This window comes from Solea senegalensis, linkage group LG3 (assembly GCF_019176455.1).
Source record: "Solea senegalensis isolate Sse05_10M linkage group LG3, IFAPA_SoseM_1, whole genome shotgun sequence".
In the NCBI taxonomy this organism is placed as follows: domain Eukaryota; kingdom Metazoa; phylum Chordata; class Actinopteri; order Pleuronectiformes; family Soleidae; genus Solea; species Solea senegalensis.
In genome coordinates, this window is record NC_058023.1 from 29,130,333 (window position 1) to 29,202,421 (window position 72,089).

At 40.2% G+C, this 72,089-nt stretch overlaps 3 protein-coding genes across 18 annotated transcripts in view; 1 reads left to right on the top strand and 2 right to left on the bottom strand.

Annotated features, from left to right (window-relative positions):
• Nucleotides 1–17,310, bottom strand: part of LOC122766663 (ELKS/Rab6-interacting/CAST family member 1-like) — a 100,273-nt gene extending 82,963 nt beyond the window's left edge. For 7 of the 12 annotated variants that reach the window (XM_044021715.1, XM_044021713.1, XM_044021714.1 and 4 more), the window contains exons 1-4: nt 17,037–17,309; nt 7,304–8,071; nt 6,503–6,580; nt 6,100–6,255 (exon numbers count right to left, since the gene is read on the bottom strand). In XM_044021715.1, the coding sequence (XP_043877650.1) occupies nt 6,100–6,255; nt 6,503–6,580; nt 7,304–7,789 (720 nt within the window). In that variant the 5' untranslated portion in view covers nt 7,790–8,071; nt 17,037–17,309. Of the gene's footprint in view, nt 1–6,099; nt 6,256–6,502; nt 6,581–7,303; nt 8,072–17,036 lie in introns of all 12 variants that reach the window. The other 5 variants (XR_006360100.1, XR_006360099.1, XR_006360098.1 and 2 more) reach the window with 1 other exon arrangement.
• Nucleotides 17,311–19,131: 1,821 nt separating this feature from the next.
• LOC122766002 (ninjurin-2-like) lies at nt 19,132–47,821 on the bottom strand. Of its 5 annotated transcripts, none has more exons than XM_044020562.1 (5): nt 47,473–47,814; nt 22,001–22,137; nt 21,813–21,892; nt 21,497–21,652; nt 19,857–20,544 (listed from the first exon to the last, which is right to left on the bottom strand). In XM_044020562.1, the coding sequence occupies exons 1-4, from the start codon at nt 47,566–47,568 to the stop codon at nt 21,498–21,500; spliced, it is 468 nt and encodes a 155-aa protein (XP_043876497.1). In that variant the 5' UTR covers nt 47,569–47,814; the 3' UTR covers nt 19,857–20,544; nt 21,497. The 5 variants fall into 5 exon arrangements, with proteins under 5 accessions (XP_043876496.1, XP_043876497.1, XP_043876495.1 ...); XM_044020559.1 differs by lacking the exon at nt 21,497–21,652 and adding an exon at nt 21,139–21,321 and having other exon boundaries at nt 20,480–20,544; nt 47,473–47,821; XM_044020563.1 differs by lacking the exon at nt 19,857–20,544 and adding an exon at nt 21,256–21,321 and having other exon boundaries at nt 47,473–47,815.
• An 18,222-nt stretch (nt 47,822–66,043) lies between these two features.
• The window catches only part of wnk1b (WNK lysine deficient protein kinase 1b), a 67,621-nt gene continuing 61,575 nt past the window's right edge, over nt 66,044–72,089 (top strand). Inside the window, exon 1 of the mRNA XM_044022320.1 lies at nt 66,044–67,179. Coding sequence (XP_043878255.1) covers nt 66,223–67,179 — 957 coding nt within the window. The 5' untranslated portion in view covers nt 66,044–66,222. The remainder of the gene's footprint in view (nt 67,180–72,089) is intronic.

Here is a 72,089-nt window from a genome sequence, read left to right on the forward strand (position 1 = left end):
AACATAAGACAGATGCCTACAAAGGTAATAAACTGGGGCTTTTGCTTTAGATTGCTTCACATTCACAGATCCTTCAAAAAAAAAAGACACCTTGGCCAATCCATCATCTCAAGTGAGCTGCAAAGAGAACCAAGACTTTAATGCTGATACCAATCCACACCCTCTCAGCACATGTTGAATGAGATCCTTGAGGGTGTGTGTGTGTGTGTGTGTGTGTGTTCCAGGTATTACTAATGCTGTGGGAATCTACAGCTGTTTACACAGTCACATTACGGGGAGTTGTCTTCCTGATGGGGAAAAAAACAAGTCCCCATTGGGTAAATTAGCACATTTTAAGGTGGACACAACTCTTGCCTTTGCAGCAAGAAGGCCCGGGTCTGCATGTTCTCCCCGTGTGTGCGTGGGATTTCTCCGGGTTCTCCCGTTTCCTCCCACAGTCCAAAAACAGACTAAATGGACAGCATCAGCCTCGTCTCCAACTCTCATTCGGGAGATTTACATCGAACCATTTAAACAAGAAACATCTCCCGTCACCTTCTGTGATTCCGGTCTAATTCAAAACTCAATTCTGCTGCACACTTCACGTTACAGGATAAACAACTCTGCTTCATATGTGCTACCTGCCTGGACCTGTTGTGGTTAAGATGGAAAGATAGTATGTTGATAATACATATACATTACGAAGCAGCTGGCAAAGACAATGAGTAACTGGAAGCTCATGTTATTGTGTCGGTAATTCACCCTTGGGCTCCTGCCATTTCCCTTCTCCATACTTAATCACCTTCATCTATCAGTTCGTTTTACGCACACTCTTCCCCTTTGCTCATTCCTCTCTGTCAATCAGTCTTTCCAATTCTTCTACATTTCATCAGCTCAGCTCGCCTGAGTCATCCATTCATCTCCTCTCTGTTCCTCTCTCCTGCTGGCACACATCCCCAGCTTTGATCTATCCCCTATGCTACCGATCTACTCCTTCCTTACACATCTTTACATCTCAATCCATCTCCACACACACACACACACTAACGCACTCTCCACACTCTCCTTTTCCTCCAGGTTCCATCCCGGTATATGGATTGCCAGGCCAAGCATTTTTTGCAGCCAGCTGGCACAAAAACTCTCACTGGCAACATTTTTTTTTTCTTCTATATAGTAAATGGAAAACTCTCGGAGGAAACAACTGGCCGTGTCTGTTACTATTGGATTCAAACTCATCCCAGTCCTTGAGTACAAGCTCAACACCCTCTTGGAGTAATGACATTAGAAATGCAAGATGCTGAACTTAAATCCAGGTGTAATAACATTAAGTGCTTGGCAGTGATTAAACATCTTTACTCGGTCAGCAAAGATGCTGGTCTAAAGTGCTTTTCCAGTCAATTTAAAGAAGTGAATGAAATCAGTTTTACTCATTTCAGGTGGTTGTAAATGCACAGTATGTAATATCTGCTGCAGAGAAGACCCACTTTAGGACTGACGATTAACATGTACAACATACAGAACCACAGCACAATCCATCTCACTGTTCGCTGTTTGTTTTTTCTGTAAAAGGACGTAAAAGGTCAACAGGAAACTGGGTAAATAGCACTAGCTTATAGAGAGCTTTTACAGCGCCAGAGGCAGACGTACACTGTCAATAAAAGACGGTCTCTCTTTCAGTGTCTATTTCTCTCTCTTGACCTGATGATGAAGTAGCACCCAGGTGAAACTGGCACTGCGTTCACCTGCCTGCGTAGATTGAACTCCTCACTCCCACTCTGTCCCACTGGACAATCAACCACCTCTCAGCCAAAAATAAACCAGATTTGTTTGGACAAATTTGACTTTTCAACAAATGTATTGACAAATGGAATAACATGCACACATTTATTCCAAACCAGCATCTCAAGTAGTCGGTTTAATAATTGAAAAGATTGAAAACAGTGCAAACAAGATAAGAACAGCAGCCACTGGGCTACTGCACTTGCTTTAACACACACACACACACACACACACATTCTTGTACAGCATTCTTCATGAAGACACTCATAAACATAACGTATAAGCCCCTTACCCTTACCTTAACCATCACATCAAAATGCCTAAAAATGTCCTCACAAAGTCAAAATGTGCTCACAAAGATACATTTGAATCAAAATGTGTCCTCACAGCCTACTGCAGCCACACACACACACACACACACACAGAACTTCTGACATTAAACCACTGCCAAGTGCTTTAACGACAAGCAAATAGTTGCATGCAAATAAAAAACAGAAATAGCAAATAGAAATGGTCGCTGCAGTACAAAGCAGTCCTCAAAGCACAAGAGCATACAGGTCCTTCGCCATGTGCACTTACATGCAGTGAACACAGGGCTGTAACTAACGATTCACTTCATAATCGATTTATTGAGTACTTGTTTGGTCCGTAAAATGTCAGAAAATGTTGTTCTCTAATGTCTTGTTTTGTCCACAAACCAAAAATGATTCAGTTTTTACGATTTCTTTGTTAAATGGAGCAAAGAAACCAGAAATATTCACATTTAAGAAGCTGAAAAACCACAGAAGTGATTGAAAAAAAAACGATGAATCGATTATCAAAATAGTTAATGGTTCATTCAGTCATCGATTGTGTATATATATATATATGTATATAAATATATATATATACATATATATATATACACATACAGGCAAACCCACACACACCACACACATATTTGTGGATACAAAAAGCCTATTTGTCCTGACACACACACACGTAAGCCTGCCAACACACGCAGGGACAAAGATTTCCTCCTGCTGCTCTCCCACTCCCTCTCTCTCTTTCTCATAATAAAATGCACAAATCCAAGTCACCACATAGACAACCAGTACACATAAATGCAGAAAAACACACACACACACGCGCACATTCACGCACATGCTGCGTCTGATGTCACATGGCAGGTCCTGCAGTACAGTAGACCACAGAAACCCAAACAGCCCCGGAAACAGGCAAACACAGTTGTTATTGTTCACGGCTATGATTCATTGTTGGGACATGCCACATAAACCAGTGAGGAAAAAAAAAATCATGCCGTCTGTTTAAGTAACATCCCGATATATTGCAGGAGGCACATTTTGATATGATATTGCATGGATTTGTCTTTGAGTGAGTTGAGGCAGAGGTTACAAGCATGGATGCTAACTGCTGCTTTCCCCATGAGCTGGAGCTTGTTATTATGCATTTAAGTGGAAGCTGACCACTGTCGGAGGGCAGAGGAAAAAGAAAAGAAAGGGACAAAGGTTGTGTACGTCTGTCAAACTGTGCGAGAAGCAAAGAAAGAAAATAGAAAGTGGAGCTTTCCATTGACATTCCACACATTCCGTCATCTTTTCCCTTTTTATTTCCAATGCTTCACTTTCTTTCTATGGAAAAAAACCCATAATCTACCTGCTGTGATCAAAAAGGTGGAACAAACTGGGTGAACATGATCACTTTCAGTGCACAGAGAATGACAGAAAGGCGAGTGACGGCGACACTGCCCACAGTGTTACAGGCTGAATAGAAGGCGCATCTGCACTGTAGTCACATCAGTAGATCTGTGAGACCAGGGTGTGTCTCTCTTCTATTGAACTGTGTTCAGTGGCAACGCTGCTCCACGGGCCCAGATGGAGGGTGAGGAGAGCGAGAGAGCGAGAGGCAGGCAACAAAGAGATGGAGAGTGTCATGACAATGAGAAGAAAAGTGGTTGAGAGAAAATGACTGGTTGTGGGTGGCGGAACAAGAGAAATCAACTGGCAGTAAAAGAAGCAGAGAATCGTAATTTAAAGCTCATTGAGGACGAAACATCGCCTGACAACTTTATACCTCACATTCAAACTGTAAAATGTTAAGCATTTAAAATAAAAAGATATTGTAAATGATATTCATTAGTTGATGAATTAACAGACAGATACAAATGTTATTTAATGGCTATTTATTTGGGTTCATATTGTTGGTATCATTGTTTTATGATATTGTGACTTGATATTATTGTAATTATTATATTTTATTGTTTTTATTTCTGTTTGATTGCTTGTTTGGTTTTATTTGACTGAAATGAGCAATATAAGTAAAGATAATTATTGTTATTGTATTAGTTTCACCATATTAATCTTCTGAGGCACCACCAAAATATGCAAGACTATAGGGTCAAGTGTTTATGTATTTATTATTTATTTCATAAGCAGGTAGGGAATAACTTTTGAACTATGAATCAGGCCTCTGCCCATCTAAAGTAAAAAAAACAAAGCACTCTATGAATTATCCAATCATCAGTAATAATCTCAAAAAATGTAACAATTTTTATTAATCAATCATTAGTATTTTATGTGAATTGCTATCTTAATAATCTCTCATGACAAAACTACACCACCTACATGCATATGAAGACCAGGAGGCCACTTAGAGGCTCACCCTTATTGATAACTCATGACATTATCATTTATTGGCAGAAAAATGTGTCTGACGAGCACAAGTTTGAGAAGTGGAACGTCTGCGTCTCTGTGCTACATTGTAATGATATGAGAGGAAAGACGTCATGCACGTGGGAGGAAGAGATAAATACAGAGGCTAGCGGAAGAGAGGTGAAGATAGTGAGCAGGGCATGAAGGAGGAGGTGAATAAGAGAGGAAGTGTGGAGGAAAGAAGGAAGACGTGTGGATATGGAATACGCATTCCTGAGCAGGGTGGGTGGGTGTCTGTGTGTGTGTGTGTGTGTGTGTGTTAGGGTGTCCAAATGAGAGTCAATGCAGTGTCCTAAAAAGAACAAACTACACAAACCTGTGTGTGTTAATGTGTGTGCGTACATAGCTGAAAAATTACTGGCCGGTTAATTTGATTTCTAACACTAAGACAGAGAGAAGAAGAAGAAGAAGAAGAGGGAAGGTAGGAGGAAGAGAGGAGAGAAAAAGAGAGAGAGCGCAAGAGCTGACTCACCATGTGATGACAGAAATAGAAGAAAAGAAGCAGAATGAGTGAGGAAGGAGAGAGAAAAAAGATGGAGCCAGGGGACAGTGAAAAACAGATGAGCAGAAAGAAAGAGGACAAGTAAAGAGAAGGAGAGTGACAGGATAATGAGAGCAGGAAATGAAAAGGATGGCTTGGGTTAAAAAGACGTGATTTGTCAGAACGAAAGACAGAGATTGAAAGTCAAAGCGATGAATAAAGAGAGAGAGAGAGAGAGAGAGAGAGAGTGTAGCACAATTCGAGTTAGAAAATATTCTTACATGTCACAACATGTGTATTTGCTCATTATTGATACACACCCAAGCAGGGGGGTGTGAGCAGGTGTAAAGATTTTTAAAGCAGGTAAAATACATTATAGATTTATTAAATACTGTTTTGCTCTGTTGCTCATGTGCACACACACATTTTGACATTTTGATTTAGGGATGTATACAAGCACACACACCCCAAAAACAAAACAAATCTAATTTTCTTCCGGTGATTTATCACATGCCGATGTCATTTTACATTCTAAAAAGTTCTTCCACAATGAAATGAAAGGAAATATTAATTGTGTGATAATTGTGTGAGTATTAATTAAATATACTCACACACAGCTAAGAGCAAGAGTGTTAATTAATGACCAAAGTGTATAACGTGATTATGCCCTTAAAATAAAAACCAGTGAGTATGAGCTCTCTATGCGCTGGTTCACGACAGCATGAGAAATATGACACTGCAAGACAGCCAGCGACGGCATGTGTGCATGTTTGCATCTCTTTCATAATATCTCAGCCTCCTGCCAGACCGGCTGTGTCTCCATCTCATCCAGATGGCTTCTGAACCAAAAAGACAGCTGGGAGTCCCCAACAAGGCAGCCTGCTTTATCTGCTTACCCGTCTTCAAGGTCGCAAATCCACCAGAACAGTCCATGAAATGATCAGGATGTGCCCCTCCTGTGAGCTGCTCCACAGTTCTCCACAAGAACAATGATAGGTGAGGATAAACCTCCTCTATAGCACGGATTTGAACAGGAAATGATTTCCTTTCTGTTTCCTAAAAACAAACTTGGCTTTGCAACCAGCAGAGTCAGTCCAAAGATTTAAGTCAGTGTCCTGTAGAGAAACACAAACAGATGGATCGTCCTACCTGTGTTTCCTCCTGCACCACTTTGTATTGTTCCTTCCAGACGGCCATCTTTGTGGCTTCATCCTTCCTGAGCGCCCTCTCTTTCTTCAGTTCTGGACTCCAGAACGTCTTAATGGAGTTCATGGAGGAGCTCAGCTTGGATTCTTTCGCCTCCAGCTATGAAAAAAACAGTCATAAAACGTTGCGACTTTGATTTAATAAGTGTTTATTAAGGTAAATCCAATAGGATACTTCTGTTGTACTGTTTATAGAACTGCTTATGTTTTATTTCTCTCAACTCGCTCAGATTCATTTACTTTTGCATATAGCTGCACTCTGCATGCATAAAACACTAAATATTTAAAGTATCATGCTTTTTTCTTTCCTGTGAGGAGAGTGCATCCTATGTTAAAAATGGCCTTACTTCTCTGCGTAGCAGTTCGTTTTCTCTCAGCACTTCTCTTAGCTGCGTCTGTAGGTCTGACATGGCGCCGTCTCTCACCTGTTTCAAACATACACAACAAATCAACAACATAACTGAGAGTGAACGCCACTGTTGTACACTCTGTATCTACTTTTCTGTGATCGTTACCAAAATAATGTTTAGCGGTACACTTTAAATTAAGAAAAATACTTTAGAAACCTTATCATCACAAAATACATACAAGTTACAAACTGTGTGTAAGTGTGTCAATGTGATAGAGATGTGCTTGTTATGGAATTAAGGGTTAACTAAGATGTAGGAAAACTGAGAGACAAACTTATAGGTCGTGGGAGGGCAGGCCTTACCTATTTTAAGTAACACAATGTAGGATTTCCTACAGTTGGAAAATAGTACTGTTTGTTTACAGCTGTCGTAGAATACACGTCATGATAACATGTGCATTTGTTGATGAGACAGTGATACTGGTGAACTTGTAGTAGAAGTATAATGTAGTAGTTCTTTTGAACTAAAAACGGAAGTTGGTGCCAGTGTAGGAAATGACAGAAGTGCCATTGACTGTTGTAAGTTGACGTACCATGAAAATAATCTTGGTGACATTATTTGAAGGTTGAAATCCGACCTTACATTGTGTCAGTTTAAGATACGATAAGATATAACATGTTAATTAGTAAGTTTTAGAAGAACCGGTATGGAGCGTTATGTAACGTATGTAGTAGTTTGTTTTTTACCACATCACCATTTATCACATCAACAGTAGAAGAAGACACAGCAGCGTCGCACCTGTCTCATGGAGTGTGGCACAGTAGCTGCCTGTGGAGGCTGGTTCTGAACTTCTCCAAAGGCTATAGCATCATTGGGCATGACCACTCCTCCAGTGTTTATATTTGGATTGCTCCCCATAACAGCTGTCCTCAAGCCGTAGGGAACCCTGGCCCCGGCCCTCCCCAAGGTCATAGTGGTTTTAGGCACCGTGGGATTCAGCCCACTGCCCAGACTCCCAATCCCGACCGGGTCATCAGCTGTGTCCGAGAAGTACATGGGACCCCCGGTGGCGTAGGCAGCGTTAATAGACTGAATATTCTCCATGGACAGAGTTTTACCAGAGCCTGTTAGTCCGCCGGTGGAGCTGTTGCCACTGTTCCTCCTGTGTCCAAGGTGCGGGGAGCGAGGAAGGCGCGGGGAGCGACCCGGACTCCCAGAAACTGAACCGTTACCATTGGATCCAACAACATCCAGCTTTGAGATGGAACGCGAACTACCGTACATGGTGAGACAATGTGGTGGTGAATAATAGGGAGAAAATCAGGGTCAAATTATTAATTGGGGTGAATCAAATATCCTGAGAAAAACTGAGTTGATGAAATACTAGAGTTGTCTAATGTCAGGCTTCTTGACTTAAAACATTCTGATGCAGCGTTGACATGGCTGTGATCAAGGCTTTTCCAGACCCCTCAGTGAAATCCATGGGCTTTGTTTGGAAAACGGTAATAAACAGGCTATCCCTGCAAATAACCAGTTATTCCACAAGGCCTGGGGTGATGGAATCACCTAGAACAAGACAAAAGAAAGAGATTTAGTCAACGGTTCAAATAAGAAGTGCCCATTTTATTATTTAAGTTATTGTTTTGATCCAAGTACCTTTCAGTAAAACTGATTTTATCTGTGTGTAGTGTGTTTGTATCGGTGCAGAAGGAGGTGGAGCCCGCACACTTCATCAATGCCACAAAAAAATGTATTGAGGACACAGATCCAAATCATTTTTGCATTCTCATCACACAGAAGCTTACAAAAATGTGAGTGATACTGAGCAGCTACAAGTGAAAAAAAAATCAGTTCAAAGAAACAGCTTACTGTTCCATTTCTGAAGTATCATATCATATGACGACAAAAAAATGTGCTGCTGACATCTTCAGTCCACAGACTGGAGTCAGAAATGGTTGGATTCCTCCACAGACTCTGCCACGGGCACAAGCAGCGCCCGGTGATTATGTCAGTTCTTATGATCACACAGGCTCGCTTTGTCTCTTCACCAGCTATTACAACTCCTTCAGATCACACTCGCTCTCTCTCAAAGCCACTGTCCTGCAGCTGTAATCAACAAGGTGATGGTAGATGATCTGCTCTATCTGCTGATTTCATGTTCACACAGGATAGTATTCTGTTTACCAGCTGGACGGATCACATGTATTAATACTAACCATATACAGTTGGTGCATGAAAAAAAGATCAGGTCAAAGGAACGTTGTAATTAACATGTCATTCCTGTCACACCACACACTCTATGTCATTTGGTGACATTTCACACAAAATAATTGGAATTTATAAGCGCTACGTGTTAATCATGGATGCCAGAGAAACTGTTTTGGATTTCAGATTGCTTATATGCTTATATTAAAATTTTTGGTTTGTGGACAAAACGAGACATTTGAGAACATAGTCATTTCTAGGCTTGAAAAACACTGATCGACATTTTACTTTAGTAATCGATTTTGAAAAGAATCATTAAAAGCTACGGTTTACAGAAGACATACTGTGTCTGAACATGCAGCCTTTTAAAGATCACTAACTTCAGTAATTATCATTTCAGTTGAAAACTGATCACCAGTGTAGCTCTTTGGTTTCCTCCTTTTCATCTACCCGCACTTGTACTTCAGGTCCCTACCCAGACGTGTATCTTTTAACCTGATGTTCTGCGAGGCTCAGATCTTTGGGGGCGGGGAGTTCTCACTGACAGCCAGTAACAGACACTTGAATTTAAATGGGGACCATCTGCTCTCTCGGCCCCTCTGGGCAAAAACACACACCTGGATAGAAAGAGGCCAGGGAGCCGCCTCCAAACTTACAGCTACTCACAGCGCCGCTGCTTAAATACGTGTACAATGAGCAAAAGCTGTGCAGGCGTATATGCACAGCTGTATCAAACATTGGACACAGTCAACAGCGCGCTTACAGATGAGCACACATCAGCTGTGAGTGGCTCTGAGTGATCATGTCACAAACAACACACACATCTAATGCTTCATTTGATGTGAGACTGTAGAGACAGAGGCTGTGTGTGTCGAGACGGTGCGTTCCTCCTGTTCCTCCTCCTCCACTCTCGACTTGCTGACCTGTACATAATGTATACGCTCATGTCCTAAATCTTTCTATAAAGCAAAAAAAACAGTGTGTCTGGCTCGTTTTTTTGTAGCCTGTGTTTAAACGTTTATCTAACAGACACCAGCACTCTGGCTGGTCATGACCTGCCTCTGCTGAGTGGTTGCAGGATTAAAAGCCTTGCTCAAAGGCATCTCAGATGAAGGCCTTGGAAAATATCATTCACCTCCTCTGCTGATATTTTGTTTTTCCCAGAAGGGAATTCACAATCACTCCTCTGTGGCCAGAAGGTTTCATATTACAACAATTCAGTGCTGACTGTATCTTTCCTGAGTCATACAGTTTCATATGATTTACTGTATCTTCTTAAGCCACATGAGGAAACAAGTGTTTAGGCAAACACACACAAAGTAAAACCATCATCTGCGTCTGAACTGTTTATCTAGATAAGGATTGCAGGAGCTGGAACCTATCCCAGAATTTGAGGTACAGCCTAGATGGGTCATTCAAATATCGCAAACATGCACATCTTTTTTGTTTTTCTTGGCTTGAGGACCTGATGGAAACCACAACACACACACTGTTGCCTTTTCTACAGTTCAAGTCTAAGGGTCATATGAATAAACCACCAGTGTGTACCACAGGGTGACGATTCATCTGTGGTGGTTTCAGACTCAGAGAGGACTTGTGGTAGGGAGGGGCGCCACAGAAACACATAACCTCCAGCTCGTGATTTTGTATGAACCAGACAACAACAACAAAAAATGTTTTTCATCGCTGCACAAAAATACAGAATTAAGAAAAAATTGAAAGCACTCGTACTTTGTGACGCAACTGGAATCATGAGATGCAGCAAACACTTACATATGACTGTCTAAGACCCATTTGTCAAGCAGCATAACACCCCTACCCCCCTTGCCGTTTCACACAACTGTGAAAATCCAATGTGCCGTCTGTTTCTGACCTTAAAGACATGAAGTTTCTCTTAGTACGACATCATTTACAGATGGAGTCTGGTCATTGGTCAGCTGACAGCTGTGTGCAAACATTAATGAGTGGAACTTGGGTAAAGATCTTTGTGTTTGCATATGTAAGTTTATGCTTACATAGGACTGTAACTATTAATCTATTCATCAATTAATAATTCAATAATAATCAATTATCTGGTTTGAGTGGTTTTCTTTTGTTTTTTTTAAACAAACTCTATAAATCTTCAGCGTCTTAAATGTGAATATTTTCTGGTTTCTTCACTCTATTTGACAGCGAAATCATTGAAACAAGAAATTGTGATAACATTCTTTTGAGGTTTGGAAACACTGATCAACATTTTCTGACATTTTATGGACCAAACAACTACAGCAGATTACTTGTTGAAAACAATCACTCAATGCAGCCGGTTGTAACAACTTGAAATCATCTAATCTCCTATTGTAACCTAAAGAAGCCACTGACAGAAGATTTTTTTGTCCTGCATCTGGATAATCACCAAAATCTAATCACTTGTTCCATGCAACATAACCTACTTTCCCACAAGTCCCAATATTTCCGCCACTTACTGGACTATGCTGCTCAAAGACAGACAAATTGACAAATATAGATCCATTTGACTGCAGCAAAGTTCAAAACCTTCAGCCCTCACTCAAAAGCAACTGCATTTGTGACTTCGCTCAGCCGCCTTTTATCACGTACTGCACCGCAACCACAACATACCCAATTAAAGCCACTCTACCTACTGGATCTGATCTCAAAACAGCCCAGGAGAGAGCTCCAGAACTAAAATAACCTCACCCCATTTATGTCTAAAAACACCATGCAGGAAACACCAGGACATAAAGCTCCTTTTTTGTGTGTGTGTGTGCCTGTGTGGCCTTCCTGCACCGTTTTCTAACAGTACAATCTCATCTCCCCTCCACACACTGCTTCCTCACACACACACTGTGTTGTCTTAGGCCTCACAAAATTCTAGAATATCACACCAGGCTACTAGGAATTTCTCCATGGCAGAATGCCAAGTACTTGTACTTGGGCAGATCCAGTGTGTGTTGGCACGGCAGAGGACAGACAGAACTCCAGTTTTATGATTCATATGCTTGGAAGATAAAAACTCAATTTTAAACCTTTAATAACAGCAGAAAGAAGATCATTTAAGTAAATACAGCAAACTTCACAGTAGAGATCCACTGATTTGTTTAAGAATGACAGAATACAAATTGTGAAAAAAGCATGAAAAAGCTGAAAGCCCATTAATCGACTTAAAAAACATTAAGTGTATTTCGACACTTCTCAAATCGGCCAATAGTTAATCTAATTCATTGAACATCAACTACCACAAGGTGGCAGTGTTTTTTGGGATGAAATTTACGAGGATCACTGAATGCACCTCTAAGCTCAACATCCTGTGGATTCCACATTACATTAAATTGACCCAGCAACAGTCTTCTAATTGTTGTTTTTGTTAAACAATCACAGATATGCACAGCAAAATTGGCCTTTTAAATGAGTAAATAGCGCAATGACAGTAGCGTGCCACATGATGAATGGAGGCAGTGCAGCCGCTATCAGAACCAGGGTCTGCTAAATGTGAAAGGTTGAAAAATGTCCAACAGAGCTGATTAGTCAACTAAAACTCTGGTCATGGTCTCCATTGAATCCTGAAGGAAGTATTAGGCTGTTTAGTAGCTAATGCCTTATTATTTTCACCAGCTAAGCTGTCAGATCTTTGACACTGGGCTCATGGCCTACAGAGGAGATTGTATGCAGTTTCAGTTTTCAGCAAAAACAGAAACTACACTCTGAATGACCCAAAAACAGTGAAGTTACTGCTGGGAAAACAAAATGAGCAGAACTGAGCAGACACCAGTGCTCGAGCTAAGCAGGCATGACAGGCAACTTTTGTGTTACCTAATACAAGAGACAGAGGTTTTATCTAAACGCATGAACTCGTCTCTCCCTCTGTTACCTCTCCCACTCTCACTTTCCTCCGTGATGATTTCACTCCTTCTCACAGCCTCTCTTTTTCTCCATCAGCATTCCTGAAGGTGTTCAGCATGTTCTATTTGTGTGACAACCACCACACATCCATCCGTCTGTCACGCCGCACAAAGCAACACACCACTCAACCTATACTTAGCCAGCTTGTGTTTCAGGCAGCGTGGGAGCTGAATTTGAAAAGTTTGTCTCTCGCCTGAGGATAAAAACACATTACACTCCACGCAAACATTATTATTACTTGTGTGATTATGATGATGTGACTGGAAAGAACTCACTGGTGCTGTCTGGGGGATTCACATGCCGCTGAAAATCAGCTTGACAGCTTCGCTGAAGGGGAGAGCCAGTCTTACTCTGCATCTACTCTGCCTGATGATTTAAAGAGATGAAGCGCTGTTCAACACATTCAACATTTTTAACCTTTACCGCCGCGTTATCAGGACACCGATAACATTCCCTCAGTGAAAAGCTGACTACTGTTGAAAGAGTGCAAAGGTGAGGTGAATTATCTTCAAAAAACCCTATTAGTATCAGTGTTGCGTCTCTGTAAATACAAGACAAAAGCAAGACTGTGTAGCAGCTACTGGTGGTCATTTGAAGTCTAATACAATTTTTCCCAAAACGTTTTATTTTGGGTGGCACCCATTTTTTTAAATGACAATCAAAACACAATTGAATTTGTGCATACAGTAACATTGTTGACTTGTTTTACTGCCATCTACATAAAAAACTGCCATCAAGAAATATATGAGTGCTAAATAAATCACAACAGCATTTTATTTAATGTTTAAATTTTATCTGGTGACCCAAAATAAATCTCCCGTGACTCATGTGTGGGAACTACCTGTACACAAGGTTCATTAATGAAAGGGTAGGGAGATTAGAGGGAAGTAGAGCTTTTAAATAAACTTAATCTGTTCTTATTCATAAGAAACATGATGAATATTTTTTATTTCTAATGGTAAAAGGGGAAAGTGAATAATATTTCTATCCATTTTCACAACGGTTTGATAAATAGTGGCCCTGTTGGTCACAGTGCAGTGGAGTTTAACAGGATTCATTTAGCCTTGCTGTGCAATAAATAACTCATGTAATGCTGCCATTTGCTTATCAGTGCTGTGTTTTGAGTAGTCTGGCTCTGATCCGTGATAACAGCGCATTTTATTGATTATATATCACTAATCATCATCATCACAGATCATTTTGTGCAGACTGAAATAAGCTCTACGGGATGAGGAAAGGTTTTTAAATGAATTTAAAGAAGCCAAAACCACAGAGGGTGTTTTATCAATTAACACCAGCAGCACATTTACACTGAGGAGAAAATTTCAGCATTTGTCTGTGACAGTGAATATTGTGTCAGGCAGAAGATGTCTGGGCAAGATACGCCAGAGAGAGACCAAGCCACGAGTCCTGTCCTGCAATAACATATATATATAATACAGTTCAGACACTGGAGAGCACAACACTGATAAGCGACAGATAGCATCAGCTCCACTCTGTTGTGTACCACAGGAAATTAATCTGCGGCACAGACTGGGCGAAACAAAGCGCGCGCACACAATTAGGAGCTAACGCACACGCACACACACACAGTGACTCGTACACGCCCATGTACAATGCATAAACACCCAGGAGAAATGGTGCTGATTCCATGCACATTACGCACAGTACACGTTCTTATCTGATCTTTGCTACTGCTGCTGCTGCCTACGTAACAAATAAGGAAAATGTACTGTAAAGATTCAACAATTAACTCAAAAGCAGGGAAGTGTAATTCAGGAAAGTGAGGTAGTTAGTGGAAGAGAAGTGATCTATCTATCTATCTATCTATCTATCTATCTATCTATAACAATGATGCCTGAGTATTGTGCAATAGTCTGTGTTTTAACCACTGGGCGTGTGCGCAACATTAATTAGTGCAATATTTTCATGTTGTTTTGTTTATGAGCAACTCTGTTTTTTGTTTTTTTTAAGTGGGTATGCAAGTCAATAGTACAAGTACCTTTAAAATTAGTCTAGTCGAACTGTTCGGCCTGCAGCCACAGCAGACTATTCCTACAAGGCAACATCAATATTCTACATTTTGTGCACAAAAGGGATTTGTTTTTGCCTGAAAATGGCTCTGATTGTTAATTTAAGCGTCTGATAACATTAGTGAATCGCTGGTGTCACTCATTTCTCACCCAGTCTCATTGTGAATTCCCTACCTATCAGACACCAGGAAGAAAAAAAACATAAATTAAATGAATCACTAAAGATTGAATGGTCCATACAGTATGTATTATAGAGAGGTCTGACGGCATTCCAGAGAGGCTCATCAATATTTATCAGGTCAGACTGAGTTTCTAAAAACTACCGTGAAAACATTCTGAAAACCCAAAATAAATATTAGAATAGAGTTTACCCTTTGAGGCGTGCAGCACCGGGACATTTAAAAATGTCCAGTGTTTACAATAACCTCAGAGGAAGGAAGCGGCTCAGTTCCCTGACTCGTGTTCCCAGAGGAGGCACGCTGCAAAGAAACTGAGCTGTTGGTGGAACATGAGGGAAATCACGGTCTGTCTTACCCCCCACTTCTTCAACACCCTACTCCTCCCTCACAACATGACTGTCGCAAAACAAACGCAGTAGATTTCCACCTCATCAATACAATCATTAATTCAATGCTTTGTTTAAATAAATGTGGTTTGTCTGTTTTCGGGCTTTAACTCGTGGGGAGCGACCTCTGCTCAGCTGGCTGTTGACACTAGTCAATGAAGACGTGCTCAAGTATGGAGACATGCATAGATTGTGTCTTTTTTTTTTTATTTTGAGTAAGTTCAGAGCTCAAACATGAGGTGCAAGAGGGATCTTGTTTGAAATACTGCAACACAAGCAGAAGTCCCTGTGGGAATGTAATGGCAGGGGATGAAACATAAACTTATTCACTACAACAGGCACATTTTACATCCCAGTGGGAATATTAGCAATATCACAGGAGATAGTGTGACTGATTATGTTTGCATGGACAGCAATATTTCTGGATTAACCAAATTAAGACAATAGTCTGAATGAGAAACTGCCATTTTTTTGATTACTTTACCTCTTAAATAAGGTTGTACTTGGAAAAAAGGTAAATTTAGATTGAGACATGTGGAGCATTACTGAAATTAACTGCATTATGTCGACATGTGCATGTCCTGAATGGATTGTAAGATCTGATAGGAGTATAATCAAATCATGCTCTGTGACATGTAAACAGGAATAGGAATGGATTATTATATTAGCAACACATGTAAACATCAAAATAAGGCCAAAAGGGAGATTATTGCTGTGCATGTAAATGTCAGCTACAGTAATAGTTCTCAAATGGGGCCCATGTTTTCTTTAGCTTGTAGAGGGTCCTTGGCAGAGAGAATATTGATAAACTCGGGGCTAGAGAACAACAAGGTCTTCAAAATGTCACTGGAACTTTAAAACGTTACGTGATGACGGCAGTGGAGAAACTCATGTTGACTTTATCTGCTGCCTGTAACACACTGAACACACTGATAATCACATCTACAGGTACACTAACGAGAGGCTGTGTTTGTTATTCCTGAGGAAGCCTCTGGGTGCATAGCTACTGCTGGTGAAGTAAGCCGGACGTAAAAAAGTAAGAAAATGTGCAAATACGGATGAATAGAACAGGCTAGTAAGATTCTGGATTAGACCGCATTAAAGCCATGCAGTGTGTGAACCATTTATCTGTATTTGTACAGGTAACTTAAGGCATAGCTGTTGCTTATGCTAACCAACAGCAATGGCTACCAAATATAGCCATTAAAGGTAAGAAAAAGAGAAAATACTTAATGTTTATGTCGTATATAAAATATTGTGTCACAAATGTTGTCGTCGTGATACCATGATGGAATATTAAGATATAATTTTGAGCTAATATCGCCCACCCTGACTGAACAGTTGATTTCCTCCACAAAGTTGGACTTTTATTTGCTTGACTGCCCCCTACAGACCAGGCGTGAAGCTCATGTGGCCCCCAGGTCTCATGTGATGTGTTAATGATGTATTGGCTTTAATATGGCTATGCGTGACAATATCGTACATAATGACACAAAGTCCACTGCCCTCTTCTGGCGGATTACTGACAGTGCCACTACCACAGCTGACCTGAGGCTGCTGCAGCAGCTCAAAACCACCGCCATCAAATGTTAATTGTGTGATTGCACAATCATGTAACCGTTAAAACGGGGGCTACACAAACACACACACACACACACACACACACGTGAGGTGGACCGAGAAGTGACTACAGCACATAAACACACACATACACTCTCACACACGAAGGCCTATGTAATAAATCATGTATGTGTACACTCACTCACACACACTCACACAGACTCACACACTCACAGACTCACAGACAGGCTGAACTTCAAGTACTCACTGCGGCTGTTAACGTCCCTGTCCTCGGTTGTGAAATAAGCGTCAGTGTTGAAAAGGCAGTTAGTGAAGCAGTAACGTCGCTCCTCTACATGTCTTCCTTCTGCAGCGGTCACTGACGGTCGGTATCGGCACAGACGGTCAGCTGAGGTGAGACCAGCGTCGCTGTCTTCCTCTTGTCTTCTGTCTGTCTCTCTCTCCGCTCTTTTTTTCCGTCTTCGCCAGCCTCTACCACTGGTGGCTTCCCCCGCTGCTCGGGCGCTCCCGTGACGTCACGACGGTGGAGAGCGCGCCCCCGACACGTAATGGACGTAAGTATCCCACTCTCTCCTTCTCTCCCTCCCTCTCTCCTCCTCCTCTTTCTCCTTCTCATCTCCTCATGTCTTCCTCTTCCATTAACACCCACCTCACCCATTCATCATGTTTGTCATATTCTGTATCTGTAAAAAAAACGCTATTTTACCTTCTTTCTTCTTCTTTTTTTTTTACAACCATTCAGCAATGTGTTAGCTTTAGCAATGCTAACATCACCTGTAGTCCATGTTGTGTTTCCCTTTCCATATTATACTTTATAGCCCAGTGAAATGTAAAGGTTCAGTACATAAAAATACAATTATGAGACGTCAGAACTATAGTGGTCTTTGCATACTAGAAAATATCTCGGTCTAAAGCTTCAAAAAACGAATAGTTTGCACTTCCTGCCTGTTACACTCACAGTTAGGACTCAAAGATTATTCAATTTAATATTTATTTTCCCATTTATGAGTGCTGTATGTCCTTTGCCAATTAAAAATACAATGTTTAAAAGAGTTTACATCTTTACATGTAACATATTTCTCATCCCACGTGCAAAATACTGTATTTTAACATACAATATAGCATGTTCAATCCCGTTTATACTGTAAATAACCAGCTCATACTGTAATGTATATTCTATTTTTTACCTGTTTATAGACTTACTGTTCTTACTTTCTATGCTGCTGTACATTTCCCCATTGCGGGACTAATAAAGGACTGTTAAGTTCTCATCCTTGCATTAATGTAGCATAATTTAGCAGTTGATGTGGCTGTCTTCTTATATGACACAGTAAATATTTATCTGAAGCGTGAATCACAATCACATCACAAATCAATACATGTCAGAACAGTCGCTGTTACATATTTTACCTAAATTATTCAGCCCTATATTAATCCTTTGACGCCCCATACCCTACTCTCTTTGAGCTAAATGAACGTTACATTTGAAAAGGCCACCTTGCATTCAGTTGTTACAGGTTATACATAGAAATTAGGAGCCTTAAACATTATGTCAAAAACAGGTGTAACTAATAATAACCACTTAAATGCACTGCAGCAGTTTCTGAAACTGAGCCATTGCTGGTGCTGTTACGCCACCTGTTTCCTACAAAAAGTCAAAATTTATTTTCTTAATAATTTTGTGCTGCCCAGACACATACTCGCATTTAGAGGTAAGCATAGGATTCAGCAAACTTCTTTTTCCTGTGAATATTGCCAGGAGACAGAAAATCCCATGATTCATTTGATGACCCCTATGATCACACTAAGGTTAAATTATCGATACTTCTACTTTTCTGCAGGAAGTGTATAAAGAGTGTGTGGCATATTTTTATACAGTATCTGCTGACTCTGACCTCACAAACACACACGCACACAAATACACATCATCTGAAAGACGTGTCTCCTGCCAGACACTGACCAAAGACACAGAGACACAGACACACACAGTGTCCCAGTTCCCTGGGCGCCAGTCAGTCACACAGCTGAGGTATAAATAGTTTGCTGGCTAAAGTTCCCCCTGAGAGAAACAGAGCAGGAGTGGTGAACCAGCGCTCTCTTCTGAAATGTCTCCACTAACACCGTCAATGAGAACATTTACTGGTGAGTGTAGCAGCCAGGGGCTTCTTTTGATTATTTTTATTCCTCTGACTAAAGAATCCTGAGAACTTTTCCTCCTATATATTATTGGATCATTAATTCCCACCAGTCTCTTGAGACATGAGATATGATGGGAGGTTCAAATGTTTTGCGTAGTTTACAGGAAAAAAAAAAAAAAACAGAAACTAATTTATTTGAAACTGTTTTATTAGGAAGAAGAAAGTTGCATAATTTATAGCAAACACTTACAGGTTTGAATCTCACAATGAAGTTATATTAAACAAAATCGTGAATTGTGGTTTCTGACATTTAAGTTTTCAAAAAGTCATCCAAACATGAGAGAACATATTTGTAAGTATTCCAAGTGTCAAATATTTCACTTTCTTTTTTTCAAAACGCAAACAAATAACTGATGAATATTATTTTATGTGTTTATTAAGCATTAGATGAGGGGGAAAAGGTAAAGGATCAGTGATGTCAACAGCAAATTTGGCTCATCCCACATCCTTAAAAAACCCCAGAACTTAATAGAATATTTATGTTTTTGTCTAATATTAAACTACAGTATATGTGAGATGCATTTTTAAAGTAGCTATGAAAATGTAGTTCCATGATGATGATGTCAAGTCCTTGAGGTTTCCTCTATTACAGACCAGAATATTGGTTAAATTATGGTGCCACCCTCTGGTCAAGAGCAGGTAATGCAACATGTATGTATGTGACTGGCCTTCACCTTTCTTCTAAACTGGGAAAGAACCTCATCATTAACTATCAGTGTTGTGATGCCACGTGTCAAATGGGTAAGTAATGAACAGTGTGTGTGTGTGTGTGGATCAGTGAAAGCGCATCATTAGCCATGGGAAGTATCCTGTGCGCTGCATGCCAAACGTGCTGATGAAGAAGTTGAGGCCAGTGGTGATGAAGACTATAATGGTCTTTACGTTGTTCAGATAGTCCAGACGCATCTGCAGACCAGAGTTATTCAGGTCCCGGCGTCCTGTGACACACACACAGACACACAGACACACAGACAGTGGTGTCTCCGTGACTTCAGAGGGCAGTAGCTCAATATTAACCAGTGTGACTGTGTTCAGGTCCCCACAACATGGGTAACACCACACAAACACACACATCTCAAACACACATTTACTATATGTCCATCTCACACTTTCTGTGACTGGCAAAGATAGATATGCAACTACAGTAGAACACACACAACTGGGCAAATGTACAATCACTGTAAATAGATGTTCAGTTGGTTAAAATGAATTTTAGTAGGATTACAGCATGAAAGCATGATTCAAATGCTCAACACCGTTCATTGAATGAATGAATAATATATATACAATTTAATGTTGGGTTTTTTTCACCTTTCTTTACAAATTGCAAGTGCACAAACTATTTTAAGCACAAGAATTGTGTGAATGTGTGTGTGTGTATGTGTGTGTGTCAGAAGTGGAGTCGAGCCAGCAGCCAGCGGAAGAAGCCGGTCCTCTTCGATCCGAAGAAGCTGACGAAGAAGTTAACCACCGTGACGACAAAGATGACGCCTGTAGCAAGGTTGTTCAGGTAGTCGAGTCGTTTCTGATTGGACACCACGTTCAGGTCCCTGCGGGCTACCACACACACACACACACAAACACAAAGATTTTAAACACACACACACACCCCATTCAAACAATGGTACAGTCCTCACAAGCAGCAAATTCGCTCACACTCCACAGTCACACACCCTCCAGCCTCTGTCCAGTTTGTGTGACATGGTGACTCATGATGAGTCTCTGGTTCATTTCTGTTTAACAATTAAATGCTGAATTTTGGAAACACATACTTTAGACCAAGTGAGCGCAAACACAGAAATATGTGTTTGACAGTCAAGTCACCTGCAGAAAACAGTGGCAATCAATTGGACATCAAGTGGCCTATGGAGTGTTTTGTTTTTCTCTTTGAACACAATCACAATTCGACGAGAGGCTCGGCAGACTTTGTTATCGTTAGATAAAATAAAGCAGTCTTGTAGTTTTTATGCCAAGCTATTATACAGACTTTACACTCTGCTCTTGGCAAGAAAAGCATGTCAAATCATCTTAAAGCATTCCCTCAAGACGATTCAGTCATAACTTGTTTGCACTTTCTCTTACATTTAGCTCCAAAGCAAACGTTTGAACGCACCACGAGTAAACGAGTAAAATTACTAGTAAGATACTAACTTGTGACCGCGTCTCATAGAATGAAACGCTGAAACAGCCACTGCAGCAGGCAGCTGCGCTGCGTGCCAAACGCGGCTTTGATGATGTTGGTGATGAGGGTGAGGAAGATGACGCCTGTGACCAGGTTGTTCAGGAAGTTTAAACATCGCTGACAAGAGGGGAGGAGGGTCAGTTCCAGACGAGCTACACACACACACACAGAGGTCTAGTTGGTCATTTAGCTTCCATTCACACTGAATAAATGACATTTAAGATATCAGAGTAGACTAATACTGTGGCAGGTTAGTTCAGTAAGTAGAGCAGTAAGTCACACTCCTCTTTCTCTTTCTGTGTGTGTGTGTGTGTGTGTGTTCTGTACATCAGAAATGCATCCTGGGAAAGAGGCCCGTTCTCTCCATCCCCATGACAGAGATGAAGATGTTGGTCACAAAGATGAGGAAGATGAGGATGGTGAGGAAGTTGTTCTGACTGTCCAGGCGTCTGTGGTTGGCCTCGTCGTTGAGGTCTTTCCGTGCTGCAACAACACACACACGCACACACACACACACACACAAAAGTACAACGACAAGATACAAAGAATGTGTGAATTAGTGTGTTAATGTGACGGATTAAAACGTGGACGGTGGCTTTCTGAAGAGGGAGATCTGTGAACTGACTGGTTTGATAGCGCTTACCGATGATTATGATCAAGACTCCAGCCACTATCTGCAGACCCAGGGAGAAGGAGATGAGCGTCAGGACAGCAGCGTAGTACCTGAGGACAATGACAGAAAACACACACTTCATTCACTCATCATCATTAAAAAACTGATTTGAAGTCACATTTAAATGTTACAGAATCCCTCGTCTCCCCGAGTCACACCTGTATCCAGCTCCCTGTTCGATGACGGTCTTCATGTGAGTGATGTTTGCCAGGAACAGAGCGATGTCCAACATGCCCTCGGCTGCTGTCTTCTTGGTGGCGTACAGGTTCATGTTCAGGTTTGAGGCTGGACCTCCCTGAAGAACAGGAGGAGCAATAGATGAATGTAATGTAAATGCACTTTACTTCTATATACTTCTATATAGCCCTTTACAACAACCCACAGGTGACCAAAATAAAAGCATTACAGACACACGGCATTAACGCAGACAGTAAGAAATAATATGTGAAACATAAATCAAAATACCAGTTAAAAACACACAAGAATAAAAAGTGAACTAAATGAATAACAATAGTCGTAATTCTCTCCCGTGCCGTGCTGAGCGAAGACTGAGTGACAACAACATAAAGATCATTACCAGTCTAGTCCAGTCTAAAATTAATAAATGCGTGCATGGCTACCTGGAGGTTGTGGCATTGTGGATTAATGATCCTTCCCACCCTTTAAGCTTTTACCCTCAGCACCCTCAGTGGATTTAGAGCCCCATTTTGCTTTATTTTAGTTTGCACAGGTCTCAAACTCGCATTTGAATGTGGCCCACCACTTAATGTCAAGTTATAACAAATCATTTCTGTATTTCTCATTGCAAAAACATTTATATTATAAACTATATATCAGTCCATGTCAACAGAGAAACAAACACCACTCTTGAACAGTTGCTTTTCCCCTAAGAAAATAGATTTCTTTTGGCCCCCAGGGTTGTTTGAGTCTCACAGAGATGTTTAAATGTCATTTTCAAGATAAAAAAAACAAAAGAAAAACATGAGATTACAAGGAAATACTTTGAAAGAAAAATTCTTTTTTTGCCATGTTTTGTCCCAATTTTACACTGATGAAATTATACAAATTGACCTGAAGAGGGCAGCGAAGACCATATATATCACACAGGCTACTGCCAGGAAAAAAAAAAGACTTATAATGTAACAAGTTTACAAATAATTTTACAATACTTATCCCCCCCAAAAAGATTTAGTACTTAGCATTAAATACGAACAGAGTGAAAGTCTTTATAGTGATTTAATCTGACGGTGATGTAGGATTAGTATAACTCTTATTGTTGCCTAAGACACAAGCAACAAAATACATACACAATAATGTTTCTGTCTGTCTGTCTGCACACACACACACAGACAGAAACATTAAACATCATTACATAAGACCCCATGCATGCATGTATGTATGACTCATAGCACATGTCAGGAGCCAAAATTTAGAGATCCAATTATTGTGCTGCTTTGGTGCGTGAACTCTCAGTTGCACTGAGGGCACATGTTGTATGTGTTAACGCTGAGCTATAGATGAAAGTATTCAGTGTTTTTCCACAAATGCATCATTTTAATGCAAGCTGTGTTAGTGCCGTTCAAATCAGTGCAGTGTGTTTTTTCTTTAAGACGCACAAAAGCAGAGATTTGAAAGCAAAAGTTGCTTGCGTGCTATAATATCATACAATTGTAACAGTGTCTGGTTTCAATTGTTCTCATAAAAAGAGGTCGCACACTAGAACTACATGTGAATATGATTTCAAGAGCAACAGAGAGATTTGATTCTTGACATTTTTACGACATATTTTTACACCAAATGCACTGTGCCATGACTTTACTGTGTAAAACATGTAAAAAATAAACATAATCAACAACAGTTTTACTGACAGACTGCTGACATTTACATCTCTATGCTTTTTAACGCCCTCTTGTGGTTTTAGAAGATAAAAACTGCACATCAAATTCAGTCCTCATCACTTTGTTTTTCTTTCTTTTTTTTAAACTGAAGCAGTCTCCAAATAAAGCGGCCTCAACAATCAACCACAGACTACAGTCACGCCATAAAACTGATTTATGTGTAATGTTCAGTTTTAGAAATGACATCACATCAGAAGAAGCTTTCACTGTGTCTTCCTAGAGGATGAGGATGAACAATGTTTTTTTAGTTTTTTTTTATTTGTATAACCTGTTCTGAGGGCGGAATATCTGTGATTTGATCTGATAATTGATGTGACTTTGAAAAAAAACCCTGACATATGAGCTCAGAGTGAGAGGGATTACTTCTTTGAACTCTTCTCTCTTCCATGCTCATTGTCTTTTCTTCACAGAAGAAAAAGCGACAAAGCTCCTGATTTAAATAAATGGGTCGTTATCAGGCTTGTGCAGTGCTTTGCTGATGAGCTGAGCGTTTGAATCAGGTGTGTTGGAGAGGTTTCCCGGCTCCAGCACACCTGTTTCAAATGGTCAGCTCGTCAGCAAAGCACTGCACAAGCCTGATAACGAGCCATTTATTTAAATCAGGTGTGGTGGAGTGAGGAATTCATCCATCCATCCATTTACTGCTTTATCCTCCTGTGCCAATCCCTGGACAGTTCAACAAGCATCCACTCTCACACCTATGATCAATTTAGAGTGTCCAATTTACCCATATTGCATGTTTTTAGACTGTAGGAGGAAACTGGAGAACCCAGAGAAAACCCACACAGATATGGGGAGAACATGCAAACTCCATGCAGAAAGGCCCTTGTTCCAACTGGGTCTAGAACCCGGGTCTTCTTGCTGCAAAGGCAAGAGTGCTAACCCAAGGCCTTTACAGTCTGTACAGCAAGTGACACTGTCTGTCCTTAGACCCTCGCATCGAGTCAGGAAAAACTCCACAAAAAAAACTTTTTACAGGAACTTACAAACAGCCACAGAGGTTGGATCCCTCTCTCATGACGGACAAGTAAACATCTAAAAACAGGCAGGGGGTCCCCAGGACCAGGATTGAGAAACCCTGATCTAAAACATGCAGGAGAGGGGTCCCAAAGGACCAGGATTGGGAATCAGATCAGCCCATATTGTGGTCTGCCTGTGTTCAGATCAAGAAACTTTTTTGGACGTATTGAAATGTTTTTACGCTGACCCTGCACTATGTTGTCACTTGCTTCCTCGACAGCCCTTGTGAATAGGAGACATTTCTTTGGTAACCACTAGCATCCAGAATCCACTGTACAGCCAAGCCAGTGTGTTTTCCAACCACTTCCCTGTGGCACACCGTTTTCTGAGTCAGTGCACACTGGTAACAAAAAACTGTGTTCATATATGAGGTCTGTGGCTTATCACAGCCAGGCCAGGGTTTCTGGAATAAGATGTTGACGTTGACATTTTCAGCTGTAGCTTTTGGACTCTAAGTGCCACAGCCAAATTAAAAGATGCATAAAAGGTATGTTTTTTTGTTGGTATTTTTGGAATATGCTTGCACCTTGCAGTTTATCCAGATGTTTGGCAGTCACAACTTGGTCATTTGAAATCAAATTTTGGTGACCAAGGATTTACCTCTTCTGGCGGCATCAAACTAGCGCACACACGATGTTGATTTTGTTCTGGAAAACTTGATTTCAACCCCACACCCCACCCCCCCTCCTGTATGTAATAGTACATTATGTTCCAGACTGTGTTAATCTTCAAGGGAGTATGAAGCAATTCCAAAAACTTCAAGACTGTCAAAACACCGTGGACATATGTACAGCAGCCTCTGGTTTGTTTTTCTGAGCATGTGCAAGAGATAGAGCCAGAGGATTGTTTTTTCTTAAAAAGAGAAGAAACTTAGACAGATTAGGAAAGACAGCGACTGACTGCTTCAGATATGGAGACACAGGGAGAGGAAAAACTATGTTTACATTCTGTACATTATGGCTCAACGCCATTATTTCACCTTTGGGGACTCTAGTGCTCACATTTTATCTACATCAGGCTTGGGAATGCTGCCAAAACACACACACACAGACACACACAGACACACACAGACACACACATACACAACCAAAACACTGGAATCTCTCATACAACTTAATGAGCTACTTTTTGTCTACATCTAAATGTACTCACATCCCTTTTTGCACAAAATTCTGGATTCTTTTTTTTAACTGAATAAATGATTGTGTCTGCCTTTGTTTCATTGGACAAACAGGTGAAGCCATAGATGTTTCTTCACAGCTGTAGGCTGCAGGAGGTCAGTACAGTTTATATGTTTTTACTCTCAGAAGCTGTGAATTACAACCAGACGGTGACGGAGCAGCTCCATGACCACAAACACGGACATGCACCGATAAACCCCAGGTGATGTAAGGCAAGGGTCCCATTTGAAAGACATTATTATTGATTTATTTCTATCATTTATATACACACATAAATATATATATATATTATTTTTTATGTGGCCCCTGGCATCAGTTCTCCATTACAAGTGTGTAATACTGCCCAAAACTTGCACAAGTTCTGAAATAGAGCAGTTATTTTTTATACATTCATTTTATAAAAACTTGTTGAGAAAACATCTGCATGATAGTATGTAAGTAGGTAAGATAGTGAGTAGGTAAGTAGATAATAAGTAGATAGATTGTACTGTAGGTAGGTAATATGTAATAGGTAGGTTGGTAGGAAGGTAGGGTAGACAGACAGACAGACACATTCTATGGATATAGGAGTGTGTGTTTTTAAGAACAGGATATTATCCAGGCCTAAGTGTCTCTCTCTGTGGACTGATACTCTGCAGCAATTTGTGAACCTAGCATATAAACGTATCCCCACCCTCAGCTCTTACGTAAGTATCCAGATGTTAACAATTGTTGAGTCCAAATGTACACATACTATAAGAATGAAAATTGCTGAGCCTGCCAAAAATGTGCAAATATGCTTTTAATGTGTTTCAGTCTCATGGGATGTGATGATACTGAGACAAATGTCATCAAGCAACTTTAAAAACCTCACAGGTAAGAACATTTATCACATTATGAATAACACATTACAGCTGAGTGTTTACTTTCACTTACTACCTTTAAATGGCTACTGTGAAACATTGTGTGTGTGTGTGTGTGTGCATTTATTCTACATATTGAATTATAGAGTTACAGTTTTTTATTATTATTATTAATAATAATAATAATAATAATAATAATAACCACTGGTATATTTACATTAACTCTGGACCAACGTAGCCAGGTTTTCCATGTGGTTCATGCATGACTGAAAACATAGTAACCCCGCACAGGACTGAACTCCACCTCCCCACATGTGCCGTTGAATGTATGCTTACATAACATACCCCACCAAGACAAATCCTGAGACCTCATAAAACAACCATTTTAGAAATTCCCTGACCGACAGCGCACACACACACACACAATGCACCTGTACATGTTGTAAAAGAAATAACCAAAGAAAAACTATACTTTTTACATTTTTGACTGCGCGCACGCGCGCACACGCGCGCGCACACGCGCGCACACACACACGCACACACACACACACACACACACGCACACACACCCACACACACACACACACGAGGCCCCCCTCGGCCTCACAGGAAGTGCTCCTCCCCTGGACTCCTATTGGCCACTATAATAGCCAATAGGAGTAGGAGCCCAACTAGGTGTGGAGCTGTGGTTTTCTTAAGTGAATACCTTATTTTAACTCCATCTTTCTGTCTGTCTGTGCTTTCCTATTCATTTTTTTTTTCCTTTTCTCCTCTGCATTTTTCCACGACTCTCGCCGCCCGAAGGCATCGTCTTTCTGTTTGCTTATGTAACTCTGCACTTAGTTCAAGGGAGTGGGACCAAAGCACAAAAGCAGATGAAGAGAAGCAGATAGTGACATGAGGAAGAGGAGTCAGCAGAAATGAGGGAGAGAGAAGGAGCAGCGATATATGTATTTTCTTCTCTCCTGCTGGCTCACGAGCAGCAGAACAGTGTCTGCAGTTACTGCTTTCTCAGATTATTGCATTCATGGTACACACCTACCTGCTGTTACCAACAGCAACCACAGGTGTTGTCAAATACAGCTTAACGAAAGGCTCATCAATAAAAATCTAGGCCTACTTAAATCCTACTTAAGAGCCTTAAGTAGTCACTCCCTGCAACAAAATTCCACAGAGAAAACCAACAATTTTACATCACGGCACACAGGGGTCGTGTCCATCATTTAGTTTGAATGTGTTATTTTGTGATTTCGGCTTTTGACGTTCATTGTTTGGATTTACTTAAATGATAAAATCTTCCCAAAAGAGGCAGCAGAAAACCAGCAGCTTCTAATTGAAAAAGACAACAACAACAAAAAGATGGTCTGCACAGGTTGGACAGGGGGGTGTGTCTGTACCTCATACAACCACAGTTAAAAAGTTACCTTTTTTTAAGTTTTAGGACATGATTACTCATTTGTGAATAATACTTAAAACCGAAAAGTAACAGGTACATTTCCAAAGCTTTGACCCATTAGATTGTTCACAATGACTTTGTGACATTTCCTGTTTGTCTGAGCTGAAGTCGACACGTGACATACTGGGCATTTGTTTGTATACGTAAGTGTGTTAATGACGGTCGTGCGAATGTCACTGAATAGACTTACTATGTTCGAAACAAACGGCAAAATTCTGCACATGCACACAAGAAAAACTCAACGAGAGCCAAAAAACTCATTAGGTAAACTTTTGGACTTTTGGTAAAAAAATTGGACGGCGGGATGTTAGCTCTGCACATGTGCACACACACACATGAGAACACACCATTTTCACACACGTGTAGTAACTTTAGAGCAAAGTGACTCTTGACCTTTGCCCCATTTTCAGCTCTCATCGCACTGACCGGCCTGCAATTAGCCAAACCAGTGTGAGAAAACAACTTTTAAAAAATGTGAGCGTGTGTGTGTGTGTGCGTGTGTGTGTGTGTTTTCATGCGCTGAAGTGAAGTTATCTCCAACAAACCTGTTTCCTGCTGCGTCCGCCTCGACTCAGCTGAGTGAACGCACGTGTAATTTTAACACGACGGATGCGAGCTCTTCATCCTTTTTGATGCTCTCCTTCCTGCTCTTACTCCTCACTTCCTCTCTCTTTACAGTCACATAAATCTTTCCTCTTACGTCCACTTAGAGCGCTCGTCAACACACGCAGCCTTATCCCGCTCAAGCCTTAGCAGTCGGAATTTGAGTGCGTTAATGAAGTCCTTTGATGGAAGTCCCTCAACAACATCTGTTTCTAATGTATTTTTCTTACAGTGTCCAAAAATACTCACAATATTAAATGACAGTTTCATTTTTATTTGTTCTATTTTTGTCCTGATGGTGAGGGAGTAGCATTTGGTTGACGCGCCACTAACACAGGAAGTCATTAGTGTTTCACAGATCATTACGACTGGAGACTTTTATTGATTGAAACCTGTCTTTGTAAGGACTTTTTTGACCTTGTGAGGACATTTTGGCAGGCCTTCAAACATTTAAAGGGCTTTGTGAGAATTAAAAGTTGATTTGTGTCTGTGTTATAATTGAGGTTTAGGTTAGAAATAGGGGGTAGAAGTTGTTTCCTATAATGGAAGACAGGAAATGAACAGTACATCCCTCCTATATCTTTGCCCCTCTCGCTCCCAAGACCGGCGCAGTTTTGCCACTGCGTGAGTTGAACTATGTTGTTTTACTAATTTTGTGGGTGTTTGCATGTTTGTGTTGTTTTATTGTAGGTTTTTTATGTCCATTTTACAGGTTTTATGCAACTCTGTTGTTTTAAATAAGCTTTATAAATAAAGTTGGATTGGATTAGATTGTATGGGATTTAAATTGAATGTAGACATGGGTGAATTATTTGTTTTTACATAAAAAAGAAATATTAAATGGTTAAGTTCCCTCACACAATGTTTCAACTCACTTGCATCTGAACCTGTGTGTGTGTCTGTCTGTCTCTGTGTGTAAGAGATAGGGTAGGGGCAAAGTCAACAACCCACAAAACCTCGGCGACCTTTCCCCTTTGACCTCTCACCTCCTCAGTGGTGAGTCGAGTAGACCGTCGCCCACACACAGAGCCGCGCCGTGCCTCGCAAGGACACATGACACGCGGAGACACAGAGTGAAGGTATTCACAGCAACTGGAATACACCTGCTGCATTTGAGGAGAGGAAAGAGTGGGAGACTTTTATCCCACATCTGGGAGTAGAGAGAGAGAGAGAGAGAGAGCAGCAGTGATCTCATGTCAGACTGATCAGGATCCCATGGTGAAGCAGTTTCTCACATCACTGACTGACGCATGAGACAGTTGCTGCTTCCAGCCCTGCAGGAAACTCCTATGACTGACTTACGGGCCCAGTGTCCCGTCCTTGAGAGACATACATTCAGGAAAAATTGAGAAATAGACCAGTAGACTGACAGTTAGTTAATTTAGTTAATGTATGTGGTCAGGTTAGGGTTAGGTATTGACTAGTTATAGACCTGTTTAGAGTGTTTGTTTAGTTTTAGTGTGCGTGCGTGTGTGTGTATGTGTGTCACATACCAACAATGTATAATTTGCTCATAAAGACACTAAAGGCTCTCATGGCAACATCACAACACACACACACGTAAACAGAAATCATCTGACTGCTTTCTCTGAAACGGTGACTTCACTTGTGTTCAATGCCAACAAGCAGGAATGATGAGCATGTGCAGCCACAGTTACCTCACCGATTCAGAGCGCACACACACACACACACACACACACACACACACACAGGAGACCAGGAGGACCAAGCCTCCATCTGCCCTCACAATTGTGTTGTATATTTTCGGTTATATAATGATATGACAATAAAGATAATTTCCTTTTCCTCTTGACACTAACCTGAACCTTTGTACCGATTGTGTGCACGATATAAGTTCATACTGTGGCTCAAACCACTAAAACATGTTTATGCAAGCATTATGCTTACTAAACTCATTAAATTAACTTTTGATTGATGTGATCACTTGCACTTTCTGTCTTCTATTTCCTTCCAGTTAAATCAAGTGTGAAATTAAGTGCATAAAGAAGCAACTTGGACGTATCTGTATTACAGCTCCTGTGTCAAAGGCAACTGTAAATAATTCACTCTAAGTGTGAGATCAAAAAGCAGACTCAGGTATAATTAGGGCTGGCTATTGATTATAAATCGATTGATGACTTCGACGTCAATGCCTGAACATGACTGTCTTTGATTCCAATTTTACTACATCCGTTTCAATCTTAGATCTTCTTAAGGCCCTGGTATAATTCCGTGTGCGTCGCATATCACGGTATACCACTTCACCATCGGGTGGCGGTACAAGTCTGAACGCTAGGAATAGGACACATTCCTACCACAGGAGAAGAGAACAACGCTACAGCTCCCTCGGACACATCTGGTGTGAGAGTCCCCATCGTGCAGGGGAGTCAGGGTGTCAACCGGTTCGAGAGTCGCCAGGTCGAGGCTCGGATGACTATCTTTGACAACTACTTCTTCTGTTGTCAAGATATTATTTCTGCTTGGTGAGCAGGGCTTAATACTCCACCTACTGGCGGGGTGGAAATTCAGTTAGGGCATGCACTGTCCACGCGCGTTTAGACGGTGCACGTTCTTGATGTGTTGTGGAAGGGAACTCCCAAGGTTCAGTGCTTGGTTCTGGTCAAGAGGTTGGAGTTAGCAGATCGGAGACGGTGGGTGGAGGAACGGCGGTGTAGAAGGAAAGGTTGTTGAGGGCTTTGTAGGTGATGGAGCTGTTGGAGCACAGGGGTGAGGAGTAACCAAGCAACTGCATTTCTTACGTATTGCAGTTTTTGGAGGTCAGTACTGTAGTTGAGCCTGGAGGTTAGGAAAGTTTGGATGAGTATTTCTGCAGTGAGAGTGAGCGAGGAAGAATGATGTCCTGGTGATGTTGCTGATGTGGGATTTGAAGGAGAGGGTGGAGTCCAAAAAAGCCTCTCAAAACACAACACTTGTGGGAAATGTTGGTTATAACTTCCTGCATGGCTCGAGACAGCCAATCACAACAAGTTCAGTTGATACCACAGAAGTAATGAAGTTTGAGACACACCCCAAAGTTTGGTTGGTACCACAACATTATTCAAGGTTGATCCAGCCCTTGGTATAACGATGAGAGGAAAATCCAAGATCAGTGCGCCACAGCTCAAAATCAGTAGGCAAAGGTGGTGTCAGGAAACTGACACCGAGGATCTCACATGAGAAAAGAAGAAGAATCATAACTACGGACAGGTGCAACCAATAAAGGTGGGGTCATATAAGCAGGGCACAGGAAACTGAAACAAAATGAATACCAAAATAAAACAGGAAATAATCTACTGATGACTGAAAATACAAAAACATGACTTGAGCAAATGGAAGATGCACCAATCTCAAAAAGAGTAAATGGGTTGGGCAATGAAAAGAAATTATGATTTTGGCAAGAATAAAAATACAATTCCTCTTTATGGATGAGCAGGAATGCAATAAATGGTTTGTTTTAGGGGAAAAGGGTCGCAATTAAATTATGTTTTCATTTTTTTAAACCACGTTTTCTTACAAAAAGATGACTTTGATCTTCTTGTTTACTTCAGCCTCACCTTGTAAGTGAGAAACACCAAACCGTAAATCCTGCAAATACAAACATATGAAGAACAATATTGAAGAAAGACCTCAGTCATGTGGAAAGACCTTGGTCGCCTCCTGATTTGTGGAAGCTGTAAAAATACACCAGACATTGTCCAATGTTTGCCATGAGCTTTTACTACAGGGAGGGCATGTTTGGAAAGTGACCGACTGATGTCAGAGAGCCTTTGTGACGACATCGACGGCAGCAATTGCTGGAATTCCTCATGTTTCTTTGTGGCGTTGCACCCGTCATTAAAAAGACTTATATACTCACTGAGGCAAAAGAGTGGCTTTTTAGTTTTTGTTCTTGAATAAATAGCAATTATTTTTGTTGTGTAAAACAACGCTTGGTTTTAGGAGGTCAAAGTTGAACAGAAAGGTGCTCAAGGACTCGTCAGTGGTGTGGATGTTCGCTCCTGCGGGAGATGCTGTCAAACCTTCCAATTGAAGGAATGCCTTCTCAAAACATTGACAACCACCCGGGCTGCAGAGGGAAACTGCCCCATAAACTAATGACTACACCGTGAGATTTTGCGCGCACACACAAAATACTCTGAATATTTTTAGAGCGGCCTAAGATTCCAGTTAATCTAAAAAATGTCCTAGTGGTTTTACCAGAAAAGCAGCAGTTCTGCTTTTCTGCCATAATGACCAAGGCGTGAGGCTAATATGTAAACATACGAGAGGTTAAAAGTGCAGCATTGTTGCGCAACTAACCAGTTAAATTTAACTTAAACTTCAACTTTCACATTCCTGTGAACTCAAGACAACCTGTGAGATGATGGAGTGTTTTTAATCACAAAATGCCACAACCATAAAGGCGTATTATATACACACGTGTGCATCAGTGACTAACAAAAGTCTGAGAAAGTACCTATTTTAGAAGCAACCACAGAAAGAGAAAATCAGAAATAGAGTCAACGACAAAAAGAAGGAAGTCAAAGTGTGATGGATCGTACACAAAAACAGGAATATCTGCTTATTTATTACAATACAATAAACTGTCATATTGAATGTCAGACGTGTTGTACACCACAGGTGTGGAAATATATAAACGCTACCACAGACAGATTTATGTTCTGTCTCTGATTTATTTGATTGATTACTGAGGGTGCAGCCACAGCTGGAGCAGGTTAGAGTTAAGTTTTAATATTCTGTGGAAATGAATTACGCTTCTATATCTCTACTCTCCTTCCAAGTAGTTCCAGTGACAGCAGGAAATTTGAATGCAGAGACCAAATCACACTTTTAAAATATAACCACTGCTCAGAAGAAACATTTAATTGCATGTTTTAATTTATTTATATTTTAAACTCTGGGACTGAGTTTAATTGGATTCTGGGAGTGATTTTATCGACTTAATCACATCAGTGGGACATGTTAATTCCTTCTGTATCTCTACCATTTTGCCCGTGTTGCATAAGAAATGGCGCAATTCGGCAATTAGCATGAACGTTTGAAGTGATCCTCACTTCTTTAATCATGAAAACCACAGTCAACGTCATTTATTTCATGAATCATTTCTTCTTTAAAAACGATCAGTTTAAAGAGAGAGGGTCGTAAATCCACGCAGGGATGGGGAATAACCCGTTTAAAAAAACAACATCATACCAGCCAAAAACACCACCGCTGATGTGAAACTGTAATGTTCCTCATCATCTCTTGTGTTCTCGGAGTGTGAGAACAAAAATCATTAGCGTGTCATGACCAGCTCCAAACTCATTACGGTTAGGTTGTATTATCTTAATCCTGTAATTCACCAAAGAAGCTCGGTGAGAAGCTTGTGATTAAAAACCAGTCCTAACAATGTCTGTGGTTTGGTGTAATTACAGCCCATTTCAATGACAAGTTGGAGTCGCAAAAAATGAGATCTTACACTAACTGTGACCGTATCTAAAACAAACACGATAAGAATAGTGTGAGTGTGTGTTTATTTAGCTGTACAGCACTCTTTTGGATTTAAATCTTTCTTTTTTTTCCCAGTTTAAATGTCCTTCAGGCATACGAGCCTCCGGGCTTTGGCCATGTGTGACACTGCAGGACATTCCTTCTGAGCACTTCCTGGCTTTTATTACGACACACACACACACACACACACCTTTTCTGTGTCCAGAATTCCACCAATGCTGCTGCTTTGTATCTATCTGTCACAATACCTATATAAAGTTCGTGGCTGAGCAGACCATCATAAGGGCACTCCTCAGCCTGAGACAGGAGCACTGCCCCTAAATTTGTTTTGTTTTTTTATTTAACTTTATTTAAACGGGTTAAATAAAGCTCTCTTTTGGAAGGGAGACCTGGCCAAGAGGGCAGCAGCATGATGACATTAAAAACAAGGCAATCAGAGATGGCAGACTTCACCCCATTCCACCAACGTGGAAGAGTCTGTATTGACAATCCTTTGATGAATGGAGTAGTTGAGGGGTAACATAAGCCTTTATGAGAGCATTTAAATAGGTGGGAGCAGACCCATGGAGCACTTCGTAGGCTAGCGTCAGTGATTTGAATTTCATGTGGTAGCCAGTGGAGCTCACAGCAACATGTGGATATTTGAGGTATTGTTGATTTTCGGTCTTTTCTAACCAGCCTGGGCGTCTGGGTCAACAAGGCAATTCATGCACTGCTGGTTGGCCTCTGGGTATTTTTCTCTTTTTTGGACCATTTTCTGTAAACCCCAGACATGGTTCTATCTAGAGCAACAGTTTCTGAAATACTCAGAACCAGCTGGTCTGGCTCTGACAGCGATGCCACATTCAGGGTCACTTAAATGGCCCATTCTGATGGTCAGTTTAAAGTGCGGCAGCTCACCTCGACCACGCGTTGCTGCTATGTGATTGGATGCAGTTGAAGTGGAGTCTGGTGAGGGAGTGTTGTGAGGAAAACAAAAAAGTGAAAGCAATCTCAGATTGATCTGTCGGAAAGGCAGCTTCACAAACCTGAGCTCTTTCTATCGCAGGAGTGGATTATTATTATTAAACACAGCCGATCCACATGTATTCCTTAAAAGTCACGATATTCTTGACCAATGCCACATAAATCATCATTTAAAAACAACAACAGTGTAGACATGCGATAGTAACACATGTCCTTGTCTTGGAGAGGAATGTGCTTAGGTAAATAGTTACCACATGGACACAGCTTCAGGAACAAAGACGACATATCGTGCAAATCTAATAGTCAAACAATAAAGTTTTGGTTTTCATTCACCATCACTTATCCTGTCACCCCCACAGGCCATTCCAACCAACTCATATCCATACATACAGTATATATATATGTTCTGGTCTTTATTAGCAAACAGACATTTTAAAGTGACACTCCCAGCTTCCTGAGAGCCTGGGTTTCCTCCCTCAATATACAATACTGTGAAAACGTCTTAGGCCAACTAAGATCTAATGATCGTACGGTATGTTTATTTTACAATCACATTTTTTGGAACACGTGTGTATGCATTTGTAAAATAACTGGTGTAAAAAACCCTAAAACTTTTGCTCGCTCAGGATTTACGGCAGGATTAGGTCAGTGCAAACTATGTTCCAAAACCACAGTGTGCGATCCTTTAAAATCTCGATTCCTGTCGACATTTCTTAGCGGAGACATAAGAGATGTTAAATGTACTGAAGTTTTTGCATTTTTACGAGTGCAGTCACGTACGACTTTGATGCTGCTCAACATGACATGACAGATATGACCGACCACGCGGCAGGTTACTACTGTCCACTTCCACCTTTACAACAAGATGAGGTGTAGATGTCAACAATACATGTGTATACAGTATGTGTGTTTGTCTATTTGCTATTCCTTATGTTATGGGGACCTCATGGGGACTTGTCTTCCTTATGGAGACAAAACTCAAGTCCCCAAAACGACTCCATTTTAAGGTGAAGACATGTTTTAAAGTTAGGCTGCTGAGGTTAGGGTTACGACTTTATTCTCGAAAGATTACAGCTCTAGTCCCATAATATTACGACTTTCTTCTCGAAAGATACAACTTTAAGATTACAACTATATTCCCATAATATTACAACTTTATTCTCGTAAAATTACAACTTTATTCTTGAAAGATTACAACTTTATTCTCGAAAGATTACAACTTTATTCTAATATTACGACTTTCTTCTCGAAAGATTACAACTTTAAGATTATGACTATATTCCCATAATATTACAACTTTATTCTAGAAAGGTTACGACTTTATTCTCGAAAGATTACGACTTTGTTCTCATAATATTACGATTTTATTCTCGAAAGATTATGACTTTATTCTTATAATAATATGACTTTATTCTCATAATAATATGACTTTATTCTCGAAAGATTACGACTTTATTCTGCTAAGATTTTAAAAGAAATGTCTTCATTTTGACCCTGAACATGGAAAACAAAATCATTTCATCAGATTACCTATAGGTTGTGCTGAAAAAAAGGACATAAGACTCTGTATTGCACATTCTTGTAGCCTCTGTATATACGTTTTAATATGCTCCGTGTTCTAAGGGTTAAGATAGAGTAAGTCTGTCCATATGTTGAATCCCTTCTGCTCAGACTTCGACTCTGAGTCAACAGATAAACACACATAAGCCTCTACAACACGGGTTGGCAAGTAAACTCGTCCTAGGGGCAATTATTTCCCACACAATTGATCAAAATATGCAAAAATCATATCACTACTAACCTTAATTTTTTGTAATCTAAACTACTCAGTCTTGTACAAAAAATGGTAAATGGAGTAAAGAGGGGGTAAAAAAAAGTCACTTGAATTTGCCACAGATGATTGATCATGTCTTTGACTGTTTCCAGAATAGAAGCCAGGGAAAATAAAATAAAAACCATTTAAAAAAAAAAAAGATTTTAAATTAATTTTAATTCATTTATTCAACAGTACGTGTGCATAAAGTGTGTGTGTGTGTGTGTGTTTGGTCAGTCAGGAATTTGCATCTACCCCCTTGACCTCTTCAGTGAAAATAAACAGCCATAACTCCTCTTAAACAAATATATTCTCTCTCTCTCCGTCACACACACACACAGTTGACATGTTCATGTACAACTCGCTGTAGAGGCTTATGTGTGTTTACCTGTTGGTCCTGAGAGACTTTTAAACACAACAAACATTTGAACTCAACAGGTTCTTGGCAATAGAAAAAAAAAAAGAAAAAAGAAAATGCCGTTAAAAGATTAACGTTCCGGGCCCGTGAGAGTCTTCAGCGTGCTGCGACTAACCACTACTTAAATCCCAAAGACATATTTAAAGCAACTTCACAGCCCACATGTTTTCAAATGCCATGCAATTTTCTCTCTCAAAAGCACCAGAGACTGGGATTTCCCACAGTCTCTCTGCGTAATAATTTAATATCAAAACATCCACACACACACACACACACACACACAACTGAAAAATGTAGATAAATATGCAATTATTTTTCACTATCTAATTTAAAGTAGAGTGTGTGTTCCTTTAAGACCATGGTGGTTTTAAACAGAAGACCATTAATAATAATAACAGAGTGTCATTGTTTCACTTTCTGGCGTGACCTCATTGTGCTGAAATCAACAATAGTCCCATGAGCACCGCGGGCACCAGACGACATCAGCTGCACAGACTGGATGAAGTAAGACAGAGCCTCACCATCGCCATCGTCGCCACATTCCCTCCAAACACTGCGACAATCACACATGACCTCACACACATTAAATGTAATGGTTACCATCCATCCATCCATCCATTGTCACAGGGTGGAAAGCGGGTTACACCCTGGACCAACACACAAAGGCAAACAACCATACGGTCTCACACTCTCACCTATGGGCAATGTAAAGTGTCCAGTTAACCTCTGCATGTTTTTGGACTGTGGAAGGAAACTGGAGAAGCCAGAGAAAACACTCACTCTCTCTCTCACTCTCACACACACACACACACACACACACACAATGAGAACATGCAAACTCAATGAAGAAAGGTCCATGTACTGACCAGGTCACAGGCCCGGGACTTGCTGCAAGGCCTCAGCACTAACCACTGTGACGCCGTGTGGCCCATGCTGTACCGTGTATATTGTAAAAAAAACAATTGCTGTTACATTCAAACCAAATGAGTTCAAACAAAGCTGATGAAGCTGATCAGATTGAGGTTACGGGATCAACCCTGCTTCTCTGAAACATGAAAGAGAATGGTTGCACTGACAGTGTATTGGAAACAGAAGTTACACACTGGAGCTTTAAGAAAAAGCATGAAATGTCTAAATGTCTAATGTTTTTTTAATGTTATTTTGACCAGTTTCAATTATCAGATTTAATGATTGGGAATTATCTGGGAAATATAACACAACTCCAGATTATACAAAAAGCTGTGATGTGTAACCTCACTGATACATTTCATTTCCTGTGTTTTATTATTGCAATATTTATTCAAGTATTTTTATTTAAATATCTATTTACTTTCCATCAACGTGAAGGTGCAAAACTGAAATGTTTGGTCTGTATTTGCAACTTGAGGTAACCGGTGTGGAAATGGCAGGCCAGATAAAAGTAGTCTGCGGGCCGGATCCGGCCCTGGGGCCTTATGTTGCCCATGTGTTCTCTAAAGTATAAGGAAACCCTAGTCCAATTATTGTTAATAAATAGCTGGTGAATATTTATGACAGCTACATAAACTCTGTTTAATAGTGTCTTCAAAGTGATAATAGTGTTAATTCTGGTTTTACTAGCACACATACTGACTTATTTGATATTATTTGTTAATTAAAGCTTATTCAGATGTTCCCAGCATGGTAAATGATGAGAAAGGGAGAATGTTGGCGATTTTTCTCTGCAGAACGTGAGTCCTCGACACTACATGCAGCCATACGAGACACACGTTTCACCAATATACTGTATATACGTTACATAATGTCAGCGTTCATCAGTGACGGGCAACATCCAGGCCTGGGTTCTTTCACACACACATGCTCGGTCTTATTCGATGAGCGAACGCTCCTGCTGGAGGGGAAGGAAAACAGAGCTGCAGCAAACTGTGTTTACCTTTAGATCACCCTTCAATTAACATAAACACACTCATACACACATTCACCCCACTCACACATGGACCAGCAGCCCCGCAGGCAGCGTAGCAACACGTTTGAAAAACATAACACGGGAGGTCAGATTCTTTTTGATTTCCCCTGCCACTTACACCCTTCTCTGTGATTTTACTCCCGATTCCTCTCTTTGTTTGTGATTTCTGCAGCTTTGAATCAAAACAATGACAAAAAGACGTGGTTTGGTGACATTGGGATGAAGTGTGGGATCATGGGAATTGGTTTTTTCAAACTATCTAACTGAGGGGTGTCAAACTCAAATGACCTAGGGGCCAATGAGCTTCTCTTGTGGACGGTCTAGAGGAAAAAAAGTGGAAAAAACCACAACTTTTCAGTAGCGGGCGGCCAATATATAAGATGTTCATGATGATATTAGACAGAATTTCAAAGTAAAAGTGCTTGTTTTGATATAAAATGATGTCTTCTTCACAATAAAAACATATTTATGATGCACAAAAACAGAGCAAGAAATAGAAAATTTGGCAAATAATGACGAGGATAACTACAGTAAGATATTCATGATGATATTAGACAGAATTTCAAAGTAAAAGTGCTTGTTCTGATATAAAATGATGTCTTCTTCACAAGAAAAACATATTTATGATGCACAAAAACAGAGCAATAAATAGAAAATTTGGCAAATAATGACGAGGATAACTACAGTAAGATATTTATGATGATATTAGACAGAATTTCAAAGTAAAAGTGCTTGTTCTGATATAAAATGATGTCTTCTTCACAAGAAAAACATATTTATGATGCACAAAAACAGAGCAATAAATAGAACATTTGGCAAATAATGACGAGGATAACTACAATTCTTAGGGAGGGGGATTGTACATTTTTGAAAACAAATGTACAACTCCCAAAATGAATTTTCACTTTTCCATGATAAACAAAAGTGACGTGAACCAGTGACTAGCTAACTGCATGTTATTTTCCCACCACTTTCTGGCTTGTTCTGGCTTTCAAAATAAGAGCCAATGACTTTGTCTTTGTACCATTTTCTATATCAATCTTCATAACGTATTAGTTATTAAAATGCTTTTACCTATTATATCGTGACAAACATTAAAACAGTTTGGTTTATCTGCAGATGCACAGAGCTTAACCATAGGAGGCAGAAAATACACATGTGAAAGATAGAGGAACAGATGAGTTTTGCTTCACTGAGCACAAACAATGATCCGGCCCCACCACGCTCATAGTCTCATGAGCGTTGTTTATGTTTGTGACATTTTACATGTTTATTCTTTCATGGACTTGTGGCCGCACGTGTGTGGCTGCATATTCCGCTGCATGCATCTGGCTGCTGTCCAAGTACAGCACACAACAATAACAGCAGCAGCGGAGTTACAGGCGCACACCTCTGCAGTTACATTTGTTATTATGTGTCATTAATAAGCACCGAACCATTCTGCAAAACTGAATAAATCTTGATGAAGTGTTAAAAAAACAGTTACTTTAATGAGTTGAAGGTGCAGAGCTAAGTGTGAAGTCTTAAAAGATTGACATGTAGTGAAGTAGGATTTAGAGGTCTGTGTGCACATGTGATTTATGTACAGCTGTAGCCCTATATGTGTGTGTGTGAGAGTTATAAAAGTGTGAGTTACTATGTTCCTCAGCACTGGGAAGGGGATTTTCCTCTTCTTTTTCATGGCTGGGTCAAGTGTATAGAGGAACCAATGTGTGACACGTGTTATGTGTATTAATAACAGATAGCAGGTCAGGAGGTCAAGGCTTAATGTATGTTAACATAACATATTTTCTAATGTTCCCAGTATTCTATGTTGTTAAAAAATAAAATGTATTGTATTTAATGTGTAAGAATTGAAGTTTTTTAATCCTAATATTTCATAGTAATGCATTTTAAAACTGTAAACACAATACTATACAGTTATAGCACGACTCGGCTCGGCATTAGCGATAGTACCTGGCGCTCTTTTTTTTCGTACATGCTCTGGCAAGGTTCCAAGCAAGCTGAGCCGATACTAAAACGTGAGATAGAGATCTTCTTTCATTCTCAGTACTCAATATTCTCCTTTGTCCAGCCTCTTATTCTATCACTATTCTATGATTCTTATTCTATCTCCCTGACCCTCTTCTGTTTTTGTGCTGCCTCTCCGTGCGGCTTTACTGCCGCAATATTGTTGTGGTTTACAGCTTTCTCTACACTTCCTGTGTGCAGTGTAGTGACGAGCGAGCGAGAGAGAGAGAGAGAGAGAGAGAGAGAGAGAGAGAGAGAGAGAGAGAGAGAGAGAGAGAGAGAGAGAGAGAGAGAGAGAGAGAGAGAGAGTCGTGTAGAGCTGATTAGGCTTAATCAACATTATGTGAACTCATCAAACAATGGTTTGAATGGAGCTGACATTTGTTTGCATTTAAACTGCAGTTATATGACAAACACTGTCATGCCAGGCTTAGAGAGGGGGGGTTTTCAACGGATGAAAAGTAAAAGTAAGACTTTAAATCCCACTCAAGTGTCTGTGATGACAACACTCATGTTTTATATCTGCTGTATTTTACTGGAGCACGAGACATAGACACCGCTCTGTGCTCTTCTCATACAAACTATTATTTTACACACACACACACAAACGCATACATTACACATAAGTACTGCAAAGCTGTTTCATATTCAAAAACGCAAATGAAAAGAAAACACACATTACCCCCTGGACGGCGGAGGTTGGAGAAAAAAGAGGAATGTAAAGAGAAACAGGCAGAGCTTAAAAAAGAGAAGAGGATAAAACGAGGGACATATGAAGACAGGGGGAAAGCGGGCATGTAAACCTAAGCATTACGAACAATGCTTCTTTTATATACTTTATAGATTTGTTCACCAAGATACCACAAACATGTGCACGGGACAAAACAAACGTCTCCACTGTGGAATGATCGGTGTCTCACACAGGGCTGTGTAGTATAGTACGGTACGGTATGGTATGGTATGGTATGGTATGGTATGGTATGGTATGGAAGCACATACCCTGTTACACTAAACACAACCCATGTGTTGACACTGGGATATCTGTGAGCGTGTGTTATCAGACGACTGCAGGATGAAAACCACAGCGCTTTTAAAGGAATCCACAGCAGTCCTTTTGGTTGTGTTTTTTCATAATAGTCCATTCATTATAGTGCAGAGAAGTAAACCTTGTTTTGTTTGTTTATGATGGCTGGGCACCATTAAGATAAATGTGTCGCCATGTTTTAAGAATTGACAGCACTTCACAGTGTGTTTTTGTGTTTTCATGTTGACAAAGACGTTTTAGAGTGAGTGGAGAAAAGGTTGTTTTTAAGGTTGTTTTCACTTCAGTATCACTTCTACATAGAATTAATCATAACTTTGACTCAACAGCACACAAGAACATGGTAAAAAAAAAGAACGCATTTTGTAAAGCCTAATATGTGATCTATAAACACACACACACACACCCAGGGTGTCCATATAAGAGTGCACCTTTAACACAAGCGCATCGCAGACACGTTAATTAAGTGACGGTTTGTGCTATCGGAAAAAATCCAACAGTATCTGAATGCAGAGAAGTCGCATGTCAAAGCCAACGTGTGGTTATTACGGTAATTTCACTCGCGCTGTTTATAAAGACGCTGAAGCCGCCGAATCAGCGTCTTTAACACCAGAGAGGAGAGAGTCAGAAAAACGCCTGTACATACACTGACAAAAGAAAATGGTTGACAAACTCTAAAAAAAACTACTTGAATTGGTAACAGCTAAATTAATGAAGTTCATTCAAACTAAAGTACGCAGGTGCTGTGTGTTTCTACGGGAGCTTGAAACAGCAAAAGCAAAAGTCCATTTGTTGTGTCACCATTAGATGTCTGGACTTTAAGTGTTTTTTTTCCAAGTGTCTTAGGAAACCACATTGTTCCATCTACCAATCTATACATGTACACTACAAGGCTTCATGGTAAATGTTGGAGAAAAGAGCAGCGGATAATCGGTTTCTATATAAACATACAAGAGCCTTAGAGAACACGTGTGCCACAGACTGGACTCACAAAGCATATTTTATATCACACACCTGTTACGTAACAACAGACGTTTAAAGACGAGACTCAGTTAAGACTCAAAGGGAAGTTCCCGGAATCACTCACTCACACACACACACACACACTTTCTCGCACTTCACACCCACACTCAGAATGTGGCATTTGCCATGCAGGGGCCAAGACGGGGTTACACACGCTAAACACACACACACAAACATGTAATGTCAAAGAGAGACAGTAAATGTATTCTGGGAGGTGAGAGAAGTGGGAAGGAGTCGATGAAAGGGGACGGTAATCATGGAGGGACACAGCAACGCTGCAACACAATTAAAACACATGCTACTGTGTGTTAAGAGACATATTTTTTTGGATAGGCATCAGTTTTTACTATTATTATTACTGTTGATTTGTTTCCTTGTGAGTGACATGTAAGATATTCCCTGCTCCCGTGGTGACTGCCAAAAACAGCTCCGTGGCGAGTTCAGGCTCGTTCACTTGGAAGAAATGACTTTACACGTGAAGTGTGAAATCAGCTGCTGCGCATGTAAGGGCTGCTGTGATCTCAGTGCCAGTGCTCCAGGTGTCTCCCACCGTGGCCTCAATGGTATGTTCCCGTGTCAGTCTGTGACTACACACACACACACACACACACACAAGCTAAAGAGAGTTATTTTTGCATGGTGATAAATGATAAATGACATTAGAATCTTCACACAAATGATGTAAACACAACTGTGACATAGATTCCTCTCACTATTTTTAGCCCAACAACAAACACATGTTTGAAGAGAGAGTCTGTAAAGACAGATTATGGCAGATTTTATTATATTTGTATATATGGAAGAGTATTAGGGCCACGTGTAAAAAGAGTTTTTGAAAGAAAGTAGAAAAATATAAAACGGCATGAATTTTGAGATTAAAGAAAGTCAGAATTCTCAGATTAAAATCCAAATTCTAAGAATAAAGTCAGAATTCTGAGCTTAAAGAAAAGACATTTTTTCTCAGAATCTTGATTTTTTTTTTTCCCTCAGAATTCACCTTAATATCATAATCCAGACTTTAATATCAGAATTCAGACATTAATATCAGAATTCAGACTTTTATATCACAATTCAGACTTTCTTTAATTTAAGAATTCATTCGTTGCATTTATGTTGCCATCTACAGTCTCATCACTATTATCACAATTAGATCATCACTAATTCTTACACTCTTCAAATATTGAAGTATCCAGACAAAACCAAAACAAACATTAAAAGACTCTGCATTTCATTCCGAGTGTACATTTATTTATTCATTTATGTTCAATTTAAGTTGATTAAATTTATAATTGCATTTTTATTTATTCTAGGTACAGTACAGTTTCAAGTTTAATATTAATATTGCAGTAAGACCGTGTTATTCTATCTTCTCGGTAAACTGAATCATTTTTTTTATTACTTATTGAATTATTAATGGCTTCTGTCTCTTGTCAGAGTCATTGAGTCATGTCTGCCATGCTTGGAGAGACTGTGCGATTCTTAAGAACGCTGTGTCACAGCTCCACCCCCGGCTGCTCTGCTCTATACATAGAGAGTGACTTAGAGGTGCAAAGCATTCGCACCGTAGAAATAGATTCATCACGGCAGCTTCGCACAGACGCATAAATCTGATTTTAAGCCAAGTGCACGCCTCGCTTTGATTCTGGTTTGAGTGTTTTATGTCCGCGAGGTGATAAAATGTCACAAACTAAGAGGAAAATCAAACAGATGAAATGATCAAAGTGACCCGTCTGAACTTTTGACGTACAAGGGTTTCATGTGACAACTCAGACTCTTATATTACTCCAACATTAAAGTAGTAGATGAACCGCACAGATTCACACGACATTACAGTGTAAAAGTATCACTGACGTAATCCATTGTATTCAAAGTCTCTGAGGTCATGTTGGTAAGCTGATAATATAAAAAACTGGACAAGTATTAAGGTAATAAAATAATGTTAAATCAATCAAAGCACCCACAGTAATTTGCCGTGGGAATAACACACAACTCCTTATATGGACATTCTGGGGGTGTGTGTTTATAGGTCACATAGTCAGGCTTTACAATGGGTTGTGGAGTCAAAGTTATGATTCATTTTATATTGTATATTTTAACAGTAAAAATACTTGTGCAGAAGTCACAAAATAGGCTGTTTTTGTTTTCTTTTTTGTTCATAAAAAGTGAACTGTGACTTATTTTTAGATAGACAATGAAAATGTGTTTTTTTAGCACCAGTCTGTCACATTCTATTGTAAGTAGGTTATTTTAAGCACCTTCCGCATGTAAAATATGATATACTGTACAAAAAAAACAAACACGCATGATGTAAGAATATCATTAGAAATACAGATTAATATTTCTTAATTATACATTCTGTACTCTCACATCTGCCGTTATGAAAATCCTGCATATTTTTCTCCACACATCTGCGAGGATAAGATTCAAAACGGCCGACATTTGGCACAAACTGTGTCATGAGTCTCTGGTGATCCTTTATCATCATTTACAGCTAAGTTAGTCATTTTGACTCTCGCTGTGAGAATGTGCACCCGGCCTCTACTGCAACAGCTCACTGTGGTTACGGTAATCACTGTTTACACTCGACGAGATACATCTGTGACACATATTCTCTATGTTCACATACAGAGCACATACATGGACTCTGTGTGTGTGTGTGTTTCTTATTGATCAGTTTCACAGATCTATGTTAGATTTAAATCTAGAACTTTGTGTCGAACAACATTTTCCATTTCCATTTCTATCACTTGAATTAATCACTTTATTGTTCATTGTCATGACTCCTGGAACTTAAACTTTTAATTAGATTTTTTTGAAGACTTTTATTTTGTCTTCCATTGTCCTGTTTTTGTCTCACATTTATTGGCGTTTTATTTTGTATGTGTGTGTGTGTGTGTGTGTTCAGTCATCTCCGCCTTTCTAGTGTATTTATGTATAGCCTCAGTCGCTTTTTCTCTTTGTTTCTTTGTTTTTTTTAATCTGTTGTGGCCATTTATGTTTTAGGCCCCTGAAGGAAGATGGGAAACAGAAACACAGTAACACACAACAGTTTTTCTTCCCTCCTCCATGTTCTCGCATCCCCCTCTTTCAAACTGTACAAACAATGTCTTGCTCTTTTTTCCACAACCCTACCCCCACCACACAGAGAGTGACAAATCATACAGGTTACATATAAGACATTGTGTATGTGCAGTAGCTCACTATCGCCTCTTGAGGTACAAAGTGGTATAAGATAAAGACTATTTGATATTCTGTCGATTAGTTAACTTAAAACTTTGCACATGGCAACTTTGAAGCATTGCGATGATTTTTAATGCCAAGTATTATTCCAAAATATCATTGACTCATTGCCATACACAACACTGCCATACCAGTGTCTCAAGAATATACATTACTGACCCCAACACCAATACACACAGACAATAAGTAGCAACAAAAACTTCAGTTAAATTCAAAACTACTGAAAAAAAACAAAGCTGTCTGTTCATAAAAGTCCTGTCAACAGCCACAGACCCTTCCTTCTTGGCATTAGCGAGTATCTGCACTGTTGACCCGCAGCTACATTGTCTCTATAAACTTTTGCAGCCAGACTCTAATTGATATTTGATGGATGTCGTGATCAATTCCTGGTCTCAGAATAGATCAGAGACACTCGGCCGAACCCAGAGAGACACACACAACAACCCTCTGATCCCCAGCTCTCACAAAGGCAGGACATACCACAGCTCTGTGGCAAAGCTAAGACAGGAGCAGCAATTTAGAGTCACACATCGACCAAGACAGAGAAAAAGAGATGAAAGTGTGAAGGGGACAGGGATGGAGAACCAGTTGGACACAGAGAGGAAGAGCGAGTATTCACATTTTTTGCTTTTTTGTCCTGCAACTTTTACCTTGAGTTTTCTGTCTTATTTGGGTGCACTAACCTGCAGGGGGCCGCTGGCTGGCATGGTGGATCTCAGCGATGTCAGGTCAATGTCTCGGCCCTGCTCCCCTCTCTCTGTCTTCCCCATTCCCTGCATAATCAGACGCAAACTCACGCACCAACTGTTGCCCCTGCTGCAGCGAAAATGCTAATGCACGGATGGCAGTGTCCGTTATGAGAGGAAATTACTCCTGATGCCAGGCACCAAGCACCAGTCAAGGCCACAGAGGACAAACAAACGGCTCATTCACCCCATCATGGTCTCTGTCTCGCTCTGTCTCTCACTTTACACTCTTTCAGCCTCTGTCTTGCTCTTTGTCTGTGTCACACTATTCTCCCTTTGTGCAAAATCATTTTTTTAAAGTGGTACATGAAGCAACCACAGTGAAAACCAAGCAAACACAATGAGAGATTCAGTCTTGTCCTCAATGTACGACCGTAAATTCAATCACCAGCCACTGTAAACCAAGGCAAATCCCAACCAGGTTCCTTCTATTTATGCCTGTTTGCTCAAGAGAAACATTCGGCCATATTCCTGTTAGGTTTAACTAAGGTCAGATGGATTCCCAGTAAAGAACTGAGGCACCACTGTTCAGAGTTTACACGTTTTTTATTGCCGTTATACTGTGCAGCAACACATTATTCGCAATTTTAAGACAAAATGTGCAAATATAACATTTTCAAACATTTGCTTTGAAGATGACAGATCATTTTCTTGTGTATAAACTCAAAAAGTAGTTTGTGGATTCAACATTTTTGCTGCTAATATTCTGCTTCTGTTGGGTCTTCATTAACCGAAACAATCAGTGTTTAAATGCACGTTAAAAGTCCGACAATAATTTGGTTTGGTTAATGTCATGTAAACACTTTGGTCTGAAATCGAGCTTGTCTTAGTCGGACTAACATACCTGGATAACGCGATTCATAGTCCGATAGTCGGGCACAACACAAGAAAAAAGTTCCGCCCAGACACCAAGAACAAGCTGCAAGAACTCCCAAAGGAGGGCCGCCAGAAAATAATGATGTCATTCTTTTCTTGCAGCCGTGTGTAACGAGTCTTATTTCAACATGAACAACTAACTAACTTACGTTATCAAATTACTGACTGTAGATTCGTATGGGAGCCCAATGGGCAAAGTACCAAGACAAGTAAATAAGCAACTATGAAAACAAACCAAAACAATCAAGTCAACAAAAACAGGTCTTAATGATTTAAACTTTTCCAGTTTTGAAAAGCACTTTTGTTCCAGTTACTTAAGTTGTAGTCATTTTCCAGTTCTTGCCAGTTCAATTGTTTCTCATTTTTTAGTTCCAAAGTTAAAGAGTTCAACATCCTACCAGAATCTCTGGAAGACATTCTCCTTTCTCCTTGTTCTTGGGGTTCAATCGCCATCATAAAGCTCCTTTAAAAAAGGTATAATTATTCAAGTTGTACAACCTTTTAAATTAAATTTTCTTACATTCAAAATATTCAACAATCATTATTGTAATCATCCAAGTCAATCAATCAATCAATCACTAAATCAATCATTAGTTAATCGAGTTAAGAGTTAACTAATCATCAATAAATCCAACTATGAGTCATTAATCTCTAAACAAACAACCCTGTAAACACTGTTGCATGTGTAAACAATGTTAAATCGACAAGCCAATGCCAACAGGCTAACACAGAAAATGCTAACAAACAAAAGGTTAATTGGCTAATGTATAAATATTAACATGCTAACAAATAAAAAGCTAATGGGCTAATGTATAAATATTAACATGCTAACAAATAAAAAGCTAATGGGCTAATGTTCAAATACTAACATGTTATAGACTAAAAATCAACCTTAGTCAAAATCAAAACAGAAATCAACAACTCACCGTTGACTGGTGAAAGTTCTATCCTGCTGATTCTAGTCCCGTCTGAGGTGGAATGTTGGAAAAGAGAAAGTGCGCTCAGTAACCAGGAAATAATAATAACAGGAAGTGACATCACCTGGCCCGGAAGTATCTCAACTTTTCTTAACTTATTATTATTTCTTTTTAGTTTGTTTAATTCAATTGTACATTACAATAAATTTGGCATTATATATTTATATTTTCGACCTGGGTTACACTTGTGAGAGAGAATTAATTTCTCTGTTGTTGTGTGGGGCCTTTATTTGTACTTGGCACCTGTATTTACATAAAATGATTCACTTCCTGTGTGCAGCACAGAAATATCCCCAGGTGACACAAGATCTAAACATTGCTAGGCTCAAAAACCAAGAGAGAGCTGATTTATTTATTCAGCATTGTGTGAACTAATTGACATTGACTACAGATGACATTTGTTTACCTTTAAAAGTTACTCACTACATAAGTGACATCACTGACAGAAGAGTTTACTTAATTTCTCCACTGTTTGAAAAACAATGTGTTATTTCTTCTTTCATCAGCTGCATAATCTTGCTTTAATGCTGAAGAAGGTAAATGTAAAGGCCGCAGTTTTAAATAAAAATGCAGGATTATTAGATTTTGAGGTTGAATGGCCTTTAATTAAAGCCGAGGTGACGCAGGAATGTGCTGTTGTTGACTTTCGGACAGAAACTTGGAGGAAAGAGGGAAGACAGACGGGGGAGAAGGAAACTGGTCTGTCGCTAACTCTCTGATTGAAGCCAGAAGTAACTTGTGATAACACACAAACATAACACATCAGTTAATATGCAAACTGTTTTGTTTTTTTATTCTTCTCAGTGACCTGTTTCTCACAACACCAACAATGAAGGAGAAATACAAAAAGAACAAAGTGTGTCTTTCTTTCTCTCTCGCTCTCTCCTGTTCAAACACACCAGCACAGAGAGTCCTGTCACACTTGTCAACAGTGATTAAACACACCGCACTGCTCTGAGCCCATAATCCTCAAAAAATGATCACCTGAAAGGCAGGAATTTCATTATGTTAAGTATATGTGAACAAAAGCATCATACGTAAGCACGGCAAACCGTTGTTTCACTCTGTGAAGACACAGGGCCACAGGTGTGGGAGTGAACTTTATGTTTGTGTCACTTTTCCTTTTAAATCATATTTTGGTACAATAATATGTGACCTTCATTGTTAAAGGTGCAGTTGGCAGGATGTTTTTTTTTTTCATAATATGTAAATCAGAATGTTAATCAAATGATCTGAGAGATAACAACTGCTTAAGTCTACAATATCTTAGCAATGTTTTTATGAGATCACCTTTTTACAGCTGGAAACTCAAGTGTGTAAATCACACACTTGTCTGAACCAAAGCCCAGATTTGTCCCATCTTATCAGTGAGAGCAAGTGTTGAGGTCTCAGGCTGATTCCTGGAAACTGTGTCAGTATTGTTCCTTTTTTTTACTGCGTTTGACAGAAGTCAACGACACTCCTGTCCATTCCCTGGGACACGTACTGCACGGCATTTTGTTTTTTTTTTAACTCAAAACAAGGACGCAGTTGTGTCCAAAATGGATCTGAGCTCTTGCACCTTTTTAAAGTTGGAAACATCTTCCCTTTCACTGCGTTTTCTGCCCTGACAGTTTGCATTAACAAGTTTCCAGGAACTCTTCTAAACTTGGCTCCCGCTCTCTGAGAAGTTCATTTGTGTTTGCGGGTTTGCTGGAGTTGCACTTTGTGAATATGCTGGCTGTTACAGTGCAGTTTACGTGTCTATTGATTCCCCCCCCCGTTTAAGCAACAGATTCCCAGTCGTCCCCAAAGAAGAGGTTAAAAATAAACCGGCCTGCCCACACATTTTCCTAGAAACGTAGTGGTTGCATGAGGCGACAGTCACTGAGCCTGCTCATTCTCTCATTCCTAGAAACTGAGTTTTCAGTAGACACCAATTACAGCGTGCACTGACTTCTCCCAAACCGTGAAATGAATCACAGTTGTGGAGCTGAAAGACCTGGACTAAGGTGAACTTGACTTATCCGTTTGGCTTACAGAGACTTACAGTGAGGTGTTTTTGATCGACAGCCCGCTGAATATGTAATCCTGCTTAAGAAAGGCAGCTTTTGTCTGTTTTTACGCTGCGTAAAGTAGCTCATGAAGGACATTGTCGACTGTTCCCCGGGTGTTTCTGTGTTTACATGTGGGAGTCAAAGCAGCGGCTCTAAAGACCATATACCTGTACTCCAGTGTAATGTCAACACCGCCTCCTCGAGAATAAATACTCATCGGATTTTGCGGCACCTCGGCTTTCAACCCTTTCAGTGCTTAATGCAACAGTTTTGCTTGAAGACTGTGTAAACAAAGTTGTGGAAAGGTATTGCACAACCTGGACCAAAGCTGCAACCCAGACCTTTTTCTTTTGTATATATATGTATATATGAATATATATATATACATATATATATATATATATATATGTGTAGATGACTATTGTGTAAAAAGAAATATCTGTGTCTGGATTAGCATTAAAATCTAATACTTTCTTCCTTTGGTCACAACTGACATCCAGAGAAAATGTCATCAAGGTCTGTTCTTGACTTTCTTTTTCAAAAATGCTGCTCACGGACAAATGCAGCCTAAAGGACGACTTCCTAGGTGGAGGTACCTGAAATAACAGTGTTTATGAAAGAGGTAAATGCAAATTCACAGCCTTGTCCTTGTCCTAAATCACCACTGCGATATTTTAAACAGCAGAGGAGAGACTATGTGTAAACACCTGACACTTTTTGCAACTAAAGAAAAAACAATCCTCTGTCTTTGTCTTGTTCATTCGTACTCTTGTTCTCTCTCACTCACGCGGTCACTCACTCACTCACACACACACAGCTAGTTCTCTTAGAACAGCTGTGCAAATCATAACCGGCTAATCTCAGCCCTAAACTTAATCAGTGCCACAGAAATTAGGTTCTAGCTCATTAGGACAGGGTTTTGGTCTCCACAAGGACTACTGGTCCTCACAAGGTCAGTGTTTATGCCAGGAATTGTCCTACAGAGGGTGCACACACACACACACAGAGCGGTGTACCAGGCAGTGATATCTCACTGTCGTCCTCTGCCTGTCATACACGTGTGTGCACACATACGACCACACAATAACCGCACAGTGCCAGTCACTCATTTTGGTGATGATGAAAGGCCTTTTATGCACAAACACACACACACACACACACACACATTTATGTACAGCTATCTTAGAGAGGACACTCATAGACACAATACATCCCCCAGACCTTAACAGCAAATGCCTTAACCCTAACGCATAACCTAACCCTCATTCTAACATTGACCCTAATATATATGAATATGTATACCTATAAATATATATAGTTATGAGAAACGTATTATATTATGACAGAAAATGACCATAAAGTGTCACCAGATGTTAAATAAACAAGTTGAGTTATTGTAGTAAACAGTGTTTTTTGGTCTGTTGCACCATCAACCGTCCTCCATGCAATAACACGACTAATAATAAGTATTTCAACACACAGGATGCCAGCAGAAGAGCAGGCTGCTGAACAAGACCAAACTGAAAGAAAGAAAAAAGCCTCGGTACGCCTCTCAAAATCGTCTGAGGGACTGTAATGCACGTGCGTCAAAATACGGTAGAGATGAAGTTGAAGACGGACTGCGTAAGACATGCTGGTGTGGACACTTTTCTCCTGTACAAGGAACTTCAGCCCATGTGTTCTCTCTCTCATATCTCTTATATAACATTTTTCACAGTCTGTTATTGTCACCTAATAAACTTATCTGGAGGAGACTCGCTATTTTCTATCTGAAGCTCTACCCGTTGGCTACATTCTGCATGTGCATGTGTTTGTGTACGTGAACTCTGTAATGTCGGGTATCGCGGCGTCTTATATTCATATTTTCGGAGAATCTGCTCCTGCAGTGGTTTTAAGTTGGGCCGTAGTAACTGTTTTAAACGCTGAAAGGTCCCTGTTGTATATATATAAACAGTTTATTAAAAAAAATTCCGAAGGTATCCTCGCTTCCTGTGGTCTTTTGGGTCCTCATAAAGTGATAATAGACAAGCACACACACACAAACACTGATGGACACATGATCACATTCACATGCAAAAAGACATGTGAAGGAACAGTTCGCCTCGGGACATGAGAGAGAGAGAGAGAGCAGCATAATATTGCACAACACACACATTGTTGTTGTTGCCAAGTCATAATAATAAACTTCACAGCGACGGCAAACTGTGTGACTAACTGACGTTTCTCAGATTAAGATTGCTTTGTTGTTGTTTTTTATTTTTTTTTATTTTGTATCGTTCTAAAGTCTACGGCGACCTTTGGCAACGGATGTAGCAGCAGTTGATGTCTTCTTATAGAAGACTTGGCGTCTTCTTGACGTTTGTCAGTAAAATAAATAAATAATATAAATAATATAAATATGCTAATTCACTTTCCCACATTCATACAGAATGTGTTTGTTAAATATCTGTCAGCACCTTCTGGGGTTTGGCAGCAAAACAAAGATGTCTACCAGCACACTAACATACTATTTTAATTAATTTAATGCATTAACAGTTTACTTTATGAGCTATGTGTATATTTCATGTCTATACATCATCATCTGATGTCAAGGTTGAATAATAACCTGCTTTTTAATGCACCTAAAATGCAAAACGGGTCAAAAAAATGTGATTTTTATGTACAGTAAGTGCTTGTGAGCCTTTAAACTGTTTTATAAGACCGAGCGACTGCTCCACATAAAAGCCAAGCGATTCATCCACTGTGGGAGGCTGAAAAAACCAGGATCACAATACCGTCTGTTTGTGAGACACGGTGACAGAGAGTGCAAAATAAAAACGTAGACAGTATGTAAACAGTCATTTTCTTGAAAATGTTTTTTTTGTCTGTGTGTGTGTGTCATGAAAATTAAAAAAAGTCAGACTCAGTAAGTCATTTCCCACACTGGGGAACAGGAAATTACATTTTCAATCAGGGCAGCAGATAATGACACAAAATGCAATGTTCTCTACCTGCTGCTGAACATCTTTTGACAAAGCCTCTCGTCGAGTGCGCCGCACTTTTTTAATCTTGCATTTTACAGTCTAACAAAACGCAGCTGCACATGTGAACGATAAGCTGCCTTTTTTTTTTTTTTTTACCATAAGTGGAACAAACGGTTGCAGGCTGAAAAGTTTAACATGTTTTATTACCCTTGTAACTGGGCTACTACATTTCAAGGCCATACTTCAGTATTTATGAGCATTGTGGTTTGGACAATGTTTCCTTGCCGTATAGTGCAAAGCGTAGTCTACCCAACCTTGCAGTTAATTCTGGCACGAAGTTCTTCAGCCATAAAGTGTGTCCTCATCAAATGTTTCCACCTCAATCCTCTTTTCCAGGTGGCAAAAACAAACACAGAACGAGTAGCAGTGTTTCTGTTTTATCCCACAGAGCAGCCATTTAAATAAAAAGTATGGTTTAAAAACAGGTTCAAACTGCTCACTCACATACTATAATAGTTACAGGACTGTAGTGGGTTTTTTTTGTGAGGAAAAAGAATCTCCAGGGTCCAAACTGTGAGTCTTGTCCAGTTGAATTACTGAGAGATCTTACAGAACAAGCAGGAGACTCTAATGGCTTTAATTGACTGAGATGAAGACACAGGACTCTTTAGTGACACGACCTGGTAGAATAATGCACTGCATGCTGAGGGGATTTTCAATTTGACACTGTTACTGTATTCATATGACTCACTCGCTTCTCTATTTGCTCCCAGTGGATGATTTGGTGAAATGTCACATGTGCCAAAAACAACACGTCGACTTCAATGCACTTTCCCAGGCTCACAAAGGTAGAATATAAAAAACAAACATTGTAACTATCACTGTACAAAAATTGAAATAACATAAAAAGCTGAAGAAGCCCGTTGTTTTGTGAAAATGTTATGTTATTTAACTACAGCATACAGAGTTCCTGTGTTGCCTGCTTGTTTTTCAACAGAGATATTAAGAAATAAATGTATATGGTCATGGTGCTTAATAAGAACGTACAATAGTGATGATTAAAATAATAAAAACATACAAAGTGCAGAGAAATACGTGTTTATTGTCCAGTTGTAGATATAAACAGTATCTTTCACAATAAGAACATGTATACGTGTAGCTAATGAGCATAAGATGCTTCTTCCTACTCCTTTTCATTCATAGTAATAGTTTTTTATTAGTTGTATTATTATTCTTTTTCTTTATTCACCCAAAAAACACACTTGGCTTGTCATAAGTAACATGTTTTTTTGTCTTAACTTCACTGCCGTCAGTGTTCATGTGTTTTGTCTTCCATCTTTATTATTATTAAATGAAGTGAATACCAATGACAACACAGGTCTGTGTGTGTGTGTGTGTGTGTGTGTGTGTCTCTGAGCTGCACACAGTGACAGAGTAAACAGGGAAGTGACAGGTTTTTCTGTCACACAACACAGGAGCATTCTTTTTTAAAAAAGCACATCCTTTGACACTGACACAGTCACATAGCACATAACATAAGTGCACACGAGTCAGAGTCACTGAGTCAGTCATGATTATAAACACCTGACTTTCAGAATGGAGCTAACCAGAGGGAAGCAGCATTTTGAAACGAAAATATATTGTTCTACTTATTTGCCTGTTGTGAACCTCAGTAACCTCCCTAACCCTATTTCATTTGTGTTATGCAAAAGGTTTAGAGGTAAAAATTTGCCTGTTACATGACAATGAAATATGAAAACAGATGGAGAGGCGACAAGTTCAACCAACCGGCTGTTACTTGTTGGTTTATCAGGTCAACAAATGTCACACTTTCACTGTCATTTCTTATAAACACACACACACACACACACACACAGATATATATGTGCTGACAGTAGAGTTTCACATTCACACATTTCCCCTCTGCACTTTCTTCACTTTCACTGTTCAGCGAAGGGCTTCACTGTTAAAGGTCAAATAAAAACAATTCTGGGTTCTTTTTTTTGTTTTTTTTTAAATCAGCGAGGCGTGAAGATTCAACAGAACAAATGGCTGAAAAAGAAGTTAAAAAGAAGAGATAGTTATAGTTTGATATGACTCTGCATTCCTTCACATGTTAAAGGTCCGCACTAGAATGCGTGGCTATTCCCCTCCTCAGTGTAAACAGAGCTGCTAAAGGTTGGCAGGCGTTGGGTGTTGGCAGCGCTTCAGTCGGCTCTTCGCTGGACAATGGCCTGCAAACGCTTTACCTTCCTTCCTAGAGAAATAATTCACCAGCGTGATTTTCTTTTGGAAATCAGAGTTTGTTTGTGTTTAAAGGCGAGAGAAAAGCGCTACGTTTGACACTTGCAGTGGACGCTGTTTTGTATTTTCACTGAGAGTTGTTCAAGTAGGGGAGTGGATGCTGTGTCCAGACTCCGCAGTGCAATGTAAACATTTAGGTTGAAGGTATTTCATTAACATCTTAACATGCTGCAGGAAAAAAGTCAGACCTGCAGCCTAAAGTGTGGAAGTTGTTAAGAGAAACAAGTAGTTAGACCTTTTTGCTATATGTCAAATAAACATTAGGTCCGAGCCATTTATTGGACCAAAACAAGCACTAGCACAAAAAATACAGGAATTACCCTTTAAAGGCTAAGAAATAGGGGGAATTAGCTGGATCATGTGTAGAGAGTGTATGAAAATGACACACACTCACCACTCAGCCGCTTTATTAGGTACAGCAGTTCAACCGCAGGGTCAAGAGCAACAGAATTGACAAAAGAGGTGATTAAAGGGTCTTTTAATGTTAATGGTACGGTTGTTGTACGGAGTATTTCAGCAACTGCTGGAATTTTTACACACAAACATGGCAAAAATAAACGGAAAAAGAGAAAACATCCAGTGAGCAGCAGATAATGACAGGACTGGTTTTGAAATGATTTGAAAGTCAACCGTAAATCACCTTCCCACTCCCACCACTTTATTAGCTGTCTTGTTGACCTAATGTAGTGGCTGTGCATGAAAGGTATGAAGGTATGTGAAGATAAGTGAACTTTGGACATTCTGCCACTAAAACTGTCCCCTCATAGCATTATTTTTAACTTATAGTTGGAGAAAAAGAGGCCAGTAGAAGGTCAGTGTGTCTGTTACGTGGACTGTGAGGATCTGACACTCAGGTCTCTTGTCACTGACACCTCCTGCTCTGCAACTATCTCAGTCGCCCGAGGCTGCGCCGCCGTGTCCCTGCTTTCAGTCTGGTATCGCAGGAACACTTGAGGCCAGCTCTCGGTGAGAGTCGGCACAGGTACAGGTCAGAGCAGAGAGTGGAATAAATCATTCATCGTGACACAGTCATTTTCTGGGGCAGTTTTACAGCTTACTGAGGGAGGAGGCCGAGCTGTGCTGAGGTATGTGTGTGTGTGTAAGCTACTGCAAACAGTCAATAAAAAAGACCACGTGTTGTGTTTTATTTCCAGGGGATTTTTGTATTCTCTTCTTTGACTTTCATATTTATTTGTTGTGAATATTAAAGTTACACTTCTGCACCTTTTCCACGAAATCTGTAGCGACCAGGGATCTGACCAATCACAGGCCAGTTCGGTGAGCTAGGCCACTCCCACTGGCTGGTCCACTGCACCCACTCTGCATACAGGGCCTTTATGGAGTGACAGTGACAGCACTGAGAAAAATCCCCCATGCTCTAAAAATGCAGCGTCTAAAAAAAGAAGAAGAATAAGACAATAAAAAAGAGTGTCAGTGCAGTAATATATAATACACCACACTTCCCTTAAAGTGGGATAAGAGAGATTGTAAAAGTAGAACAAGGGAGATAAATGAATGTCAACATGAAAATTGTGCTGATAGAAAAATGTAGCAACTGGACCACAAGGGGGGTAACCATGTAGTGATTAATAATCGACGATTGGCAACGATTGTAATCATCTTAAATGCAAAATTAAAAAGAAATTATCTTGTATTAGCTTCTTAAACGTCCGTTGGGAAGTATAAAAGCACATAAATGAGTTTTTAGAAGTGTAAAATACCTTTCTGACATGCAAAGGCCACTGTGGTTAATTAACATGCATGGGGAAGGGAGGGGGGAGGGGGAGGAGTCACTGTTTCTTCCACAGCGGACCTTTAAACGTGGACATGTTCTGGTTTATCTGCTCGTCAATTAACCTAAACCTAATCTCTATGTCTCTATTCATTAGGTACACCAGTGCAACTGCTTCCTGATGCAAATATCTAATAAGCAGCAACTCAGTGCATTTTCCACACACAGAAATGGTCAGGAAAATTAGAAAATATTCAGTAAGCAGCAGATCTCTGGGTGACAATGTCTCCCAGATGTCAGAGGTCATTTGTGAGGGAGGACGCCGGGGGCATTTAAACATGGACATGTTCTGGACAACATAACAACCCGAACGCACAGATTAATCAGAATACAGAAAGCATCTATTTGCACTCTTGGTTGCAACTGAATTCTCTGTGTGTTTCTCTCCGCAGTTGTTCGTAAAGTTTGTGTAAATTTTAAACCTTCAGTGGCGTCTTCAAGTCCTCACTTGCCACTTGTCATGTTGTTGTGGAAACCTCTCATATTGTTTTAATGCCTCAGGCAGAGTTCGGGATAAACATGTGCAGCATATGTGTGCACAGGCAGAAGAGCAATAACCCCACCCCCCACCCCTCACACACACACACACACACACACACACACACACACACACACACGTGCCTTAACTCTTCTTTAGGCTCAGGAATCAGGACCCAAATTGAATGCCATGCTCTGCACTGAGACACACACAGGCTCATTCATGTTCTGCTGCAAATCCTGAACTCCTGGTGGTCAAATCAAGACCCAGAACAACAAGTCCGTGACCCAGTTCGTGCAGCCTCCCGTTGCTCAACAAAGCCGGTGTTTGTGAAAATTGCAGATATAACCATACATCAGCCAAAGGACTTAATACTTTCAGGTTTGTTTGCCGATTGTGCAAGAGACAGCAATCCAGAGAAAATCACCCTGCTCTTATCAGTGGAAGTTTAAATAACAGTTACATTTGATAAGATAAGGCCTTTATTGTATCGATTAGTTAGCTTTATTGCATATTGTGATTTTTCTTTCATAAATGGGAAATATTAAGAGAGAACATTTGCACTGATGAATTCTGCTTCATAAAAAGCAACTAGTTTTTACTCAGGCTAAGGAGGGAGATGCCTACCTGGACGTATGATGGATATGTGGTGGTTATTATGTGTCAGAGCGGTTCCTCTTTTTGTGAATCGTTTTATTTATTCACGCTCGGGTGAGTGAGAACATTTAAATCAGGGGATTCCTTTTTTGTATGGTGTCAAAATGTTTGGACCCCTGATGACAAATACAAACAGGAACAAGATCATTATAGAAAAAGGAACAATAGCACACACACAGGTTTGCACAGCTATTCTTCTTAGGGCACTGCACTAAAGAAAGTATAACCATAACCATAAACAGTTAATTACATCACTAACCTTAACCTAATCACAATTAAAATCTTAAATCCTAAACTTAACCAATATAGAAATGAGGTGTCTCATTAGGACCAGGATTTGGTCTAAATGATGACTACTGGTCCTGACAAGGTCAGTGTTTATGCCAGAAAAGATCCTAAAGAGAACACACACACACACACACACACACACACACACACACACAGTATCAATAAGTATCAATTAGAGAGGTTAATACCGAACAGAAGACATTAAAATAAACACATGATGAATGACATGTGTTGGATGACACTGCAGCTGTTGATCAGTTTTTTTCTCTCCACACCATATCTCGCAACAAGCTAGTCAAGATCAACAGTGTATTTTCCGGTTAAGGCTGTCAAAATAAAAGCTTTGCTAATGAATATCTGTAGGCTAAGGAGTTCGCACTTTTAAAAAACAACCATACTCACTCTGTGATTACAATCTGACTTAGACACATGTATTAAGTTAAGAATACGTGTTCAATGTGGTGGTAATACATTTCTATAAGAAATAGATGAATCTATATATTGGATATAGATTATGATTATATGACATGGTGTGTACATTATATGTTTAGCAAAGCCTTATCCAGCTTATGCTTATGAACATATGTATCATTGTTATCACTGTTATTAAAACAAGCATATAAGTATGCACAGCATCAACGCTATCACTGCTGCTTCTACTATTAATATTAATATTACCAATAATAAATACGATAATAATAATGATAATAATAACAATAATATATTATATTGTAATAATCATAGTAAAAAAAGAACAAAACTACCAAAACAAAAACATAAATTATGACAAAAACGTAATTTTCATTCTCAAACACTGAATTTAAATGTTTTTTACTGTGTTGTCGGTCTTTGGAAAAATAAGGACACGTGAAAAACGAAGCTGCAAAATGAAATGCCTCAAATTAGATTATTGAAAGTGTCTTTAAAATTGGCTTATTTTGTGTGTGGTTTTAGGCACGCTGAATTGCTTTATTTTGAAATAAGCACACTCTTCCTGTATGAGCTGTGTTCACTTCCGCTACATTGACTGGCTCTACAGCACGAAAGCTTACGGCCGTCGCCGTGTCGAGTCATCGTCAGAGCAGAGCAAAGCAGTGAGTGGAGCAGACGCATCCCCGCCTGATGTCTGAGAAAACACACACTCAAACGTGGGTCACCTCGGATTAATCACATCGCTCAGACTGAGAGGCGGGATACGGCGGCGTTAGGAACGGACTGGATGTGGACACGGATGAGAATACTGCGTTCTGTGACCGAGGCTGGTGCCAGGAGGTAGCGGAGGCAGCCAGGGAGAAGTACCGGAGCCGCCGCGACATCAGCGGGCGAACTTGGCTTGTCGTCCCGGTGGGAGGCGTGTGTGTTACTCCGCCGTGGCTCGCTGCCCTTCCCGCCCTCAGCGTCGCTAGCCGGACCTCATAAGAAACACACGGCTGTAGCTGCTACTCAATAATGATTCTGTAGATTTTTTTCGGGGTATTTTCATCAACCAACTGTGGCTTTAAAGTGACGCACTCCACTGACACAGCGCCGTGAGTCGGAGCGGACCCCCACTGCAGCAGAGGAGGCTTTAAAAAAGGGCTCTTAAATCAAGTTTTTGACCCAAAATTTTCCTACCGTGACAACGTCAACCCACACCAATGTAACAGGTAACGGTACATTTCAAATTCTATTCAGACGCTTTGTCCAAAAGCGTGAGTGTTTGTGGGTCGTGTCTCGTTGTTTGCCTGTAGGTAAAGTTAGCAGTCACAGCCTGGTTTTCTTGAGTTCTTCCACAGGCAGCAGCAGCGGCAGCAGCGGCAGGGTGAACCCCGCAAAACATTTACTGTTTAGTCACAGGTAAATCTCCAAAACCCATTAGTTTACTTTATAGCTGAGTTTGCAGAACCTTCTTTTTTTATATAATATAAATAACTTGCACCAAGTTGTGTTATTCGTCTAATTAAAAACACAACAGAAAACTTGTAGCAAGCAGTATAACGAAAAATCAATTTTCTTTAGGATTTAGTTTCTCCCTTTTAGTGAAATGAAACCAATTCCCTCTCGATTAAATACACAGAAGTATTTTCAAAGACTAAGTCGTTCTATTTTAGTTGATATGTTGCACCCCTCTGTGTTATTTGTTAAATGTTAGCCACCAGTGTCTAATTAAAAACACTTAAAAATAACTGGTGGCAAGTTGCAACCATTATGATGTAAATATTTCCTCGTAACTTGTTCCTACATTTTGTCTCATGTTTACCTGTTAGCTTATTAACTCGTAGTATAGCTAAAGACACTGGTGCCACTTTCATTTCATTTAGTTTGGTCTTTTTTTTTTGTAGGTTGAACTACAAACTGTTAACTCATTAATTGATAGTATAGCGAAATAAACTATTTAGTAAGACACACTTATAAGCCCTTTAAGGTTTGATATGTCTAGTTTATTTAAGTTTGCACCATTTCTTAAATGCCAGCCACTAAATTTAGATAAAAAACATCTGTGACCTTCCAGTTTAGACCACGCTTAGCTGATTACATGCATTATATTAGGCGTGAAGCCTGTGAAACCTGAACACCAAAACAGTTACAAGTGTTTTTGAGTATCTAATGCAATTCTGCATTTATTTGTTTTTATAATAAACCATGTATAGTATTGGTTGAAATACATGAAAGGCTTATTTCAGGTTAACTAATTAGTCGTTGAGGGACACCTGTGATGACAGTGAGGTATCTGTTAATTGCAAATGTTGTACAGGTGAGCTGGAAAAAAAAAGGTTGTTGATATAGATTGAAAGCGGATAAACAACTATTTATGTAGTTTTTGTTATTGGTTACCGTTACACCAAACCAGGAGAGGCGAGATCTGCTCAACAGCTTCCTTTTTACTGTTGTGAAATCAAAAACATCTTGTCATGGTTCATTTCTTTAATACACTACACGTCAATCACAGTCACAGAGAAGTCGTTGAGCTTTATAAAGTGTATATATAAATGTATATTGGGAGTTAAAACATGAATGTTATTCAGTTTTATAAACAGTTACGTATCTGTCAATTCCAGGTCATGAATTCCTAAATCTGAGGGATTTGTGTTGTGACGTAGACGAAACACCAACCTGTTAAACCCCTTTTAATTTCATCCATGTTGTCAGTCAGTGTCATTGTATTGTGAAATGTATTAGCTCGTCAATCACTCAAGGTCTTTTCTCTGTAATATACACCTGGACTGGAAGTTGAGACATCTGGTTTAGAGTAAAATGCGTCCATCTTCTTCTGGGGTGGATATACTGTAGGTGCCATAAAACACAAAACAGTCCCAGGCTGCATAATCTCAGGGATTATTTCATCCGTATTAATAACTATGCAGCTGTGATTCGGAGGGAAAGATTGGGGGTGGGATGTTGATCTCTTTGTTGTCATTATTTCATGCAGCATTTAAAACACAGGGATGAAATATAATTGCAGAAATAAAAACCACGCTTATGACGCTGCAGCCAGCAACTGATTGCTTTAAGGCACATACCTACTGTAATGTGACGGTGTCAGTTCTAATCCCTCACCCGCTTCTCCTGTGGGGTCAAGTCGAGTGGCAACTGGTTGTGATGTGAGGCATGAGAATCTGAACTTCTGTTTTGGAGCCTTGAGTTTCACGATTTGGCTCGTGACACGTTGACGTTGTGCAAACACGTTCACAGACGTCACCTGCAACCAGGCGCCTACCGGACAAAAGCAATCCGTCACACCGACGTCCACTCATACATGCCATGCATTATTGTTTGTTTCCTCGAAATGGAAACATAATTCACAAAATTGACAACATGTATTGTCTGTAGAAGAGCTGAAACTAGTGATTGAGACCATTAACTCCTCAGGAACATGTTATCTAGTGTTGTAAGTCAAGTGGGACGTCGCCTCATGTTCTCTTTGCAGCCAGCCCCCTGGTGGCTAATCAGTGTATTACTTCCTGATTGACGTCTCTGAGGAAACCAGAAGACTCTGCTCAGTCATTCTTGATTATGTGTTTTATGGGTCATGTGTAATCCCCGGTGTTGAGTATGAAAACTGTAAACCCCTGTGAGGACTTTGCACACATTAGCTCAGTCAGGGCAAGTTTAATTCCCTTTTCACGGGAGACTGATATAATTAAAGAAAATCTGTACACGACTTCACAAATATGTGACAGTGGAGTTTCTAAGACGTGAAAACAAGTTGTTTTACACGTGAATAAATAGACTGTGAATGATTTCCAGCGTTCATACACCAAACGCAGCAGCTGGTCAGCAAGAGTATTTCTTACCTCCTCCAGAAGTTTGTCTGTTTTACAAGATGTAATGTAATACACTTGTACGATGTCCTCACTTATGCACTTAGTTTCTGTGTAGTGGCTCTATCTCAGAGTGCCCCATTCTCTCATGTTAAGCTGCTGAATTGCCACACAGAGTAGTCTAACCCTTGGGGTCAGCCAGGCTGTGGTGACTTTGGGCTAAATTTGGAACATGGAGCAATTAGGTGCACACTCTGCTACTTCACTCCACTGCATTAACTATGCAGCCGTGATTTGGAGGGAAAGACTGGGGGTGGGATGTTGATCTCTTTTGTTGTCACCGAGCTTGAATTTAAAGCTCCTCATGGCCAAATCCCAGTCAAATGGTCACATATAATAATAATGATAATAATAATAATAATATACATTGTGATTCTTTTTATATTATAAAAAGAACTTTGCAAACACCCTTTTTGGCACAATACATAATTGCTATTAGGGATGAAACTAGCAATTATTTTCACAATAGATTAGTTAATCCATAAAATGTCAAAAAATGTAGATTAGTGTTCATCTCAAACTTCTTCTTTTATCCACAAACATTATTCGGTTTGATGAATTTCTTTTGTTATGTGGAGCAAACCAGAAAATATCACATCACAAGCTGAAACACCAGGAAAGTTTGTTTTAATTATTAAAAACAACACTCAAACTGAGTTGAAAATTAATTCCGATAGTAATAAATTAAAATAAGATTAGTAATCGATTAATCATTGCAGCCCAAGTGTTCGTTGTTTTCTGTCCATCAAGAATTTAAAAGTTAAAACCACATTTATCTGGTTTCTGTATCATTCACTCAATGACACAACATTATGTAATAATTCATCTATAATTAGCTGATATTATCTGATTTAAAACTTGATAACATCTGTTGGTAATTCACCCAGCCCTGCATTTTGGTGTGATAGCTCCACCATGTACTAGTTTGACTATTTTACCATTTAAGTAACAGGAAAACGGAGAGATTTGCCAGTTGTAACATTCTGTGGCAAGATTTGGCCGGTGTTCACTTCCTGTCCCGCTCACGAGCCCATTGATGGTAAAATATCACCGTCTCTGACAGCTTGTTTTTCCTATGAGACACTTTGGCAGAGAATCAAGTATCACTTGGGGAATCTCGTAAAGTGGGTTGGGTCAGTGATACGGTCACGTAAAAGCAGATTGTGAATTGCAATGTACTGTACATACTGTATACAGGGTGAAGAAAATATAGCTTGATGTCTCACTTCTCTTTTGTCTCTCTTTTTTTTTGTCCCCCCAGCAACAAGAGCAGAAGAAGACCACGCTGGGCCAGGCTCGGCCGGGCCAGGCCAGGCCAGGCTCACCTAGCCTTCTGTCTGGCCTTAACAGGCAGGCCAGCCACCTCTGTGTGTAACCCTGCCTCCAGTGAACAGAGGAAGCTTCAGGCTGTTGTTGTGCAAACACTTCACTTGCCCTCGGTAACACACTGGATTCCAACTCTTTGGAGGCCACACTGGTCTGTTGGATCTCCAGTTCTTCCATGTCATGGTGGTTGCTCTCTGGATGTTTGCAGCAGGATGGATTCAGGTGTTAATTTGACAGGTGTCACGTTGTTGCAGTCCCTGCACTCCCCCTCCTGTGACTGCCTTGTGTCCCTTCCCTCCCCAGTCTCGAAGAGTAAGCCCCTCAGCCTCTCCTGGGGCTTCTCTCAGCCCTGTATGCAAAGGCCTTGCAGAAATTGTTGTATGTCTTGTTGAAACAAGTTGACACTGCAAAGGGGCAGTAGAGTTCATAAACCCTTGTTAGAGAAAACAACAACAACTACACAACACAACAAAAAATTGTTGTAGTCAATAGATTTGATTTATTGTTTTGTTTTTTTGTTACTTTTTCCGGAGTTTGATCAAATGCTTTTCATTTGAAAAGGGAGCTTGCTGGTCAAGATTTGCACCAACAATCAGTTTACACATAGTGTATATTGGTCTGAATACAGATACTATTTTTTTTATTTATGCATATAGAATTTTATTTTGTGGTCTGAGCCTTGTGCAGGAATGTCTGAAAGTAATAGTAGCAGTAAAGCAGTGAAATTATTCGCTCCAGCCCCTTCTCCTTCCTCTGCTTCTCCCTGTCCATCACCCCAGACCCCTCACAAGAATGTGAATGGCTCTGCAAGTTCCGACACACATTTGGTGGAGAAGCTTGGTGGACAACCGGAGGTCCGACGTAGGCGCCACACGATGGACAGAGACTCTAAAACAGCCGAGCACCGCTTCTTCCGTCGGAGCGTCATCTGTGACTCCAACGCCACAGCTTTGGACCTGCCCAGCAAAGCAGCCGTGATACTCACCTCGCCTCCAGACTTTGAAGGGCGGCCCATCTTTCTGTCGCCACTGCCTTCAGGGCCTGGACCCGGGGTGCAAGATGTAGGGGAAGGAGAGGCCTCGAGAGGTTTATATTTGCAAGGTGCAGCCCATCATCCTTGTCTCGTGGTCAGTGGGGCTTTTGCAGAGGGGCATGTACAAAATGCTGAGAAAGATTTAGGTGTGTGCAGTGTCACGGCTGAAGTTTCCACCAGTAGCAGTGTTGAACAAAGTGCAGATGAGACAGAAAAAGAGCCCAGCCCGGCAGTATTGGATGTTACAGGCAAAACACCAGGCAAGCCGCCAGATGCCACACTGCTTCCCAGAGGGTGTGAGAGTAGCCAGCAGTTGGTAAAAGATGAAAAAGTGATAGAACCGGTCGAAGTTAGTAGCGTTAGTAGTCCGACTGAGGAGAAAGCCAGGGAGACGGAGGAGGAGAAGGGTCTAGCCAAAGCACGAGCTGAGCAGAGAGAAGCTGAGAAACGAGTGCAAGAGGATATAGAGGAGGTAGAGACGAAGGCTGTCGGGACTTCCCCTGATGGACGCTTCCTGAAATTTGACATCGAGATTGGAAGAGGGTCCTTCAAGACTGTGTACAAGGGACTGGACACAGAGACTACGGTGGAAGTGGCATGGTGTGAACTCCAGGTAAGTCCACACTCTCAATAAAACTGTCTGCTGCATCTGTTCATTGTTTATCTTGCCACTTTAAATGTCATATAAATTCTGTCATAATCCTCGAGGTGCATACAGTTTCCCCAGGTACTGAATTTAATCTCTCTATAATTTCTTGTACAGTGTGTGTCTTTTTTAGGGTTACATATGCAACAACCTACTGCTCCCCCATCTGTTTTCCTGTGTCTGATTGAGCTTGAGATTCTTTCACAGATTACAATCTGGCTAAAACTGCCTGTGTTTGGTGCTTTTATTTTTTTATTTTTTTTGGACACATTTTTAGTCTAAAAAGGCCACAGTCCTACCAGCAGGCAGCAAAGTGCAAAGCTGGGAACATATTTTTTCAGATGGTTCCTATCAACAAGTAATTTGTGGGTAATTTAAAGCAGCATAAATGAGGTAATTCATGTTCAGACCTTATATTGGGTTAAATTCTTTTGTCTAACTATTCAGTTACTTTGGATATAATTGCACAGTTCTCCACAACAACTGGTTTATTGCACGATATCTCTCAGAATACTGTTGTTTTGAAACCGTTGTTCTTCAACTTTTCTTACAAACTTATCTTCGGTGCTGAATTTGCTTGACAAATAGACGAATAAAAAGAAAATGGGGCAACTGTTGCCCGCCACTATAGTTCAGGAACTTCCTTACCTCTTACTTGTGGTTTTGTTTTTTTCATCGCGACATGTCTTCAGTTAGCCCGCCTCGACTCCATGCTGCTCAACACCTCATTTTTGTATGAGACCGGATGCTGTGGCCAATCAGATCACCACTGCCACACATTTCATAAATGAGTATTGAAGATGGAAGAGGATGCTGATCAGTCAAAGCCTAAATGTTGCTGAATGCATTTTGATTTTCAGATGACTGTAGCAGTCTGAAGAAAACAAACCTCATAAATCTGCCTACTTGAAACTATAGAGTGTGGTTGATTTAGATCTTTGATTTAGAAAATTATTGTTCAATATCCACAGACTTTCTGGGAAACTCTGGGGATTGGATGCTAAATTAAACTGTTGCATTTCTCACGCACACTTTCAGGACAGGAGATTTCTCTGTTGCTGTATTATTGTTTCTCTGGCCAGAACAAGAGAGGATGAATTGGGAAGTTTTCTTATCTCGATCTGTGCATACATAGAGGTTTACAAAAAAGGTGAAACATAAGATGCTGTTGCTTCACTGATGCAAAAATCTCTTTTGAATGTGAGACAAAGTGAAACGGACAAAACATGTGAACAAGGGAGTAGATGGAGTATAATGTATGTACAGTATGTTGGTGAGAAGTGAAAGTGGAGCTGACTGTTGCTGCTCATCTTGTTGATAAGAAACAATGGTGCGTCATTTAGCAGTCTTAATTAGTCATAAGACTTTCGGGGCTATAAGGAGAGATTTTTGCAAATGAAAACAAAATGGTAACATGGACTCACGAGGAACTGCTTGACCTGATTTACAGGATTTAAAAAAAAACCTCTGCTATGTTTGTCAAATAACAACTCTGATTTTCTTCTCTTAATCAAAAGGCATCGGTATCACATTCACAATAGTCTTTGTTTTTCTTTGTTTCTTTGCTTAATTACGTTTGAAAACTGGGTCAAGCGAGGTCAGATTGCGTAAGCAGATGCATTCGCCACAAATCTGCATATAGAACAGAGCAGTTGTTTTGGTGTCACCTCTGTCACAAGTTCTCCTCGAGTCCCTCTGAATCCCAGGAGTTAAAATCAGCTTCACCTGATGCCCAGCGCCTAGGAAACTGCACTTTGTTTATCAGCAAACGCATGTCTTACCCTCCAACGAGTTTCCTCGCTTGCCTCTTTCTTTCCCTCTTACCTTCTCTGACATGGTTACATGCATGCCGAAACAAGTACTTTCCTATAGTACCTGAATGTGCTTGTGTGTGTCTGAGAGAGATAGTACGATGACTGAGCAGCTGCTGACATGTGGCAGTATGATGGGGGTTAAGTTACATACACACGTGCACACAGATGCACATGCACACACACACTACCACCAGTCACCTCTACTCACTGGGTGGGCATGGCAACTGGAGATCTGTGGGAGTCCTGATCATCTGGAACTTGTCTTTCCCTGCATGTCCCAGTGTGTGCTTGTACCTAAGTGTGTAGGTGGTATGAGCATGTCTCCAGCCCCTTTTGAGTCATTGCATTTTGCAGCTTTGGTGTCTGTGCAGATAGATTTTGGGGGTTGTGGCTTTCAGCTCTCTGGCATCTGATCCAAACCAGGTTAACTTTTGTTTCCAGAGGAATCCATTGAGGGAGAGCAGGCAGGAGCAGGAGGAGGAGGAATTAGATGGAGCAGATAATTTGCCTAAGCTTTAAGGAAGGAATAGATTGATGAATAGATAGACGGAGAAGAGAGAGAAAGGAGGAAGGTCATGCGGTTGCTTATCTTGCGGCGCCTTGTTGGACTGGTTGGTAGATGATGGATGGGGAAGAAGAGACTGACACAGTTCTCCAGGAATGGGAGAAAACAAGGGGGATCGTTTGAGGTCAGTTTAATCTTAGGGCAGTAAACTAGGAAAAAATGTTGATGATAACACTGTCTGCATACAGCATAGTTTGAATTATCTGAAAGACCACAGTTGTCATGAAGCTTTTTGTGCGAAGCTACAGACGACCTGATGCTTCTTAAATCTTTGAGTTTTAGTCTCAATGACACAAAACGAAGTATCCCTCTTATTGCTCATGGAATTGTGAAAAAGATCTAATAAGAGGGCACAGATGGAATATAGGCAGTTAAAAGTCAAAGTTCTTGCCTTTTTAGAAAACGGAGGTCACTTTCCAGTCTTCAACCACCGCTGGCAAAAACATTTAACTGAAGAAAAAGATGAAAAAGAGTGGATTGAACAAATTGCAAAAACATAAAAAATGGAGTTGAGGTGAACTCTGGAAGACAGGAGCAAGGGTTAGAGGAAGAGGGGGTGGAGGGGTAGTTCACTGAGAGAATAGAGAAATGGGAAACATGGGTGGGAGGGAGGAGAGAGGGAAAGAAAAGGCAAGTAGTGGAGGAGGAGGGAGAAGACGCACAAACACTGTGTGTGTGTGTGTGTGTGTGTGTGTGTGTGTGTGTGTGTGTGTGTGTGTGTGTGTGTGTGTGTGTGTGTGTGTGTGTGTGTGTGTGTGTGTGTGTGTGTGTGAGTGACCTCAGGCTTTCAGCGCGGTTGGCATTCAAAGACCTTGAAATTTCTCTTTCAACACATAAGGTGGATTATCCTTTACCCCCCGAAAGACATACAAGCCCATATACATACTTTTGGGGCTATAATGCCTCTCCTTCAACAATGCTTACATTATTAGTGTAATAAACGACTCCAATAATTAGCCCCATTATCCGCTACTATAAATCAGTCCTGTGAACCATGGCTATAAATCATTTTCTAACTACTATAGAAACTGATTTCGGAGCGCACACAGAATATCAGCTTCTCGATTTATATTGCTCATGTAAAAATCAGGTCTACATACTTTAGTTTAACAATTTAATTCTCGTTTCGCTATCTTACTATGTTATATACATACATATTGAGTTGTATTTTAGAATTAGAGCACTTAGTGGACTAGGTAGTGGCCTCCAGTCTTGGCTCTCTCGGTCCTTGACCAACACGTGCATGAACCGCTTAAGATAGAGGCAGAAAATGAGGGGAGCAAGAGAGAGAAAGAGGATAATAAGATGTTTGTCAAGATTGTTTGTTCCCGGGCCTTTTAAGTGTCATCTCCAGAGGCAGTTTGACCGAACAGTGGCTTCACTGTTGCACTTTGCCTCTGCTTTTCTTTTCACTTTTCTTAAAATCTTACTGCTGATGGGGTCTTAATTTGCTTAAGCATTCCCTAAAAATACTCAGCGAAAAAAGGAATAGAAACTGCGTTTGCAGCTCAGACATTTTCTTGTAAATATTTTGACTACGGACTACAAATAAATAACTTGGTTCCTTTTTTCTTATTTACTGTTTAGGCAGTGCAATAATGACCTCTTTCACAGGAGGATAAGAAAGGGCTATTTTCCTTTTAATTGTGCTACAAATGTGGGATTTCTTTTCTTCTTTTGTCACTTTGCAGGTATGCAGGTAGAAAAATTTGCATGAAGGTAACAGACTAGGCAGGAGGACGTGAACGAGTTGAGACGAATGTAATGTAAAAAAAACAGAGGGGCTACTGTGCTATGGACCAGAAGAAATGCTGAAAACCAGACCATGCAAGAGACACTTACATAAGAATCGTATCAGACAGTGCAGAGCGACTCTATGATTTAGAGCCCTAACTCCAGTTGCTGTTATGACTTGCATGCATGTGCAAAGATGTGATCTACACGGTTGAGAAAAGGATTTACGAGCAGTGATGTGCATCTTCTGAAGTTAGTATGATGAGCATTTAACTGTAATGTGTACCTGGGGTGTGGCTGAAGGGAGAGAGTACTGTGGTAACATGCGTGATCTATATGCCGTCAGTCATCACGATACCATCACTCATGAGGCTTTTATTCTACTCGTAAAACCAACTGCACGGATGTGCCGCATCGCCACTGTTGCATCACCATGGCCAAACAAGTTTGTTTGCTGCCCCATAAACTTCAGGAATGACCGGCTTCTTTGCTGTGGTAGTGAGAGTGCGTTCAGTTAACGGCTGACGGTTTAAACAAACACACTCTCCTTGTTCTGTAACATTTAATTGTGGTGATGGTTGGATATGTAAAGATCCCAAAGATCAGTGAGCAGGATTTATGAGCGGTGAAACATAAGAATGTTGTTGTCATTTAGTGTTTGGCTCTGGACCCAACACAGGATAAGGATTGAGGCACGGAGGAAATCTCTTTTTCATTCATTTGATTGCTCTTTTTTCCCCTGTAGTCTTCCGCTTGCTTTGTCT

What these genes read in the sequence shown, in the direction of transcription:
- LOC122766002 (XM_044020559.1), bottom strand. Translation starts at nt 47,568, where the DNA reads ATGCAGGGAATGGGGAAGACAGAGAGAGGGGAGCAGGGCCGAGACATT. An exon ending in GAACAGGGAGCTGGATACAG is followed by an intron (nt 21,893 to 22,000) that starts GTGTGACTCGGG and finishes CATTGTCCTCAG; the next exon opens with GTACTACGCTGCTGTCCTGA. An exon ending in AGTCTTGATCATAATCATCG is followed by an intron (nt 21,322 to 21,812) that starts GTAAGCGCTATC and finishes GTGTGTGTGTAG; the next exon opens with CTCGTCTGGAACTGACCCTC.